Raw genomic sequence first — 65,030 nt, forward strand, 5'->3', positions numbered from 1 at the left:
TGACCCATTCAATGCCAATATCCTTGAGCATCTCGGCGCTGTTATTTTGAGGAAACAGTTTACAAGTATAAATTCATTATTAATGTCACGTGATAAAGTGAGCAATTGGGTTCACACCACATCCGTTTTTCATTATAACAAGCGGAATACCACTGTCCATCTTCAGTCTATCCGCATTGTATTACAAGGATGGAATAGCACAGTTACGAATTGACATTGCAAAGACGAAAAAATAATAATAAGGCTAACGTACGCGACTTCGCCGGTGTAAGCACCGCTAGCCTTGGAGTAGCAGTTCTGTCCAGCAACAGCAACATCCTTGCGGACAGACTTGCGGACCTGGTCAAGATAGACAAAAGGAGGAGAGACAACGATTTCTAATAATAGCAATATAAACAATAAAACCATGTCAAACGCGCAATTCAAGAGAAAAAATAAGTTTATCTGATTATGACAATCATTGATGCCAGTGAGGCATATTGAAGGAAAAAAAAGAAAAAAAAATCCAATAACGCGTGATCATTTCTTACCAACATTCCTATCGAGATCTCCTTGGTTAAGGTTCTCAATCAAGGTGTGCAAAGACGACTGGGAGCCGTTGAGCTAATAGGATAGCAAATTGATAAAGAAGCATGAGGAAAGATCAGCTTGTTGCGCGATGACAAACATGTATGAAAGATGTATTTCTTTTTAATATTGTTTGATGAGATAAACACCTTGAAGTTTCCACCAACGATGAACTTGCGAGGCATGATGAATTATATTATGGGATACAGAATGAAGAAAAGAAAAGAATGCAGAACCAGAAAGAAATGACGAAAGTTAAATATCGGGAGAAGCGGATATGTTGGGCGTGAGAGCATTTGAATCATTCGGCAGTCCCATTTAAACTTTTCTTGTCTTACACCTCTACACATGAAAAATAAAAAAACGAAACATAAACAAGCAGCAATTCTATTCTGATTTACTGTAGTAGATTGCTCATTGTGCAGTGAACGCAGCAGCAGAGACGGGAGCAGTAGCATAGACAAGAGAAGCATACAATGGACTCGTACAACAGGAAAGCTGCTGTTAAACAGCAACATTCGTTGTCGTATGCTAAATCATCTAACGGTACACGGGTTGCTACAGATCTTTGTCGCGCGTCCACATCCAAACAGTATTCCTCATTGCTCAAACCGGATCGCACCACTACATCTAGTTCTGTCCCTGCTGTCGAATCGCCAAAAGATCAGGTTCCTGTCAATGAGCTTGTCCAGCTTGGACGTCAAGCATTTGCACAAAAAAACTTTGCTACTGCGCTGCAATATCTCACAAGGGCTTTGGCCATTGCACCCAAAGATATTAATTTGCTCGATAGCAGAGCTGCTTCGTATGAAAAACTCAATAGGCTAGATGGTGCTCTAGCGGATGCAAAATCAATGATACGATATTATCCACAAAACCCAAAGGTAGAAAAGAGCGAAGGCGTCATTCATTATTGTGCCTGTCTTTGTTATTCTGTTCATGACGTTAATCAAGCTGCTTGGTTTTGGATACAGGGCTACTTGCGAGCTGGAAAAACTCTTCGTCTTCAACAAAACTTCAAAAATGCTACCAAGTACTATACTGTTGGGATAGAGAGATGTGTCAAAGGATCTAAGGAATATGAGGTAGTGTTTTTTTTAAAAAAAATAATAATAATAATAATATAACGAATGATTGTAGTCACATTGATTGACCAATAGTCCTTCCCATCTTCTGATTGACAATGTGTAGGCCCTTGTTAGGATAGCAACAGAGATAGCTAAGGTACTATGGTTAGCGATATCCATTTCGATTCATAACCTTAATTGGTGCATTGTTGAGATTTAGATCATTAACAAACCTGAGTTCCTTACATGATATATCACAGAGGGAATTACGCATCCTGGATCCGATGGAGCGATTACCTCTTGAACTTATTGCGATAATCTTTAGTCACTTGACGTTCGTAGAGCGAGTACGTTGTCTGACTGTGAGCAAGAAATGGGAGGAATACTTAGGTTCTATTAAGAAATTTTGGCTTACAATTGACGTGACAAACCAAGCATCTTTATTGCTTTTAAAACCCCATTATGCCAAATACGCACCACCTCAACCAGATCAAGAGACTAACAACAAAATCACAAACAAGACTATCCTAAGACTCACCAAGTATACTGCCCCAAAAGTTCTACAACTTGGATGTGCTCAGCAACTTAATGGAGCATTTTTTAAGGATCTGATATTTTACAGGCGAGTGTCGGCCCTAGAAGTTCTGTCTCTCAGGGAGAACCCAAAGATATATGAACAAGAATTTACCTTATTTTGGAAGTCAGCTCTCAATATACGATCCTTGGATCTTTATGGATGTCGTGGAGTAACAGACAAGGTTGTAATTTTAGCATTGGAACTGCTCCTGCAACTCGAGGAGCTGAATATCTCAGAGTGTAGGATAACTGAGGCCTCTTTTATGATCAACAGTATGACACCTATGCCCAGCATGAAGAAGTTAATAGTGGGTACATGGGAATCACAATTTGCCAAGGAAGGGATTGATGCTCTGGTTGCCCGATTTCCAAACCTCATTACTCTTGACATCCGGACAATGAGGCCGCGAGGAATTGAAGCACTTGAGGGTATTAGCGGACTGAGACATCTTAAACATCTGTACACCGAATCCATCGAGACGTCAGGAGAACATGCGACAAACGCAGTTTTGCATCGATGGGTGGTGGGTATTCCTGAACTTGAGAGCCTCCAGATGAACGCCTGTAAAGGAATATCAGACACGACAATTCAAATCATTGCAAATGCGTCTGAACCAGGGTCAGACCGGCATGGATGGTCAAATTCGTTAAGGATGCTTGATCTTAGCTCGTCCCCATATCTTACTTGTGCAGGATTAGAACATCTGCATCAACATCCCCTACACAAACTCCATACTCTTCTCTTGAACAAGTGCGGCCGTGTAAGTGAATATGGGTTGCGACGTGCAGTGAAGAGCTGTGGCGCGGAGCTGAGTCGACTAGAGTGCTCGGGCTACTCGAGCGTTTCTGATAAGTTAATGGTGGAAATTGCACAGTATTGCCCAAAAATTGAGATGGTACATCTCGCCAACTCTGGGATGGTTACAGGAATTGGGCTGTTGACTCTTGTTCACGCACGCGGTCAGAGTCTGGAGCGCATTTGTCTAGACGATTGTCCGGCGGTGGGTATAGATGCAGTTGAGCTCGCACGGGAGATGCTCGGTAGCACTGTACGCGTCTCTCACCGTTTTCACCGTTCACATCGATACTAGAACTAGATTGTGTATCACCCATCTTTAATGAAACTAAAAAGGCTCAAACGTGGATAGAGCATATTATATGTGAAAAGATTGGCTATGCAACTGTTGTCTCTTTTTTGCTCTCCTCTTTGCGCCTCTCTCGAAAGCAAGATTCAGGTTCATCTCACCATCATTTCTTGCTGATCCCATCAAACGGTGCGGACATGGCATTCAATACCGTTCGCATAATTACTGATGCTTCTAATGAACAGCCGATGACAAAGTTAAGGTCTGTTGATGGTAGCTCAGATGGCACCAACGATAACAACACCAACAATAACAGTAATAACCATCATACAGATCCAAGAGAAAGCACAAATAGCAGCAGAAGCAAGGACGTTGGCGTGCCAGCTTTAGAGCACCTTACTCTTAGTTCCAACTGTACGTCAGCTTTAAGAGTCGATGACGCAGACGAGAATAGCGTCGACGACAATCAGGTAATACAAAAAAACTCACAGCCCATTGTAACCTGGCAAAGAAAAGCCCAGCAAAATAAAGACGATGACAAGGAATGTTCTACTCCATCTACTGTTGTGGAATAGTAGGAAATGCAAGGGTATCATTTGCCCAATCTAAGACCTGCTTAGGCATGTGAAGTCCTGGGACAAGGGACGACGATGTAGAGGGAAGCATGGTTTCATTCAATCTATTAAGCCTTCTCTCTCCTTTCCCTCCTTTCTTTTTTCTTTTTTCTTTTTTCTTTTTTTTTTGCCCATCTCGCATACTCCCACGCTCCCTCTCTCTTTCTCTTTTTTCATTTTCTCTTCTTGATTCGTGATTATACACATAGAGCAAAGACGTTCATTCTCTGCAGCAATATCGTCAGGATATAGCACAACAACAGGACGACATGTTAACGAATACTAATAATTCACAGGCAGATCAACAATACCCTCAAACACCCCATTCTTCTGTCTCTACTAATCCATTTAGACGCAGTTCTTCCGTCTCTCCGGAACGAAACAATGCATCTACTACCAACAACCTTGACCTCGACTTTCAAAACGAGGATCCATTCTCAATATCAGCTTCCCCTTCACTCAGAAGGAGCACTGTTGCCCGACCTGCATTGGCGGCTACTGCTGCTGTACCTGGAGAATCATCAATAGGCGAGACGTTAGTAACGACATCATCATTATCGCCATCAGATACCCCCCCAGAATTGCCTCCACCACCAGCTTATGATCAAATTGAAGGATCACGGTCCATTCAGGAGACAACTGCCTCAACATCGCCACCAGCGAGAGTCATCGAAGAAGAATCAGGAAATAGACAAGTTGAGTCGAGGAGAATAACACCACCACCACCGACCCCTGCCAGAGCATCGACCCCCGCCAGAGCATCGACCCCCACCAGAGCATTGATCCCGCAGGGAGCACGATCAGTGAATGAATATGTGTTGAAACCCATTGATTGGATTGATCCAGCGACTGGAGCCGAGAAGCACATCAAAATCATCACACAAAATGGTAATGGCCATGAAATTGATAAGGAGGCTTTTGAAAATTCGTTATACCAACCAGTCTTTTATTTTATCAATGATAGAAAATGGACCTTGTCCACTCCTTGCGCTATGTAATACATTGATTCTTCAAGGAAAAGTCGCCATCACCCCCTATGATCGTCCTACTATCGCATACGATCACTTGCTGGAGCTACTTGCAGACCATCTTTTGCATGAAGATCCGGACCTCAATCCTTCTCCCTCTACCTCATCAGTAATGGATCGAACAGGACAGAGAGTAAAGATTGAGAAACAGAAATCACGACTTGAAATCGAATCAGCGTTGCGTCTTCTTCCTCACTTGGAACATGGGCTTGATGTAAATGTTTATTTCAAATCCATACGTGGGTTTGAACCTACAGCAGAACTGGGCCTATTTCACACATTTGGCGTGGAATTGGTTCATGGATGGGTTGTTAGCCCAGTGATTGATGCACCTATGTATGCACTCGTGGATGGACCTGCAGGGATCACCAGTTACAATAAAGCAGTGGAGTGTATCGTCAGTGGCGATGATGCAGGGGGTGGACTAGTGGTTGAAGATTTAACAGGCAATATAGCTCCAATTTCATGGTCAGACCAAAGTCCACAGGATGTTGCCCTACGAAACGAAAAGATATCACAGGCCTTGGTGGTTCAAGAATTTATGAATATGACCAAGACTCAGTTGACACATTATGGGCTACATGTACTGCAGGAGAGCCTACCGGAGGGGCATTTATGTGCATTCTTCAGGAACAATCATGTAAGTCGAATACGACTGTAATTATAAGACAGAGATCTATCTTTATAATTTGGTCGTTTATACCATTCAAAACCTTACTTTCTTTTTTTTTTTTTTTTTTTTTTTTTTCCTTTAACAATTGAAATCCAAGTTCTGCACACTCTTCAAAAACCCGATGGATGGCATTCTATATACCCTCGTCACGGATCAAAGCTTGGCCCATGAAAAATCAATTGTTTGGGAATCACTGGCGACTGTAGACGGTGCGGGCGAGTTTTTAGATGGACTTTTTAGACACGGAGCACTTGAAGTGGGCGATTATGCTCGTAACAACCAACCACTCGAATCACAGCATTCTGCCCATGGCGATGGTGGTGGAGATGAAGAGTAAGCTGGCCAGCAGAGTGCTGTACTGTATAAAATGCTTTTTGTTTGAATTTTAGATGACCAATATGTGTCTGTTTATTTATACATGTCTTCTAGTTTTGCTTTGGCGCTTCAATTGCAACAACAAGAAGAAGAGGAAGAGGCTCGGCGTATTCAAAGATCAAAAAGCCGCATGTCGAATCCTCAATCAAGTAATAATGGCTTCGGCGAAGGCAGTAGCACCCAAGGCGGAAATAGTGGTGGTCCCCATCTTTCTGGGCCAACATTTGAGACTGATGAACAGATGGCAGCAAGGTTGCATCAAGAATACCTTCGAAACGACCAAGAGTTAACTCAACAACGACTTGGGGCTCAGAGTGCATATTCTCAATCAGGAAGTCATAATCCATATCAGATCTATGGGCATACGAATGCTGGTCCAATACCCCCAGCAAATCCGAGCTATTATCCTGGTCAACAGCCACAACAAGGAGTTCACCATCAGACAAACCAGCAGGCTACATCACGTCCACAGGGACTGCAGGGCTCGCAGACGAGCCAAAGCAATGGGCCAAGACAGGGACAGAGTGGTCATAGTCGCCATCACAACTCGAGTGAAAGCAGCAAAGGAAAAGACAAGGATAAGTGCATTATTTCGTAATATCTGGGATCCAGCAACATTTGGCAGGAAAGCAGGAGCGAAATAATATGTATAAGAATGTAAAGATTACCCTACTTACTATTTCTTGCAAAAAAAAAAAAAAAAAAAAAAAAAAATAGCAGTACTACAATTAAAAGCATCCCCGCATATACTTCTAAATAATTGCTTTATTGATCCTATGAAGCGAAAGAGATGAAATAAGCGACCTATTGTCTCTTTATTGCTTAGGAACAGACTTTTCTTCAGCCTTCAATCCACGGCGATAGCTATACGGTTTAAAAAGTAAATAATAATAGTCATAAAATAGAATCACCATAATGCACAAAGTCAGCATATGTTATCGCGTCAGTCTAGTCAATGATGCAATAAAAAAATAAAAATAAAAATAAAAATAAAATAAAAAAGCTTACTCAAAGATGCGATAGAGCTGAGTCAATCCAGTTGCAGCAACAAACAGATTGACGGTGAACAAGCTGTAGTTCTTGGGAATGATAACCAACGAGTATCTGGACCAGATCACTCCAGTGGCAGCCAAAGCTAATTCATACAGTCCATCCAATATAAAAACATCAACAATGAATAAAAGCATATCTTGTCAAAATAAAAAAGAAAAAAGAAAAAAAGAAAAAAAGAAAAAAAGAAAAAAAAAAAAAAAAAAAAGACGACTTCATACCAACATTCTGAGAAAGGGACAGGTTTTCGGCAGGTCGGCTCAAATCACCGACACCAGCAATAACCAAAGCCTAAGAAGTGGAAGAGGTAGAGGAGTATAGATACAAAAAAAAAAAAAAATCAATCCTGTTTTCTTAGCCGAGATGGAGAGATGTGTTCTACTTGAATAGCTATTTATCAACGTCCTGCAATGATCCTCATCTTCCAGCCTTTTCATGTAACGAATCTTTCATTCTAATAAAAACAGTATCATTGTCGCCTCTTTTTTTTTTGGGGGGGGGAGGAGGAGAGCCCATGTCTTCTCGATCCATAACGTCAACGCGACTTTCGATGACATACCCATTTGGCAGCTGGGGCCCAGAAGTGGATAGTCTTAGGACCTATATTATACATATAGGAATATATAAATAAGATAAACTGTCAGAATTAATTGTTCATCAATATCGATATTGATTTTCCAGCATGGTATCCGTGTTGCATTTGTTGTATATTTCTCCATCTTTTTGTCAATGATAAGGCGTCATATTTGCAAGTCTTTCAAAATCCTATGCGTCCATGATATGTAGAAGAATCGTGCCCATCCTAGGTCATTTCGCTTTTTCATAGCTGCTTTTTTTTTCCTCTTCTGGAAGTTTCTCATTGTTCCCCTAGTATCATTATGAGTATAGTTGTGTGTATCTGTGCGAAAAATGTTTTTTTGCGTTCTTACCAGCAGGGTGGTTCAAGAACTTTTGGAACGCAGACTGAGAGACGGCTCCGGCTGCTGAGGACATGGCGCGATGTTGAGAGTGGAGAGTAAGAAGAGAGATGAATACAAGTGTGGACGATGATGGGGGAACCCTTATACATTCAACTGTTCCTTCGCTCATTCAATATTTTTTTTTACCCTTCTTTCCCCGCGCAGATAAGATCCACAGTGGCTTCACCTTGCAGTGGAAATGTTGGGCGTGTGAGTGCGTGACTGGAGAACTCATTTTTTTGCCCGCTCCGAACATAGAATACGCGTTTTAACAATTCCACGCACCAAGAAGGATGTGTAGTATATGTAGTAGATTAACAAAGATAGCGCTTTTTTATTTATTTTTTTCCTTTCTTTCTATTCAAAAGCCATGATCTCCATCCACTTGCAGGCGCTGGAGAATCATCTGTGTTTGGTGGATACGGAGAATCTTGATTCTGATCCCTAAAAAGGTTCGCTCTTGGACCACGCAGCCGCGCCAGTTGGGATTGCGATCTCAACGATGGTAGCCGGTAACGATGGCCGCTTCCTCCTTCTCCTCTGCCTCCGATATTAGTAGCTGCCATACTCCTGATCCTAGATGTTAGGCTAGCATTCGATAATCGTCGTTCAGGATGATGATAATATACATCATCGATCCCTTCCACTGCCAGGTTCCTCTTATAGGCAGCGGAACTACTATTGTTACTGCCAGCACTGTTTGGCGGCGACATCCCTTGACCCTGTTGGAAGCTTAAAGAACTAGGGCCCGGCATTGGATAGCCAACGGTTTCTATACTTTCCAGGTGCTCCACTTCCTCATAACCTTGGTTGCCTCTCAAATCTCCTTCATACCCTTCCTCTTCTCCATCGTCATCTTCGTCCTGCCCTCCTCCTGCCATATTATCCCCTTCATCAAAATCCCTTCGGTACGGATCAGCAGAATCTTTATTTGGCAACGACAATGACAGTTCTCGCGAGTGCTGTTCTCGTTGTTCCTGCTCCTGCTGATTACCGCTCTCTTGATTCAATTCTTCATTATTGACAAAGACCGAAATCCTGTTCTTTCCATGCCCCTCCAAGTACTCATTTTTCTTCAATGGTAACCACAGAGTTGGAAGCGGCCCTCTTAAAGCAGGATGACTATAATGCCGCATGCTAGAATTGAGCACTCCTGGATACAAGGACATGGGTGGTTGTCGAAAATCAGTGTGTCGGTCTGGCGTAGCTTGATAATCGTCGTCGTCTACTACACTCCTTGCTGGCATCGAACGCCTAGGCCCTTCTGGAGTGGTCACTAGACCGCCGATGTTTGATCGTCTCTTCGCCGCTTTTATATTTTCACTAGCGCCGCCATTAGAGGCCACCTCCATGTCTAGAGCGACTGAATGTTGGTGTTCAGGCCTATTTCCTTCTACTGACGCCACATCAGTTCTCAAAGTCGTTAACGAATTATTTTTGTTAATGTTACCGCTCTGAAATGTCGAGGGTACCGAATTAGGTCCATGAAGAGGATAGCTGTGGTCGTCTAAAATATCACCATCATGCTTGGAGGGCCGCAATAACTCGAGAGGCATGTATGTTGCAGTCCATTTGTAGATGTTAGTGGTCCGGTACCAGAACCAGGCTGTTCCTGCAGGTAACGGGGCCAAAAGCACACCAAAGAAATAGGCATGCTTCAACATGAAAAGCCCCAGCATAGTCAGCTGGAACGTCAACAAGCCCAATGTCAAGCGATTATAGACCATAGGCCAAATCTTTCCACCGGATTCGTAAGGATGAAAATATACATAGAGAAGCTGATACTTGAATACTAGATAGCCTACTGCGAAATAGATTGTACCAAAGATCAAGATCGCCGGTCGGATGCATGAATAGATCAAGACGACAACAAAGACGAGGGTTGCGTTTGCGTAGACAACACCATAAGGCAACTCTGGTGGCGCTCGTGCCTCTGCATAATCACGCGGGGTTCTAGAAATAAACTTTTGGAGTAAGAGCACAAACACATGGGCCGCCTGCAGCAACTGCAATGGAAATAGACCAATGCCGCGTAAAATGATATAGTTCACAAAGAAAGGCGATACACGGGGCAATGAGGCTGCGAGTAACAAAGTAAGCTCCCCCAGATTATGATAAACCTTATTAAACGCCTGTGCCCAGGTTCCAACAATTGTAAAGACTAATACGACGTTGAAAAGGATGAATGTAAAGTACTTGCTATACAGCGCATGCGCAATCTCAGAATGGGATCGGATACCTTGACGTCGACAGAGTATTAAGAGGAATTGAGGGACGACTGCTAGAAAAATAATGACTCCCACAGTCGGCAAAAATCCTTGGATCAATGATTTCAGGATTGCGTTCTTCCCTGCTAATTTTGAGATCCCTGGGAAGATTTTGTTAAGAGAGGCCAAGTTTAAGAAGGAGGAGAAGACACTGACAGGACCACTCCAGAAAAAGATCAGGATGAACACAATCACATTGATGACTACTGTTCGAACATCCAGCTCATTTGGAGGCAGGTTCAAGTTATCCCAGTACACATCGCGGGGTTCTGGAGCAAGGAAGGTCTCGCATGTTAAAGTTTCCTGAGTGTTAACTGTCTGCGCCAGAATTTGCTATAACGTCGAAATGTTCGAAAGCGCGATGAGTGATAGAGATACATGTTTGTTTTGAAGAAGTTACAGTGCATACAATAAAAAAAAAATAAAATAAAATAATAAAAAAAAAAAAAAAAAAAAAAAACTCCCGCCGTTTATATTTACTGCTGCGTTCATTTCTTCGAATGTAACAAATCCAGTGCTTGTGGTTGCCCAGACGCGAGACATGCGCTTCTTTTGTACAGCCTTATCCAAGGCTGCAAAGACTTCTTGGCGGTATTTGATCTTGTCAACCTTTTTACCAAACAGACCTAAAAATCCAAGCCGCAGAGTTGGTCGTCTCATTTTCTTGTTACGGTTACCATGAGACATTTGTTGTTCGTCTGTTTCAGACTCACTAGAAGAACTACTATGGTCATCCGCTACTTGATGATAAAATTCATCGCCTGAAGTGCTTCTGAGGTTGCTTTCTGATTGATGGTGAGTATGTTCGATTGTGTGGTCATTCTCTGCGGCAATGATATCCGGATCATAATCCAGCCTGCTTGACGGGTTCCCATAATACTCTGTATAAGCAATCTCCAGGGCTCTTAAAGCATATGCTCTCTGTTCTATCTGTCGCTTCAAGGAGGTGACGTGCCTCCCAACATGTGCACTTTCCACAGTTCCTACGCCTAAGGACTCGTAAAATGTCGCCAAGGCCCTATCGCTTTGTAGATGTGCTGGCAATCCAATGACCATGATGCTCCTGTTGACAATGGACTTTTTGCGCTTCAAAAGGAATTTCCGTCGAACATCGATATATCCTTCATACGTATGCCAAATTGCGTACAAGGTCATGAGGGAAAAGATCCATGTGAATGTGAATTGTGTCGACAGGTAAAGGAGGGACGTCCCCTGGCGTAGAGCAGCACTGGATAGTGATGGGTCATAGCCATGGCCAATATCGGGCCCCAAGTTTAGGTCGCCGTCGCTGTTGGTGTAGATGTTGATAGGTAGGATAACCAAGAGCCCTGGGATCAAACAAGCTGCGAAGAGGCGCATACACATGACAAAAAACCGGAGCATCTAATATCAATTTGAAAAATGAAAATAAAGGACCCTTGTGACATCAATCAAGAGATCATGCTGCATGATAGATGTAGATCTTCAATTTCCCATGTAAAAAGTAAAGAAGGAAATAAAAATAAAAATAAAAATAAAAAAATCCTTACCAGAGCCGCATCCAACCCGACACGTTCCAAAAGGACCTCCTCTTTAATATCTAAAAGCCTAGGAATCCATCCAAAGAATGCTGAAGAGAGGTCCGGAGGTGTGTTTCTAAAGAATCAACGTGTTAATTTGAATTGAGTGAATCAAATAGATTTGGTGACATGTTTTTTTTTTTTTTTTTTTTTTGTCTATTACCTTTTTAGTTTGGTTCGTGGTGCAAAGAGTATAGTCCATCGAGTACGCATAAAACAAAATGTCAGGAATGAACCCAAGCCCAATGATATTGAGATTGCAAGCTGCGTCTTGAATCCTGAAGTGTTGCTCGACATTGGATGGCCTATATCAGCAATAACAACATATTGGTCAGCTTCTGATCCCTGGGCAATTCTCCTTGTATTGTCTATTTCAGATAAGGTTGAGGGGAGGGACTGTGCGATTTTTTTTTTTGTACACATCAGTGATTACCTGGAGGAAATGCGGGACCAATGTAGTCAGCTCTAAAATGTAAAAAGACAAAAAAGAGTGGATTCTGTTTGAACCAAGTTCGCATGAAAGTAGCAAAGAAATATCAATATCAATTGTCTTACATTGGCCCTTGAAAGGAGGTCTGGGTGTTTTCCATGGCGGTTATAACTCAAAGCCAATACTGACAAACAGTTAAAAAAAAAAAAAAAAAAAAAAAAAAAAAAAAGAATGGAAATTGAGAAAATGGATTGAAATGAGTAATGGAGAAAGTGGATGGGTAAAAAAAAAAAAAAAAAAAAAAGCGAGCCACGCGCGAGAAAGGTTGATCTGTCGGGCTGATCATCAATCAATTCAGATCACTATCAATCCATGAATCCGTCCAGTTAAATGGGTCCGAGGAGTTTGCACAAAAGAAAAAGGGTTCTTTGAGGACTCTTTGATTCCAGACCCATAATTTCTTTTATAATGCTATTGTCATTTGCCTCCCCCCTCTGTTTCCAAATGAAAAATGAAAATGGCCTGGGAACTGAACTATCTTGTATTGAGAATCTACAAGTGTTTCACGGAAGATGTACAGAACATGTTTACATAATATCAAGGATTGAAGAGTCAATTGCAACACGCGGCTGACATGGTTGTGTGTATTCACTTGGGGAAGTCTCTTGGTCACTGGCTACTGACAACTGTGGCTCAGTCATGCTATTATTGAGCCGTTGAATGAATGCCATTACAATTGATTCATTCATTTCCTTCTATGGCATCAAGATCATAATGCAATCTTCCTCTTCTTATCCTCTTCTTCCCTCAGCTCGGCTTTCTTATCATGACTTTGAAGTTGCTATAAAGGCATTTCTGAGGCAGACACAGAATCACCTACCGTGGAGCTGTGTTGAGTATTGCGTGCGTTGGAGCTGAATAACATAATCCTACAGTACTCAATTCTATTTTTTATTCAAATGAACTTATAAAAAAAAGATTGTGAACATGGCATGTTTTTCGTTTGTAGCCAAGACCCGGCCAACCATTACAAAGATATCTCTCTATGACCCTACTCAAGTACCACCATCGATCACAATTACAAGGGGAACAGTCTACCAATGTCTCAACAAAATCAAGTGAATTCGCTGATGCGGCCAATACGAACGATCAATTGGCCTTGGATGACCTTGCTGAGCACTTTGGAGACATTCCAGATGATGATGAGGACGTGACAGCACAAGTCAATTCCTTGTCATCTGAGGCTATCATTCAGGACTATCTCTCTGTTTCCTACCACATCATTTTTTCACCGAGCTATCAAGTCCCAGTTCTATATTTTAACGCGTCTCATCCAGGTATACACAAAATAACATAAACAGCATTTGTCTTCATGAGCTTATATTTTCAGGTGGTATTTTCTCTTACTTTTTTTTTTTTTTTTTTTTTTTTTTTTTTTGACTTGAAAACAAAAACCAAAGATGGCACATCCATCTCGTTGAACGAAATATATGCTTCACTTGTACCTGAAGAATGGCGTAGTAATATCCAGAACGCGGGATTGAACGGTGGAATATCTCAGCAAGATCATCCAATTTTGAACGTTCCTTTTTTTTACATGCATCCTTGCGAGACTGTCTCTCTTATGGATACTGTAATCCAAAGCCATAACAATGATCCTAACGTGCCCCAATCATCTTTTCTCGAAAACTATATTGCCACATGGCTCAGTTTCACAGGGCAGGCCATTGGTGTAGCCATCCCTACCGATATGATCGCTGGAACAAGCTAGGGGAAAAAAAATCCCGAGTTCATGCGCCTGATAGACCGATGGATATAAATGAAGTCCTTTTATTTGTTTCTATCAAGTGATATATTTACAATTGTTGCACATAAAAAAGAAAGAAAAAAACAAGTGCAAGGATTATGATTAAACTAGTAATGGAGATGATACTCCAAACTTCGAGTCTAGTCCCTGTACTTGTTCATAAAGTCCTCATGAAACTTCTGGATTGCTGCACAAAACTCATCAAACAATTCAGGTTGAGGCAAGAATGTGCTTCGGAAATGAGCTGTGCCTTTAACCTGTCCGAATCCAGATCCAGCAACCATGCACACTCCTGTAGCCTCCAACATTGCCATACAATAAAACTGATCAGGTGTCTCTCCTGCCTTTTCTGCTGCCTCAATGGCTTTCTTGGATAAACGAATCTGTGGAAACAGGTACATGGCACCTTCGGCAGGGTTACACGTGCAACCCTCCAAGCTACTGAATAGTTTCTCTAATTTCTTGGCGCGTGCGATCAGCGAGAAATAAATGTCGTCATATTCTTTCTTGTACTGAGCATACGAAGGGTCTCCTTGCTTTGGTGGGTTGACCATCAATTCTACCATGATCTGACCCTGAACATTCGGACACAACGAAATGGACGAAGCCTTGTAGATCTGATCCATAATTAAAGGGTCGAGCCCCTCACATTCAAAGTATCCACCGCGTCGGCCACATTCACCAATCATGCCTTTAGAGATGGAATGGTATGAGATCAACTCTTGCCCCTCATATTCAGGGCCCATAGACTTGAGGACCTTCTTGAACGAGTGAAAAGGATGATCTTCAGGATGGTAAATATTTGCCTGATACACCTCGTCTGCCAAGAGTATGATGCGATGCTTGTGACAGAAATGAATGATATCCCGCATATTCTCTTCTTTCAAGCATTGTCCCGTAGGATTACCGGGGTTGATGATCACAAGGGCGCGTGTTTCAATGCCTTGCTGGGCAGCCTCATTATACGCACGTTCGAGCTCTTCCGTCTATACGGGAAAGTAAAATAACATGAAAAAAAAAAAAAAAAAAAAAAAAAAAAAGTTATGCATGATTATAGAATAGATTACACTTGTACTGCAGCCTGTACAAAATAATGTCGCTACTGCAGCGAATAGACCAGGATATAAACTTACTGTAAGGCCCCAATCCTTAGCCTCATCCAGGTAATAAGGAACTGGATTAGCATGCAATATGGCAAGGGTGGCTGTGTAGAGTGGGTATTGAGGAATTGGAATCATAATACCAACACCCGGGTGTTCTACAATCATCTGGAGAGTTAATTGAACGCCGGCAGAGGCTCCTTGCGTCAAGAAGATCTTTGAAGGGTCTGCAGGGTATCCATCACGCTCAGAAATAAATTTTGCAACATGTTCACGAATCCAAGGGATGCCTTGAGAGTGGGAATATGCGCCCACAGAGCCAATATGTTTGAGAAGAAGTTTGGCACGCTCGATGGCATCGCTTGGATAGAGTTTCGATGTCAATTCTGCATTTTTATCGTTGAGGAGATCTGGGTATTCAACGAGGGATGCAACCTATTTGGTTGGAATAGTGTCAGAACTCCAAAATAAGTGAATCGTGATAAGGGGTTCAATTTAACAATTATCAGTGAAGGGTGGATTTACCTGACGGAAGAATGTGATAGGTTTCTGATCCAATGCTTGAGGATTGCCAATATTGCAACCAACAACACGCTTGAATGGAAGGGGTGTCCCTTTCTCAAGCTCCTATTAAAAAAAAGGCATTGATAATGAAAAATTAGTTTGATTAGAAGATAGCCCTTGATCTTTGTTTCTGATCTGCTTTTTCATGGGAAAACGTCCTATCATGAATGAATGGTGAGGCTGCTATTACTTACGACTTTTAGCTTTTCATATTTGATGGCAAGCTCGCCACGGACAGCGTACTCGGCCTTACGGATCCTTGGATTCATATTGCCAGTTGTAAGGACTTTGGGTTTAGCGACTTTGTCTATGCTGGCCATGTTGGATAATTTGGATGACGAGGTGTTTATTCAAAGAGAGAGAGGGTGAGAGGAAGTAAATGATTTTGTGAAAAGGATTTTGAGTGTGATGGAAAGGACTGTAGCACAGTGGCAAGGTTTTAGCAGATGGGATGAATGCTTCGTTTCAAAGATGATAAATGAAAGAGAGAAGTTGGCTGTTTCAACTTGAACCTTTCTCCTTTTTATACGAACTAATCTCACAAAGGGGAGTAAAATTAAGCGCGCCTTAGCGTCATGATATGACTTCATCTCATGTGGGATGCATTCTGAAGGTGGAGCAGAAAGTTTGTATGGAGAAATCTCACCAATCGTGGTAATTCCCTCTTGCCCTTGATCTTTACTATCGTCTATCACCTATTACTTCGCTATCCTCACTTCATAACCGATCGCATGATCAAGTTCCTGGATCGCAAAGGGCACATGTTATGAACCTGGAGTTATAAGTGACTTTTTTTTTTTTTTTTTTTTTTCTCTGTTTCCGCTGCTCCGTGCATCTTTTTATAAGCAATCTTCACTTTATTAATTTAAAGTGGTGTGGTGGAGAAAGAGACAAAGTGGGAAGAGGAGCTGTTCCGATTCTCTCCTTAGCACCTTTCTTTCAAAAAGGTAACATTCATCGTACATCCCTTAGATTGAGCCAATCGGACTATCGAAAGAAGCATTGCCATGTGCCTGCGCCCACATCCGAACAATTAACGTCTGAAAATCTATATCCGGTTAGCAACTCTGAAAGTGTGAAATAAAAATAAAGTATATAATATAATCCCTCAAAATCTTTAGTCCCATCATCAGGAGACATCGTGGTACCCGGGCAACGGCAATATGCATACATATTTCTCAAAATATCTCCGTTCAAAGAGACAGTCGTACCTGAAGAAAAAAAAAAGTCTCTTGGTATTTACGCTAGTCAATATCATGAGTAACGCTAGTCTAAAAAAAGTCATCTCTTCAATTTTTAGACCTGGTACTTCGAGTTTATTCAACTAGTCTAAGTATCCTAGTCAAAATATGATCTGCGAAGAAAAAGTCTTGACATCTAATAAGGAGAATCAGCAGGTTTCTCTGCGGGATCTAATTCATTGGAAACAAAGTGGTTATTTTTCTATTTTACATTAGATTCTTTTACAGTGGTGTTAGATAGCAAAATTCAATTGTAGAGAGTCTTACCAAGTCCAATGCTCTTCATCTTGACTGCAATCTCAAAGAGGTAATCATAGCATTCTGCCATGCATTTGGCCTTCTCCCAAGATTCTAACACATATGCAGAAGGTCAATGGCAGTTAGTGATAACTTGAGGCTGTCAATAGAGAGGGGGAGGGAATCTAGAGCTTGGAGCTTGACAGCTTACCTCCCCAAACGTAGACACCATGTCGTCGGACGAGGACGGCGCAGGTATCTGGATATTCCTCCATAGCCTACGGAGAGGATCATTAGGTACGAAAAGATTGATAAATTTGATATGGTGTTAAAGGTTTTCTATTGTACCTTGTAAACTTGTAATTTCCAATAGCAAACCTTAGCCATCCTGTCAATCAAATCCTCTTCTTCAGCAGTGTTCTCAACAATAGGGACAACCAGACGGTCAAAGAATCTAAGGTTTTCCTTGGTCATGCCCTTTCGAATGCCCTTAATCATCTCCTGATGTGTGATCACAAACTCTTTGCCTGGGTAGAGGAGAGTAGCCATAACCGCATGCTGTGAGTGGGTATGGATACAGGCGCCAGCATCGCGCATGGTATAGGCATTATAAAAGAGAGGAGTGCAGGCAGATGGCTTCAACACTAGTGGCTTCCTCAGAACATTGCGCGTGGCAAGCTCAAGAACAAATAGATCCTCAGGCTGCATCCTCTCCTTCTGAACACCTAACAAAACAGATAATACCGACCATATTGTGTACGTGCGTGTTTTTAATGATTGAACAACAATTGGTTCAGACATTCTGTAAATAATAATCTCATGTTCGATATCAAAGCATGTACCTGATGGTGCAATATACACGTGCTGACTAAGAATGAACAAAGATAAATAAGAATGCAATGCTTCATCTCGAACTTTCATAATGCCTGCAATAAAAAGGCATAAACTGCTTACTCTTTACGGATACTAATTCCACCTCTGTTGTGCTCATTATTATTATTATTATTTTATATGTAATATTTAAAATCGCTGATCAGAATACAATTAGATAGATATAAACAATCTTTGCAGATTAGTTCGGGTCAGTTTTTATCTTTTTACCCTGTGCCAGTGACCCAGCCCACCGTATAAAACAGACGACATAACTCTGGAATCAAATTGGCAGGATGTGTCTTGTCTGAGGAAATCACAAGGTTGTCTGCGCTCATTGTGCAAATGTAGTTGCCAAACGGACAAATGAAGAAGAATATAAATCGACTCCAAAAAAAAAAAAAAAAAAAAAAAAAAAAAAAAGCTGCAGTGACTGCTCATTTTTATTAGACTTGGTACCGTATTACTGGGCTCCTACTTCCACTCATCAAACGCCTCATCACTTTTTGCCATCACAAGAGGATCCTAGACACACAGACAGCTTGTGCTATCCATAAGGACCAAGGAATATTCAGGATGGCACCAAAGAATGTCTTTTCCCCAGAAGCTGTAGAACAGGGGCTCTACATTGCCTATACAGCATTGTCTGTAATGGCCATCGTACCCATCTATTTCGGCTCATTCGCATCTCTCAAAAAGTGGCAGGCAAGGATTATTAGGCGATAGATGTGATTAAAAAAAAAAAGCTACAAGTCGTAGAAGAAGATCAATGTCGTCCAACTGATAAAATTCGATCATTTGATGCTCTGTCCTTTTCCAGAATCCCGATAGCAGAAAAAGGATACTCAAGCGACAGATCGACGAATCAGGCGAGGATGATGACATGCAAGAGGATACACCATCAGAAGTACTGTCATCACGAGGCGCATATTCATTGCCACTTTTCGGCCCTGCCCTTCTTTACGGATTAAACCTGGCATATACGCACTGGAATAGGACTTACATTAACTATGTTATTTCAGCCTACTTTGTGCTGCTGAGTGTTTTTGCATTTACTCAAGCTGGAGTCAACACGTTTGATGGCATTGCAAATCTGCTCGGTATCAGGGTCGACAGCTTTTATGTCACTCTTGCAAAGAGATCAAAAGGTATACATATTGATACTATTCACACGTGCGCAAAATAGCAATCGTCAGTTAATGTTGATGATATATGTCATTTTACTGACCTTTTTTTTTTTTTAAAAAAAAAAAAAAAAAAAAAAAAAAAAAAAAAAAGCCGCTGTTCCATTAGAATTCTATTCTGCCAGATTCACTATCATCCATACAGCTATGCTCATGGGCTCAATCCTGCTGTCAGGTTACTATGTCGCGACAAGGCACTGGATTGTTTCCAATATTTTAGCCATCAGTTTGGGATTGAGCGCTATTCAAACTCTCACCCTGGACTCTTTCAAGTCTGGCATGACATTGCTGATCAACTTTCTACTTCACGATAGCTTTTTGATGTATGGGTCAGATATGCTGGTGTCTGTTACCAAGAGCATTGATTTCATTCCAATCAGGATCACATTTCCTCGCCTTTTGTCTGGATTGCTTGTTGATGGACAGACTTACTTTCGTGACGAGTTTGTTGTTTTAAACCTGGGTGATATTGTTATTCCTGGTCTTTTTGTGGCTCTTTGCTTACATTTTGATCAATATCGATCAGGAATCAAGAATCATGAGCTGGGACGATCAACAAACTTCCGCAAACCTTACTTCATTGCATGTATTATAGCCTACATCTTGGGTTTGGGTGTCTCATTTTACATCATGCACGCTACTCGGAATACGTACCCAACCCTGCTGTTCCTTGTTCCAGCCTGTATTCTCAGCGTCATTATGACAGCTAGTGTGCGTGGAGAGATGAGGCAGGTATTTGCATTTGTCACTGAGGAAGGGTTGGAGGCTATTAGGATCAAGAAGGAGGCCCTGAACAGGAAGAGGAGGCGAGTACAAACCACTCGATATGCTAGTCGTGGATGAGTATATAGCTCATTGCAAGTACATAGAAATGCTATAGTTTACACAACCATTTAATCTCTCAGCATACAGTTTCACCGCATATGCATATTTTGGTTCAGACCTTCAAAAGGATTTAATATACCAAACTATACACTGGACTATGTTGTCTGTCTGTCTGTTTTTTTTTTTTTTTTTTTTTTTTTTTTTTTCATTCTGCACGATACTTGAAAAACTCAACGAGAAAACGTGATAATATTTTGTGAATGGAGATCATTGAACCATTTTTATTTTTATTTTTGGTACTTGTGAAACGTGTGTATTTTTCCTTTTTTGTCGAGCAGGTGATAGAAGATCCTTTGTCAAACACGTTTTGTTATTCATAATGATGCGAGCGAAAGAGCACCCGAAAAGACTAAGCAAATGATCGGAGGTGCATTTCAAATGTTTTTGTACAGTGGAATCTCGATAATTGTACATTTTTGTACAAATTTCGAATTTGATATATTTCTAGGCCATTGGTTGGCTAAGAGCCTCTCAATTCAAAAATACTATTGTAAGCTGACCTCTCTATGTCAAACATGGCAGGAGGGCAGGTAAGTGACTGGCAAGTGAGGGAGATTGTAGCTAAAGGAAGGGATTGCAACTGAGGGAAGGTGATGGCGTAAGCTTGAAAAGATCTTGTGGTATTTTTTTTTTTTTCTTTTGTCAATCATCAAACACGACACAATCATAGCATCAGCCATCAAGCAAGTCCCTCTTCTCTAGTCCGTTCTATTCACGATGTCGGCTACTCTCTCGAGCAACAGACACAGCTGCAGCTGCATTGGTCCCTCTCTACCCTTAGGGCAGGGAGAGTTTAACAGCCATCTTCGCGATGGCAAAATCCCACCATCTTCGCCATGGTGATGATTGTTAGTGACCAGCGCTGTCTCTGCAGTTGGTTTTCTGTCTGCTTCGAGGCCCTCCGCAAGCAAGAAGCAATTCTACAGGCTGGACGTCCAAACTCTTTCTCAAGCAGCAGACACAGTTGCAGCTGCATTGGTCCCTCTCTACCCTTAGGGCAGGGAGAGTTTAACAGCCATCTTCGCGGTGGCAAAATCCCACCATCTTCGCCATGGTGATGATTGTTAGTGACCAGCGCTGTCTCTGCAGTTGGTTTTCTGTCTGCTTCGAGATGGAGCAAGTCTTGATCCTTTTCACTGTCGCCTCTGTCATTCTCGCTGTCAATTGCCATAATAGTAACCACCTCAACATTTTTTCAGTCTACAGCTGATATAACATTTTGCCAGTACTCGATTCTAACTTTTTTTTTTTTTTTTTTTTTTTTAATAATATTAATAATCATATTATTACTATTATCAATATTATAACATACAAGACAAAAGAAGGAGGATCCGGAGCATCCGCAGCCGCACATGGACAAGAATGTTTGGCCTTTGTTGTTCACTCACCACTCACTCCCTCATACTTATTCGATATATAACATTTAATAAATCTACAGCTCGTCACTTTATTACTTTTTCCGGGGGGCTGGGAATGTGAAAAACCAAGTCTAAAAGTACTCCTCATGGATGGCACTTTGTGTGCATTGCATTACAGTACAGCGCAAAATTCTCAGCGTTGGGACGAGGGTATATCTGGAAATTTAGCCATAATCTTCGCATACGTTTCTTGTTGCTCTTGATGTTTAGCTTTTGCCTCTGCTTGGTCTGCCAAAAACTGCTTCTTATCATACTTGGTACTAGGATCTTCATAATCTGGGATCTCCGTTAGAAACAATTTGTCAGCATGCAACTGGATGATCTTTCGAGCATCGCCTTTTGCTATTGCTGCAGCAAGCATCATAACATCATGCCGTGCACCAGGAGACATATTCTGGACCCTCTCATCATAGTCTACTTGCTCTTCAGATCCATCAGTATCCATAGAAGAATCGTCATCTGAGGGTTGGATATGGACACGACTGACATAGGAGCCTCTCCTACTAGCTTTTGATATCGCGACATATTCGCCCAATTCCTCTGCATCACTGACATATACTTCGTGATCCTCGTCATCGTCATCATCATGCTCCTGCCAATCTACATCCATAAGTTCGGCGGCGCTTGGTCTTGGGGCGAGGTACGACAGAAGTTTCTCAGTAACTAAGCCTTCTTCTTCCAGCAATTCATTGATGGCATGGTATATGATGGGTGTCCCGTCAAGGATCCTCGCAAATGGTGCAACCGTATTCCTTAGTCTCGCTTCACGATCAGTGCGATTAAGGTCCCCGTAAGCTGCGCACACAAAAGGATCCTTAGAGCTTGGACTTGGTAGAGGGATGTTAGAACTTGGCACAGAAAGGTTAGGACTTGGTAGAAGAGGGTAATTGCGCCCCATGTCCGTTGTCGTGTTGCCAGTGTCGTTGGTTGCGGCTTCCTGTGCTTCATTATCGCACACTAGGGCCCAAAGCACATCTGGATCGTGCGCGACATTGCCTGAGAGCTCATTCTTTTGACGCCTACCAAAAATTGGGACATGACCAAAGCAGTTCCTGATACTCATACTTTTGACCTCGTCCCATGATCCAGCAATGATTCTCCATGCATCATAGTTAGAGACGGCATTCACCCGCCTACCATCTACATTGAAAGGGTCCAAACGCATGCTCAGAGTCTGATTCCTTACGTTGCTCTGATAGTATCGCTTAAAAACAGATATGATTCCTGCATCAAGCGGCTGCGTGACAGAAGTCGAGTTTTTTGGTAAAAAGATAACTCCGATGTTGGGGAAGCGCCGCCTGTCCTCATCCAGGAGCTTATGGCAGCCTGCATTATCAACAAGTAGCGCAACTTTTCGCTCATTATTTTGGGCAGCAATTGATTCTTGAAACCTCTCTAGCCAACTTAAAAACACGATTCTTGTCATGTAGTCAGGGCGATGGCGAGGCTTCTTTTGGCTTCTCGTATGAGTACTGCTCAGACTTTCGTCATGATCCTCAAAATCGCTGCCATGGCCCTGAGCAGCCTCGTTCCATGGATGAATCTCTATAAGTTCCTGAAGAATGCTATCATTATGGAAGCCTCGTGGAAGATATTTGCCTAGAAATACTCTGGTTATTACATACACTGTTTGAAATGCTTACACGCTTGAAAAATGAAAGGGGAAAAATATGAAAAATACTCTCAAACACTTACTGAGGACAAACGGCTTTCTTTTATCTGTCCCGGTAGCATTGGTACAAAGGAGTATAGAAACCCTTGTAGACGGAATCTTTATCCCTGCCAGCTTTTCAAAGTCCAAAGTCCATGAAGATAATGTCTGGAGAAACAAGCCAGTCTCATCGGCATTATAGATATCTTCAATGCGATACGCCTCCAAAGCAATCTTTATCTTTCAACCTCCTCCGCAATAGCTTCCAGGTCAACTCCGCCCGCTTCTCCCATCATCTTATGGTATGTAATACCCCAATGGGCCTTGAATGAGTCGAACCACCCTGATGAAAATGAGGGCTTTGCAAATTCCAAAGGACCCAACTTTGTCACAAGCATATCATAAACATGGCCCGCCATTATCCTCATCAACGGTTGATTGACAGGCAGTCGGCGCTCTCGAAGTATTTGAAGCAAACGGACAAGAACTACTTCCACTGGATAAAAGGGCCGGCGGACAACTTTGAACTTATTGCCCCAATTGACCCGCGGTTCGAGCTTGACTTTCTTTTCCCAATCGAGTAAGCGATTAATGGTATGTCGGCGAAGGTGATGCTCCTCTTCAAACGGTCCTTGCTTTGGGAAGGAATGCTTTCCGCCAAAACAGCTGATGGTTGGCTACATGACTCTTCCACATTTGAAGGATATATTCCTTCACGTCAAAGCTATGTATTTCGTACTTTGAAGTGGATGGTTTGGGCATTAAAACCACAGGCTTATTGATGCGTCCCGCAGGCCCATGTTTAGAGCCGACAGATTGAAACCGTTGGGGGCTTTGTATAGGCTGTTGTCGGAACTGTTGTGGGGGCTGTGCCGCGGACAGCAGCGGATACTGTGGTGGTGGTGGTAGAAGGGTGTTTGAAGCCGCTGTGTAAGTTGGGGCGCAGGGAGATAGTTGATTCAGTGGTGTTGGGCGCTGCTGTTGAAGTTGTGGTGCGGGCGGCTGTAGATTGAGCGGTGGAGGGAGTTGATATGGAGTTTGCGGTGGAGGGAGGAGTGGATACTGTGCTAGTGGAAGCGGTGCAGGAAACTGTTCTGAAGATTGTGATGAAGGGCAGCACGGAACTAAGCCATGGGGGATGTTGCTCTGACGAGTTTTGTTTTGATGAGCCTTGCATTGAGGAGTCTTTCTTTTGTGCATCAAGAATCTGCTGCCTATACTTCCATAAGTCCAAAGGAGGCCTCTTGAGAACTCGTGGAAAGCTGTTGAGACTTTCTATGACTAGGCGAAGCTAGCAGATCGCTATGCATATTCGTCTCGTTGTAGTTCACAAATATCAAGCGCTGTTGAATGGGTGTTTGAGACTCCATTGTAAATAAATGCAAATGGTAAGAAGTAGGGAGATTATGAGTGGATGAGTGAAGCAGGAATAGTTTTGTTGTAGATTGAGGATTTTTATGCCAGTATTTATTCAAGGACTGTTGCCATGTTTAAGCGCTAAATGCTGAGTTGACTCTCTGCAAACTTTGATCAAGGTTAATTAGAGATGATTGTTATGATTATTATTGGCTCATGAGTTCCAAGGCCGATATTTTCGAGTCTTGAAGCCAAAGAGATTGTTGCCAGACAGAACTTTTTATTAAAGTCTCGCCTGACCGTCACACCATGTTCTAACCTAATGAAAGTGCCCCTGAGGTGCTTGCCTCGATACGCAACACACATCGCTTTCAGAGGCCAGGTGGCTCCATGGGGCTACTTAGAGTCACAATCATCCACAATTATCAATGATATTATTATAAATCTATCTGCGGATGGAGAGCGTGACAAAAATCGGAATTTCACGAACCTTTTTCAGCAAGTGGTGTTTGAAAGCTGTATCATTGGGCTTTATTGTGCATCTTTAGACCGGTGTCAATATTGCCAAAAGTTCCGACTTCTGAAAGGAATGTAAAAAAACAACCCGGGCAACCATTTGCCAGTGCTTCAGCCTTATTCGCGACGACGTATGAAATACGAAGGGCGAGTATATTTCAGATCTTGGGGTTCTTGGGGTGAAGGCCCAGGAGGCGAAGCCTGACGCCCACGAACCGCCTCTGCCACGCGCTGTACAAGCGGCTACGAGTAACAAGAAAACATTGAGCTGATTAATAATAGATCTAATTTATAATGCAATGTGGATCAAAGCTCGAACATGACAAGGGTACCTGCACGTCTTCCAGAATCCCAAGCCCACCACACATCCGTGAGAAAGTTGATCTATCGGTGGGCAAATGCATCCGACCAACTTCCTTCGGGATGTATAGTGCCTCGGACCTCAACTCCATCATGTAAAATCTCATTGCTGTACCTAAAACGCATTGGCTTTATAGTGTAAAAAACATATATATGTGCATACGTAAAATACAGATATCTGAAACCTACTTTGGACAAGCACACCAACAACCACTGGGTTATTGATGTTACCCCAGACCATCTTGTTTAAAGACAGCTTCATCATGGAGAGCAGCTTGAGATAATCAAACGATAGGAGTTTCCCAGCCTTGATCCCAGGTTTTTTCACTTCCACGAGGAGAACTGGAAAGTCATCTACCCGTGCGATGATGTCGGGTCGGAATTCTTCCAGACTGGCATCCAGGGATGGCATCTCCTCGAGGCGAGAATCTCTAGCAGATGTTAAGACATAAATCGAGCGTTAAACGATTTTAGGGGAAACTTTGCCGGTTGGCAGATACTTATAAATGAATTCGTGATTACATGGCAATTGTTGCTCCCAATCCATGCAGGAGCGTCTCAATTATAGGAGTAACGAAGAAATGCTGGTATGTCGCTTCATTGAGCGATTGGCCTTTCTTGGTCCCCCATATTCGATCGGTACAGGTCATATTCTGGATTACCTTGAACGTGAGCGAATTTCTGACAGCATTTGGTGCCTTGGAAAGCTTATCCTGGAAATGCTGATAATCCTGGGTACCCGCAGTTCGGGTACATCCTTTAAGGAAACTGCAATGTTCCTCGGGTATCCTGGTTACTTTCCTGGTCCCAAATATCTCTCCAAGAACCTGGTCACTAACCAGCGATTTAAGAATTGATTTCGAAAAGATAAAGTTGAGAGTTCTAGAGATATTACGGCAAGGGAGTTTTTAATATAAGTATCAACTCCGCATTCCACGCTCTACGAACACAGTTGCGAACACAGTTGCGAACACAGTGACATACAATAACTCATCAGCTTTTTTCAAAGTCGCTTCTTTCTTCACAAATATTTCCCGCGCCTCCATTGCCTTCAACGAAACATCTACGTTATTAATAATCAAGTGTTCTTGGGAAAGGCGGCAAGATGTTGTTCCTCGGCCGACGAGATTCGTAACAATAGAGAGTCCCTATTAGTTGCATGTTAGTTGCATATTAGTTGGCAGTTCAATGTTTTTGGAATGCTATTTCAGCACTTGGCAATCTAATTGAAAGGGAGAGAACACACTTTTGAAGAGTTGCTCTTTTTCTTATTGGCAGTAATTTTATTGGCAGTAGTGAATTTAGGCATGTTGAAGAAAATGTTGATTGAGAGTGTTGGATAATTGGATAATGGGTGATTCAGCTCTTTTTATAAATAGTGCAGCGTTTATCTTTTGGAACGGTAAAGCACGGAGCTCTCGGGACAGCATAATGTAATGCAATGCACACAAAGTGCCATCCATGAGGAGTACTTTTAGACTTGGTTTTTCACATTCCCAGCCCCCCGGAAAAAGTAATAAAGTGACGAGCTGTAGATTTATTAAATGTTATATATCGAATAAGTATGAGGGAGTGAGTGGTGAGTGAACAACAAAGGCCAAACATTCTTGTCCATGTGCGGCTGCGGATGCTCCGGATCCTCCTTCTTTTGTCTTGTATGTTATAATATTGATAATAGTAATAATATGATTATTAATATTATTAAAAAAAAAAAAAAAAAAAAAAAAGTTAGAATCGAGTACTGGCAAAATGTTATATCAGCTGTAGACTGAAAAAATGTTGAGGTGGTTACTATTATGGCAATTGACAGCGAGAATGACAGAGGCGACAGTGAAAAGGATCAAGACTTGCTCCATCTCGAAGCAGACAGAAAACCAACTGCAGAGACAGCGCTGGTCACTAACAATCATCACCATGGCGAAGATGGTGGGATTTTGCCACCGCGAAGATGGCTGTTAAACTCTCCCTGCCCTAAGGGTAGAGAGGGACCAATGCAGCTGCAACTGTGTCTGCTGCTTGAGAAAGAGTTTGGACGTCCAGCCTGTAGAATTGCTTCTTGCTTGCGGAGGGCCTCGAAGCAGACAGAAAACCAACTGCAGAGACAGCGCTGGTCACTAACAATCATCACCATGGCGAAGATGGTGGGATTTTGCCATCGCGAAGATGGCTGTTAAACTCTCCCTGCCCTAAGGGTAGAGAGGGACCAATGCAGCTGCAGCTGTGTCTGTTGCTCGAGAGAGTAGCCGACATCGTGAATAGAACGGACTAGAGAAGAGGGACTTGCTTGATGGCTGATGCTATGATTGTGTCGTGTTTGATGATTGACAAAAGAAAAAAAAAAAAATACCACAAGATCTTTTCAAGCTTACGCCATCACCTTCCCTCAGTTGCAATCCCTTCCTTTAGCTACAATCTCCCTCACTTGCCAGTCACTTACCTGCCCTCCTGCCATGTTTGACATAGAGAGGTCAGCTTACAATAGTATTTTTGAATTGAGAGGCTCTTAGCCAACCAATGGCCTAGAAATATATCAAATTCGAAATTTGTACAAAAATGTACAATTATCGAGATTCCACTGTATTAGACATGCTGAACGTAATCTCGTGTCACGATGCAAAGCATGCGTGCTGCGGATAGCGATGTCAATTCGTCAGGAAAATTCCCAACATGTACGTTTTCCCTAACCCTAACCCTAATCCTAAAATCATATCCAAGCCGCAACTTCCCTTTAAGATTGAGTGATAGACATGCATGAAAGAGATGGTTTCTGTGCTTGTAGTACAAGGGAACACAAGCTCCAAAAGACGTTTTTTTTATATTTAATAGGCATCTTCATTTGCATTATTCGTTCATGCCATTTGCACACGCTTAGTGATTACAGCACACATGTCCACATGTCTTTATTTTGTGTTATCGCGCATGCACATTTTCCCAATCTTCCCAGACTCAACCCTAGTGATTGATTAGTCTTCTTTTTTTTTTTTTTTGCTTTGTTCATAGCTTGAGGATAAAAACGATAAGGTGTGAATACCATGAATAGGGTAATACGCTTGCATGCAACAAAGAGAAGGAGATAAAGGGACATAGGGATATTGGAGGAAGGAAGAAAAGGGGAAATTCAGAAAATCAAAGAGGCGAGTGATTGAACAAGCACCTCCGGGAGAAAGATTCAAGTGTCTATTTCTTCATCTTCATTGTATATATCTTATCCCACTATTTGTCCATATATAGTTTTCGATGTTTGCGGAACTTTTTATTGAACATCCGAGTTGAGTGAGGAAAGAGCACAGCGCAAAGACAAAGAGCAAAAAAAGTAAAAAAAAAAAAATCACATCCCTCGTTTCCAGAGTTGCTACAGCCCAATCAGATGTGTCCACCATCATGTGGGCAGAGGAGAAGATTTTGCTTTTTTTTTTTTTTGCATACCTACATTTTCACACACAATAACATTCACGCACAAGTGCAAACATGATTCTCTCCTTCATCAGTTCCATCCCCACATTCAGATCCATTTTCAGATAATACCCCTGTTGTTGATGTTGTTAATGTTGTTTTTTATGCTGATGATATACATGCACGTTTGTGTTGAATGTGTTTGGATTATGTCGGAGAATAAGGCAGAAAAAAGCAATGATCGAGGAGCGTAACAGAGTTGCTTACTCACTTTCATCAGAAATGCAAAAAAGGTAAGAGGAATTCCATTCTCTCCCCATTGCCTTGCCCTGGAAGTCTACAAAGTCTTCATATTGTATACATATGCTTTTTTCTCCTTCCTTCTTCGAAGAACTGAAGATGGGAAGAATATCATTGCATCTGAAGCTGGGTATCTTCCCTAATCTAACGGAAATGCTTATCCTGGAAAAGAGAGGAAGAAGGTTGTCGTTTATCAATTATAAATATCTATCAGATAGAGCAAAGAGGTCAGCAGGTGCAAAACTTAGAAACACGAACTGAACTGATAGAAACAGTGCTCAATTTTTTTTTTTTTTTTTTTTTTTTTTTTCAACACAATCATCAAACAAATGGGAAAGTCAAACAAACAAAGCATGGTCCTCAAAATTAGATGGACGACCTTATGCTTTTTTTTTTTTTTAGCATTTCAGTCATGCCCCGGTCTTGCAAAGGGCAATTGACTGTAAGCGTCCTCAGGCAAGGCACTCACACCTGTTTGCCACTCTTATCCCAATGATTGGATTGACATTTGATTTTTTTTATTTTACCGGGACAAGTATAAAAGGAGAACATGCGTCTCCCTTCTCTCTTTTTTTTTGTTCTCGATTCTCTTTTTCCTTTTTCTCTTTCCCATTTTTCAATTCTCTTCGATTTCCACTTTTTTCCTTCTTTGTTCCTTCCTAACCTTTGTGCCACACACACGTTAACACAAACACATTCAACACGTTATCGTGCTTTACTTCGCTTTGATTCGCTTTGATTCGCTTTGCTTTTGCTGTTCATTTTTGGCTTTTTTTTTTTTTGACGTTCAATTTTAATATTTTTTGCTCCAGTGAGACTATTAAAAAGTAACACAGTGTCATCATTGCTTCGCAGCCTAGCACAGCGTATTGCATCGCGCTTTAATCATTCCACATCTCTCTGCATCTAAATTGCAGCATATCGTCAGAACTCTGATCTATTTGGAAAACTAAACTACCGCCTCATCGTTTGTTCCCACCCTTGACTTCACAAGCAAGCCTTAATTAGTTCATCCACGAGGCATTTTACTTTTTCCCCCTCTTCTTTCTCTGCTCCTCTATTTATTTCACTTTCTTCACTTTCTTCACTTATTCTCGACCATGACTGATTTCGCTCAGGAACGTTCAGGTATGCGCTCCCGTGGCCCATCTCTGCCAAAGCTGAACTTTCCATCAGCTTCGCAATTTTTGCAGCAGCAGCACTATTCGGCACCTCAGCATCCTTTTGACACTACGCAGGCCTCTGATGCTGGTATTGATATTGATTTCGACATGGACATGGACTTTGATACCACGCCCGTGCCGGACGATAAGAACGACACTTCGTCTTCACGGCCTTTTGTGAGCGCTCATCCTTCACCGGATGTTAGTGATGAAAGTGACTGTGAGCGTACTTTAGGAAGGGTGAATGAGTCTACTGCTGTTGCATCCTCAGCAGATCTATTCGACTCTTGTAGCTCCGTTCCATCCTCGGCCAAACAGCTTGCACGCGATCATGCAAGGCGGCGGCAGAGTCAAATCGAGAGTCAGATCGAGCCTCCACTCTCGCATGATATCTTCTTGGCACCCGTTCCTATCCCATCATCCTCGCGTACGCCTCCGCACAGTCCATTCTCCTATGGAAAGCATTCGTCCTTTTCAATGAACACGCCCCCTGGTTCCGCTTCCTCGGTCATGCCCACCCCTTGTTCTGACTCGGCCGCTGTAGATGCGCTCATTCGCGAGCATGTCCACGCCAACATGCTTACACATACAACCGACGATGCGTTCTTCTGGCACCTTGGCAAGCTTAGCGAATTCTCGTTTTCTGATCGATTCGTGCGCTCAAGAGTGTTTGAGATCAAAGAGAGTGCTGTTGCGCCAGTCGTTACATCACCACCTGGGTCCGTTGACGCAGTGTCAACTCCTGAATCTGCTAATCAACCACGCACCAGTAGCTGGCGTCTTCGAATCTACCCGGTAAGGCTCCACTCTTAAACTATTAGGATCCCTAGCAAGTTCTTGTATCTTTTTTTTTTTTTTTTTATCTTTAATGGCAACGTTGATTGACCGAGAAGCTGAGCACCTATCAAACTGACGGTGTGCATATTCTCTCTCTTTCTCTTGTCTGTCCTTTTTATTCATCTACTTGTTGCACAGATAAACCATCATGCGCGGTTAATCTGTTTTCGTGTTAAAGGGCCAAGCCTTTTTTTTTGTGAGAGATAAACAATGGTAATCTGACTCCTTCAAATGGTCTTTACTCTTCTACTTTTGAAATAATAGCACGGTCGAGGTGATCGCCATCGTGACAGCGATTACGTTGGCCTCTATCTCCACCAGGAAGCTGTTCGTGCTATAAACAGACGTGAATCTGCCGTCATCACCCAAGCTCCTATTGCAAACTTTAGCAGCTCCGCCCCTACACCATTCTTCGCGCGTGGATCCATCTCTTCGACTCCTCGCAGATCTATCTCGGGAGCATCAATATTGCCCCCAGTTCGCCGGCATGTTACTTTGTTCATTGCCACTGAGAAAGGTGACTGTTTGGCCAAGCAGGACTTGGTTGAATGGTTCTCAGGAAGCGAGGGTGGTCTCGGTAAGTTGAGAGTCAGCGTCTCTGATAAATAATTAAATTATTTGGAACGATATGAAGTTACTAACCTTTTACGTCTATGTTATCAATGATTTAGGCTTCCCCAGGATTGTTTCTCGAAAGACTGTGCAGGATGCTGTTAAAACATCATCGATAATTGACGATGAGGAAGACGAGCGCGAGCTAGGTATTGTTGCCGGTGTCCTGTTCCATTCTCTTTAAACGTAGTTGGACGGTTCAATTGTAGTAAAAAAGTCTTTGTACTATATAGTGTTTCCTTGTTAAATAAAATTGTACACCTCTGTCTTTATTCTTGAAGGATACAAAGCCACCCACCACCTACTCCTCTGGCCTGGGCATGATACACTTGTAACAGTAAAAGAAGCATCTCACGTTAATATGTTACATCTACATTCACATTAATTAATTCCACAGACAGTCTGGATCGCGTTCAGAACTAGCCTGAATCCCATCGACCTTAACCCTTCAAAAAAAAAAAAAAAGTCAAAGGGACAAGAGGAAAAAAAAAAAAAAATCATACGCGAAGCACATCTTGGCATGCAAAACGAACAATCAGTAGCATTTGGTTCATTGGAGCGAAAGCTTTTGTCTTTTCTTCCACCTAATTTGTCAGTAGATGGACTGTATTCGTCATTGAGACATGGAAGTCTTCAAAGGTAAAAATATGCCTCTAATCAGCTGCCATTGTCCTTAGCAATTAAAAGACATGTATAATTTATTTAGAGCGGTAATTAATTCACCAACTCTGTTCTTTGTGCTAATGTTAGGCCTATTGCATGGTCTTACAAGAATGTTGCCCTTGTACCCTCATGGGTACCAGACAAAAAAGTCCCAGGACTCATGAAGTATGTACTTTAGTGGAGTGAAAAGGATGAATAGTTTTGAAACGAGCTTGAAGAAAGGACTCAGTTAACACGATTGGAAAACTAATGAATATTTCTCTCGATAAATGGATCTGTAGCCCCTCCTTACGGATGTTTTCGCTACTAATATCTGAAGGAGGAAAGGGAAGACTTTGGGACACATGCATGGAAGATATTTCTATGGTTCATGGACAGAGTCGTCTCACCCATACTTTGTGGGATCCATCAGCAAACCATTTCGCTACCATAGATGAAAAGGGCAAGATTGTTATCTGGACGAACAAGGTGAAAAGAAGAAAGAAAAGAAAGGAGGACTATACGCTCAACTTCTATAGAATATTGGAGTAGATGGTGTGATAGCTGACAGCGGTATTGATCTGATCTGGTCGGGTGAAAATTACCTAGAGATATCTCAATGCATGGCTTCCAGCATACATGGTCGTGTTATTTGCACCTGTCGTCTGCTGCGAATGGATTAATCCGGAGCGAATGGTAACAACTATATTTTCTGCCTGGGCTATTTAAGCGATTATATCCTTTTATCGTTAGATTATTGTTATTTAAAAAAAAAACGTTTTCTCTGGCAATATTATTATTATTATTATAGTATGTGGCATCAAAGACAGACGGAACTACGAAATATGAGCGCGAAAAGACAGGAAGACCAAGGAATCCTATGACATTGTTGGTTTTGACTTCTGATGGCCAGTTGACAGAAATCTTTAAACCTGCAGCGGGTGTCTACACACATGTCTCAATAAATCTACCACGCCGATCAATAATTGAGGATGTAACAACTTCTCGGATAACTCATGGATCTATGCTGAGTGGTGGTATGCTTTTCATTTGCTGGAAATAATACGTATGTAGGAAAGCACGACAAAGTTATCATTACAATTCTCGTATCTAACACGCATATACTTCTAGTTGATGGAATACACCTCATTACACATCATGGAGACATTCTGCCATCTACCGTGAATATGTATCAAATTGACCTCCGATTCCAGCCGGAGCTTGTTTTTCGCTGTGAAGCCTTAGCTATCCTGCATATTTCAAATCCTTTGACCGGACCAGGCTCCATCATGACGCCAGGGGTTATGCTACACTTGAAGCTCCTACCTCCAATAGCAACGAGACCACTATCTATAGCAATAGCATTGGCATCAATGGAAGGTATGGATAATCTCTGAGAGACAAGAAAAAGATATACTGTCAGGAATACTAAAACTATAAGAATGGACATTTAACATTTGACAGGTTTGCCACCAATCCTTTTCTAATTTTAGAAAACTTGAATGGCGAAAACACATACAAATGTCAAGTTGTTGTGTGGGATGTGGCGCCGAAGGTCATGGGATTTCATCCGGCATTCCAGGGACTATCTACTCGCCGGAATGATGCTGTATCCGGGCAGTCTTCACTTGTATGTCGACAAAACTGGATGCGGACGAAAATGCTATAAAAAAAAAATCGGATTGGAAAGCTTCCCAGCTAATAACTGGATTGATTTGTATTACGTATGATAGACATTCGTGTTACTTGGAGAGCGAAGATTCGATGGCAAGTTTATTTCGACACTAAATTTTGTACCAAAAACAAGGGAGCTTCTTGTCGGCTTCTCTGATGGCAGTGTACTTGGGCTGGAAAGGTAAGGACATTTATTCATGTGTTTTCTTACCTTTTACAGCTGTGAACGCTATGTTTTCAAAGTATGAGAGTGAGTGCATGATGATCAAATGCCTTTTTTTTTTTTTCGTTTACTATCAAATAAGTCGGTTTCCAGGATTATCAGACTCGACACAGACTCTTTTAGAGGGATTCCGCTTACCGAAAGATGAGACCTCTGCTGTCGCTATCTCACCATCGCCGAATGGGCTTTACCTCCTCTGCTCTTTTCTAGATGGAAAAATTTCAACCATTGATACCTCAGAAACTACGGGTAGGCTGTTTATCTTCGAGCCAATGAGAATGTTGCTTTTACTGCTTATTTTTATTTTTATTTTTTTCATTCTTTTTACCAAAAACATGTGCAATCTCACTCAAAGTTGCAACATACCTTTGTAGGCTACGACCTGGATATGGAAACAATTATACAGTATACAGTTTTGGCACTTTTAAATGATATTGATTATTCCGACATTGTAGCTGTTATTGTCAAGGCAGCCAGGATTTCAGGAGATGATCGTATGTTGGCTTTTGAGTTATAAACCCATACGCTAATGAAAAGAGAAGCATAGAAATGTATTTTAGTAAGCACAGACACTCAGCCATTCAATTCCTTTAATTTACCCTCTTGTAGAACTTCCTGACCGGTTTTTGGAAGGAGTCTTCAAGAGCTACGAACATATTAAAGGTGTAGAAGACTCCAGTATGCTTGAGCCATTCATGCCAAAAGCTTCGGTCATGAGGCGTATGCTTTCGCTTCAACTCGTCTTATTCCAGGCGTTACCTAAGAAGATTGTTCAATACCGTCTTACAAACGCGCTTTTACATCTGCAATCCATCGGGGAAACCCTTTCCGGCTGTTGTACTTCAGACCCAGCGACATTGGCGGCACATTTGGATCCTGCGTCAAATATGATATTAGGACAAAAGCCACTTGCCTTTGACATCAATTCTTTGTGGTCGTTATTTCCTCTATGCGGCTGGGCATTGGACTTTTGCACAATTCTTTTCCGAGAGTTACTCGTATTCCTGGAAATGAGGACCCCAAACCCTGCAGGGACGACGACGTCGACTTCAGCTTTGTTGCAAGGCGTTCTTCAGGGTCAGAGCAGCCATTCCCTTGCAGTAGGGTCAGCGATGATACCTAAGCCGACTCTACTCTCCTTCTTGTACCATAGTCGAGCAAGAAACACTCTTTGGAATGTTTTGGTGTTGGTGGAGCAATTTCACCAGTATATACGTATCAGAGATCAACTATATCAGCGCGTGAGGCACGCGAACAGTGCTATTGATGGACCTAGTGGACCTGGACAGGAAAAGCCTAATCATACCAACTCTATGAGCATACCTGAGGCTTTTGCTATGAAAGAGCTCCATAGCTTAACCCTTTCTCAATATGTGGAAGCGGCTTTTACAAGGTGTCCAATTAAGATCGGAACTATTAAACCACTACTGAGGGAACTAAATTCGATCGGCAATCAAGCAGATGTTAAATCTGTTAATGGAGGGGCTAGCACACTATTGGATAGAACAGCATCCGATCATATGATATTTATCAAAGGTATTCCCCCATTTATCAACAACAATAGCTCGTTGGCACAGGCTAAAGCAGAGCTAAGAACCATTGTGAGAAAGTATCCAACGTTGTGGGATATGAATCGGCTGGTTTTTGCCAACATCCATTGGCTTGATCTGGAACCTGCGGATGTACTAAGACCTGTGTCATTGTCTTCAGATGTGTCATCGAAAGTCAGCCCGAGGGAAAGGACGTTGGCAATGCATCCAGCTAGATGTCGCATTGACCCTGTGACGGCTCTCAAAACAAGAGGTCTTGGTCATGGTGGTACTTTGAGTTCTACTACTGGGCTGTCAGGGCGTGGGCCTCACAGCACTCTTCAACACCATATTTCTAACGTCAGCACTACGAGCAACATCTCGGCAGGTTCTCGTGGGTCGATTGATGGGCAGATTTCTGGAAGAACAAATACTTTACCCTCAAAGACCTATACGGACTCTCCATCTGAGCTACCCCAGCAACTACGACAACCATCAGTATCACAACCATTTACGGATGGCACATCTTTGATGATGAACACAGTAGGCTCAGGATCTCATGGGACTGTAGGTGGTGGTTCGTTCGATTTAGGCAATTCACCAGTTGATCCAGGGTCTATATGGGGTATTGCATTGGATGAAAGTGATGATGATTGGGAAGAAGCAAGACCATCTTATAATCGCATTGAAGCACATGTAGACAGTTCAGAGATCATAAAGTCTATATGGCGGAACTGGACTCCAGCGCTACAAGCTCAACAACCATCATTGCCTGGATATGATCATGACGATATTGGAAAGGACGAAGATAGAATAGATGCAGAGCCTGTACCCGATGATGACGTTCTTTTGGAGGACGAAGGAGAGGAAGATGAAGATCGATATTCGGATGAAGATATGCAAGACACCGCGCTCTTGTATAACGGTGTCAGACGCGATAGTAAAGGCGGGGTAGGAGGGGCTGGAGTGGATGTCCCTAACCGTAGCAGGAGACCATCCTTGGCAACGGCCTTAACGCCTTCATGTCAGTGGCTCCTCCAAGAGTCGCAGTCAATTACCAAGCGAACACGGTCAGAGTGGACAGTTTTCCCAATCCTTAATGACCATCGACCTTACACAGGAGATATTACAGGTAGTGGCCAAGGGGGTTCTGGTAGCGGCATCGGAGCCAATAGTCGAGAAATGAAGAACAGTCACCAATTAGCCTGGGTAGGATTACGTGGACATTTGACGCCATTGGACCTACAACCAACGGAAAATTTGAGCTATATCCGGTCACAAGCAGATATTGAGGCACAGGTTCGGAAGAGACGCTTTGGCGTTGATCCAATTCGTAAGGTTAAGAAGTACAAGACTACTGGCAATGGAAGGAGATGTATCCGGTAAGGACTTTTCAGTCTGTTCGTCTGCAAATTGCACTGATCATATTGTAGCTACTCCTGATAATATTGTGCTGTCTTTTTTGTTTTAGTTGTCATCAAGTTGCCATGAGTAACACAAACAATAGATCGGTCTCAGGCGGCCCCAATAACGTTAGGCGTCCTATATTACCTCATCAGATTGGGAGCACACCTACAGTCATACCCGACATTGCAGCTTCTACACTGTGGTACCATAACTATGATAGATCATGTATCTGTGGAGGGATGTGGCTAGAGCTCTAATCAGTCCTCTTTTCACACGCAAAGCATATTTACAAAAATTAAAAATTAAATATTTGAATAATAAAAAGATGAAGTGAGGTTTAGAACGACTATTATTTTTTCACTCATCATCTCCTCTTCATGTATCCTCCTTTCATTCTACATAAAAAAGAAGTTAGTGTTTCCCAAATGCGTGGTGTAGGAGTGAGGTTCTGCAGTAATGCAACAGGGTCTGATATATGCGGGCCCTTTGGTCTGAATGTGCAAATAAATCCATCCATTTAGGTCATCCCTCGCTTCAATGGCCTAGTGGCTCAATCATTGATCCTGCTATCCAGCCATGCATCGACCATTAGGCTTGACCAAGGATATTATCAAGTCCATCGGCGCAAGTTTTTGTGGCAAAGGATACATGAGGCAACCTGTCTTCAGGCAATGGCTAAGGCAGTTGGATGGCAGCATTCAGAAGCAGGATCAACATACCGCGCTTTTAATCAGTAATAGGCTGGCATACAAGGATTGTGGAAGGACTAGGATATTGACCAGATCTTCGGAGTCGAGGTATAAAGAAGAACCATGCTGCATCATCTGAGCCAATTCTTCCAGCAGATGAGTCTCCAGCATAATGCTCTGACTGATTCCATTGACCAGGGCCATGAGCACGGTCCTATACTAGTCCCCTCTTTATTAAATGTCTCAACTAGGGATTGCTTACATAGTGTGTAAAAGATTCAAAATTCAAAAATTGAAGTCAAGACCGCAAGTGGGATCGGATGTGGCAACAACAAATTTTAATCAAGCAAGTTGCTTGGTCTACACGAAGGGATACGTAACTTGTGCCTGAATTATTATTATTATTATTATTTTTAAAAAAAAAAAAAAAAAAAACAGATAATGTTTCAATACATCATTGTTTGGGACCCAGCTTTTTATTACTTCATTGCGAATGCGACATTCTCATTCTTTATTTTTTACATCCTCATTCATCGCTCTACTTTTTCTTTCCTCATTCTTAGACCTCTATTGTTATCGTTCTTGTTATTAAAACAATTTTACTTCTCTTCACTTCAAACTGACCATGCACTACTCGACGTTCTTCTGGGCACCAACTCTTTTCGGCCCATTTCTTCTCTTCCTAACTCTCACCACTTTTGTCTCTGCTCAATCTGACAATTGTCATTCTTGTATTCTCAAAGCCGCTCCTTCTCTCAGTAGTTGTTCTTCACTCAACCCTACTCAACTCGCCACACTCGAGAAAGTCATTCTTGGTCAGAAGGTCTTTGACTCTGTTGAATTATACAAGACAACCGATGGTACTGGGTTCAATTGTCTGACTCAGCTGATGTGGGACGTGGTTGAATACAAGGGTCAACTCTGGAGACAATGCTTTGACCCTACAAAGGCCTGTTCTTGGGTTGAAATGATGCAATGGTTGGAAATGATCCCCAGGATCGCTGCTGTCTATGGTTCTCCTAATCCTCCTGTAAGTCCTCTCCCTCTTTCTTACTCTCTCCTCTATCCTCTCTTCTCCTCTCTCTTCTTTCTACAAAAAAAAAAAAAAAAAAAAAAAACGTTTCTACTTTTTTTTTAAAATTAATTCGAGACTTCTCATGATCCAATTGGATAAAATAGGCTCAAGTTCTTAAGGATGGTCCTGCATGAAAATCTGTAATTTATTTGCAACGTTAATAAACGTCAGATGTATCAAATACGCGTTTACATGTTTGATGTTTGATCTTTAAAAAAAAAAAAAAAAAAAAAAAAAAAAAAAAAGATGCCAAATCTTGCTTTTGCGCGTAAGAAATACCCTAGATCTGCCTTTTCACTCGCTTCATTGCCAATGAACGGGTAAAACTTGTTTGAGATCTGTATATCAAGATCATTCAACGAAGAAGTGGATCGTGACTAAAAAAAAAAATGTCGTAATGGAAGATATAATACTGTAGTGTGTTTGAAGGCCCCTTATCTCTGGGATTTTTGATAACTATGAGAACCCTTACTCTCATTCAGGTTAAGGGTCTTCTGGTCCGCTGCTGCTGCGGCAGTTAATAGATAGCCCAGCCATTACGAAGATAAACCACAAACAGGAAAAACCATCCATTCTTTTACAGGTCACTCCGATACTATCAGAGACCTGGGATATATACCAAATGGAGAATAGATAGTCACTTGTGGTGCGGACAAAAGGGTACTACTTTGAGATGCTTGATCAGGACAACTAATCAACACATTTGTGGTCACTTGTGATATTTATGGTATAGCCTATCCGCCGAACAGCCATCAGATTACATCATTCAGCTATGATGGAACGACACGCCTGTGGGATACACAATCACAGCAATCTGGTATATCTAGTCTTGATGCATGTGGCCATATAAATACTATCAGACAAGTCAGGTTTCCACCAGATTGGCAACACATGGCCTCATGCAGTTGGGGTCATACGGTGCATGTGCGGAATAGTCAGTCAGAGCAGTATATCCAGTGGTTAGCTGCTTGCTCAACCTTTGGGATACTGTATCAGGCCAAGCTGTTCGCAGCTGGAGCTCACAAGGCCAAGGCAATGCCATCCTGGTCTTTGCTATTTCGCCCGTTGACCATCAAACTGCTTCCGGTTACCGAAATGGAAACATGGTTACATACAAACAGGACGACTCATATACACCCTACAGGGGATGACAATGCTGTGCTGTGCGTTGTTATCACGTAGTGGTCACCAGGTTGCTTCTTATAATCAAGCCGGTAAAACTATAATATGGACAACGCACCAGGAGACCTCCTGTATGAGTTAAAAGCCATGGAATGGTATAAGTTGGCTTATCCGCCTTATAGTCAAAAACAATATTTATCCAGAACTACAGAAAGCTGTAACTAGGGAGTGCAGAAACACGAGTGCTCTATTACGAACTAAACTTTGATGATGATCATCGTATTTCCGCCATACAGTCGACTGATGGTTGTGTTCAGGTGTGGAGGATTGCCAAGAGTGAGAACGGCCAATGCCATACGCCCTTGAAGTGGAGCACGAAGCAAACGACCCTCTGCGCTCACAATTCAGGCATTCGGGATGTAGTTGGGTTGATGAAGCCAATAGAAAGCTCTTGGAACAACGCGGAGCTGTCAGTGGCTTTAAGCAGTGTCCGGCTCCCAAGGAGTGAGCCATGAGGTCAAAACAGTGGCATCTACACCATCTGAGGAACTACTGGAAAGCGACGCTTTGAACATGAAAGCAAAGAGGAGCAATTCCAGAACAAGGTCATTGATCACTAAAAGTAAAGTAGCCGAGGGATATGAGTTCATCTGCAGTAAATGTAGTGAATGTAACGAGTGTGAGGCTGTACATTTTATTCCAAGTGGCTCTTATGATGGTACCAATAGTCCTGTCCAATACCATAAGAAGAAGGGCGCGTATCTCGATCTAGTAGAGTAAAGGCGATACCGTTCTTTCTTTGCAATTAAAGCCATATGATCTATTTGCTAAGTAGCATAGGAGAAGCGAGGCTTTGAGAGATGATACCGGTCACGACTTGACAGACCAATGAAAATAACGTAAAGAGCTCAAGGTGCGACAAAGTCTATGCGCAAAGTGACTAGTCTCAATAGTCAAAGGCTCTGTATGAGAAGAGAACATGAACCCAGGTTTTAACTGATACAGGACGCAGATATTGATTGCGGCGAAAGTCAACACAGTGCTTATGTCGAAAAAAAATGTCTTTAGACAAAAAGCTTTGAAAGCTTTACATGCAACAGTTTGATCGGATGTTGACGAGGATATCACTGATTTTTTGCTTGGTCAAAAGAAAATATAGAGAACGCATCAGCATACATCATATCATTTATCTAGTCGAATTCCATTCCATCTAAAACAACACTCGTTATTCTTGAAGGTTAATTATTTTGCCTGTTGCAAGCTCATAACGAGCGGCAAAATGACAAAACCAACCACCAAATCAACCCAACTATCGTTTTTTGATTAGATTACTGACCAAACGAAACGGACAATATTATACTTAGGAGATGAAAAACAAAAAAAAAAAAAAAAAAAAAAAAGACCACATCAAATACAGGTGCCAGCATAAGATTAAGGAGAAAATCGCGTTAAAAATACAAAAATGGCGTTTGACTGATCAAAGCACATTTTTGGGTTAATGCCAATAACCTTTCTTGATCCTGAATGTCGGACAATTATGAAATAAAAGCATAAGCAGAATAAGACAAAAGGCTTCATCATGGCGCTTGATTCTCCATGAAACTGATATTGCACTTCTTTTTTACTGCCATTGCAACGTAGCAATCTTAATGATCTTTCTTTTTTCTGTTGCTGTTTTTTGTCGTTTGATTTTTTCTCTACTTCATCCAAACCCCTTCGAATAGATGCGTAATGTTCGAGTAATCTATCACTCACCTTACAGTTCTAATGTTTTGCATACCGGATAATTTTTTATTTCTTTTTCCGCTCTGTTTAAGTGCATACCTCTGTTACAGTCGCTGTTCAGGCATTTGGAATGGTAAGCGCGGTATTGGCAAGGATAGGGGTGGCTGAGCGGAAAAGAGAGACCAGTTTGGCGTCCGACACCGAACAACATTTTGTTTTTGTTTTCTCATCCTAATCCATTCTCCTCCTTCCTTCCTTCTATTCTTTCTTCCCTTGACCTTCTCCTCTCTCCCCTCTATCTCCATCCATCACCTCACTCTCACATCTATCGTACGTTCAACAACAGTGTATTATTAATAATACACACAGACATTTCATCTAAGCACGCACGCACCCTCACCGAAGCCTCAACTTTCCACAAACCGTTAAAAATTTTGTGTCTCAACAGAATAGTATTTTTTTTATCGCTTTGAAAGGTAAAAAAGTAAGACCGAAATGCAACACGTAACATTCTTTGGGTGTTTATCCACCAAGCTTTCCCGTCTTTGTCCTTTCTTTACCCTTTCCTAATGATTGAAACTCAGCAACAAAGAAAGGGCAAAACCAAAGGAGCAAAAAAAAAAAAAAAAAAAAAAAACAGGAACGCACGCTTATAAATAAGAATAGACGTGTATTTGTATAATATGTTTGTACTTTTTATTTTATATATTTGTCTATACAGACATGAATGAGAAGGTCGATGAAATATTTCATCGTGATACAAAATGAAAACAAACATGTAATTGTGCATGGACAAAATGGACAAAACCTGTGTATGAACTGGAGATTGTACATGCATAGTAGGGGTAAATTACGGGATGACCAATGCATGTGCATTCAGACACTTTTTTTTTTTTTTTGTTTCCTTCCATTGTCGTACAAAAATAAATAAAAAAAAAAAAAAAAAAAAAAAAAAACCACGGCAAAGAGTTTTTATCGGCAAAGTTTTGACATCGTCATCACGGGAAGGGGTATGATGGCACATGAATAGAAGACCGAGAAGGGGAATTCGCGTTAATTATTTATGGGTTGGTTGGAAAATGCTGGTTCTTTTTTTCATTGATCATCTATCATCAATACAGTTAGTAAACCATCCTTTTTGTAGTAACTGATATGAAGATAAAGGATAATAAGAGAGGTTTGATAGTGAGGAATCAAAGAAGAGAGGATGAAGAGTAATGGAACGCGATCAAACACGTACTCATACGCGTCATGTTCCAGCCAATTGCAGGCTCCCTTCAACACGTTTTCTCCACTTTTTTCCTTCAAGAGAGCTACCCTCGTATTCGCATTTGATCTATCCTCCATGTTTCTTTCTTTTACGCCCACATGTACGTCTGTTTAACCCTACTTTTGACATTCCTCCATCCTATGCATTAACTGAACATAAAAGGATATATCGATTTTCTTTCGTGACAAAAGGGAAAAAAAAAAAAAAAAAAAAAACCTGTCAAGACAATCTCTATCCTGTTAGTATGCAACAAATATATGTTTTAACAAAAGTGTGAATGCGTATGACGACAACGACGGTGTAGCAGGTTTTTTGCTTCTTGATATTCCCCTTTCTTCAGCATTTTTCAACCCCTGGTCCGCCCGGATGTTCTTTGTATGCCTTTTTTTATGTTGTTTGGTATTTGTCAAAATGGGGGTAAAAGTGTGGTATAATCTAATTCTTTTTCGAGTAACAATGCAGTTTCGCGCCTTCTATCATCGATCCTACCCTCCAATACATGCTGAGATACCCTCTCTCCTAACCCCTTCATCCTCGTCTCCCTTCTACTCCTCAATTGTGGTTTGCAGCGATTAAAATTTGGTGTGTAATAATCGAAAAAAGGGGAATTATTCTACATGTCATGAAAAAAAAGGCAGAAATGCTCGATTAGGGGCTAAGAATAAACGTGGTGTAAAAATACATGCATACCTCTGGCGAATCTGTATATCCATAATCGTGCACTCAGCGGGAGGTTGGTCAATACACAATAAAGAAGATTAAAAAACCCCCACGCCGAAGCTTGATGAATATTTCCAAAGATGAGATTTATCCTGACAAGTCCAAAGTTCAAATATGTACAGCCATAACGTTTATTCAATACGAGTATCAAGCAAACAAAAGCGATCTGCGCCTGCAACATGTTTGATTTTATATTTGCTTTCCTCTCGTAAATTGTACGCATCTTGGAAATTATACCCCCCCTCTTTCCCCAACAACATCAACAAAAACAAACAAAAACTATCAGAAGCACCTTGTCGTCATCGCGTGTGTTTGTGTTTTTGTGTTTTTGTGTATCCTTCAGTTTGAATATTCAAACATGCATCATTGCTTTGATGGACAGTAACTCTATTCATGCTACATTTTGCTTTTTTTTTTTTATTTTTTTTTATATTTTATTTTTGCCTGCGTCTGTGTCTGTGTGTCTCCAATACATCTAGACTCATGATCAGCATCACCCTACTTCTTTCACAATCCTTTTGGATGGGCGGGTGAAGGAGATAAGCTAAATAAAGCAGTATCCATGTAACCGGTTGGCGGGTGGAAGTTGACTATTTCAGTTGCGACTGTGCTCATGTTAGAGGAGAAGGAAGGAAAGCTTTATTCTGTCATGAACCATTTCAAATATGTTATTGTTTTTAGCCTCAAATTATTTGTCTGTTCGGCAATTTTTTCCCCCTCTCTCTACTTCCTGTCTTAAAATCACCGCGGACACGACTTCCTCCTCGACTTTACTACACCAGAACATAAAGTGCAAAGATTACAACGATTTGCTGACGAGTATGAACTCTCAACTATTGGCCTTTGCTTTTTAGAGAGCCTCGTTATTTCAACTGCAAAGGAAGGACTTCGCTTCAAAAGGAAGGAGTGAATGTAAGTCTAAGAGATTGTCGATCTCAAATACCAATCCACTATATACTTTCCAAACGCTTTACTATCCTTCTTTGCTATTTTTACCAATTGAAGCAGGCTACTGCTGTATTCTTGTTTTGTAATGAATTGGTTTACGTGATCGACCATTCCGTAGCCTTCCCACCGCATAAAATATGCAGGTCAAACTGTTCAGCAAATCATAATTTCAATTGTGCAACTCTATTCAGGTCACTAGTGCCAGATGTCCATCCAGGCACTTTTTCTTGAGGATAGACACCATACCGCAAAACAAAAAAAAACAAAAAAAAGATAGGGATGCACGATTGTGATGTTCAAGTTTATGACTATCGCTGATATCTATATTTGACCTCTTTCGCAGAGTGCCCTCCATATTTGAATTAGTAGAAGAAAGAGAGGGAGAAAAGCTTTTTATTCACTTTTCGTTGATGCACAGGCATTGTTCCACATGTCAATGATTGATCCACACTCAGGAAACTTTTGCTTCACTCCCCTTCACTTCCATTCTCTTTCTTCTTGTCCTTTTCCCTCTTATTTTCCTTTTTTTTTTTTATTTGCCTTTCGGAGACTTTCTAGATCACCCCTTTCTTGCGCATTTTTTTCTTCCTTAGTTGTTGGAAACGTTCTTGTGCTCTTCATTCACGATCGCGTTTCTTTCTCTTTTATCGCATTTTGCCTGTGTGCTCATTTTTCTGTGCATATTTTCGCATCAATCGTTTGCAGCAGTAAATAGTGACTTTGCTCATCTTTTTTTTTTAAAGTCTACCATTGATCGTAAACTTATCAACCATTGTATTACCATTAATCACACTCGACAAATGGCCATGTTTTCTTCAAAGACAACGACACCTATGCTGGCTCCTCAAGATCAAGCCACTTATTCCTCCGGTGAGCACCAATGCTCCCCTAGCACGCCTAACAACATTAACGTCAGCAACAGCAACAGCAGATCCCAACTGTTCCATCTACCACCTCATCCCAATCAGACTTCTATGCAGGCACAAACATTTCATTTCCAATCAAATTTCACTGGGCCTGGCAACGACAGAGCCCAATCGTGCCACGCGCCAATTGTGCCAGCCACAAATTTAAATACATATTCCAATTCTCATTCACAAGCAAAAGCAGGCCAGGATAGCCTGGCTAACGAACACTATCCTCTTCACGAACAACAGCGCCAGCATGCCCTTCAATTGCACCAACACCAACATCAGCAGCACCAGCAGGTGGAACACTCGATGTACGAGCACCATCACGTCCAGCACTTTTCGCATTCTTCACTTACACCGCACATACAGTTGCAATACGGAAGCTTTTATCAGAAACAAGGGTCAGATTATAGTACGATTATGACTGATAATGGCAGCAAACACAAGCGATCAAATGTGCATCCCTTGAGTCAGTCTTTTGTAAATTTAAAGCCATATGAGCAGCAGCAACAACATAGCAACACAGGCTTTGAATCAAATGTGAGTCCACATTATCACCATTCTCACCACCAACCGGCACAACAGCAACAAGACGATTCAAGGCACTCAACACTCTTACGTTCAATGTCAATGCCGATGAAGCCACCAATGCCCATGGGCATAATTCCTCAACACAATTATCAAAGCCTTAATCAAGGTAGGCGCAGCCAAATACATCCTACCCACAAGGATATAAACGTAAGTGACACGATGATGGACTCGGAAGCCTCATCTGATGCCGCTTCAGGAGACGAGGGAACTCGGTGGACATGTCAAGAGGTAAAATATTAAGGCTTTTCTGTTGTTGTTTTTTTTTTTTTTCTTTTTTTTTTCTTTTTTTTTTTCCTTCCTTCTCCCATGGACACGCGTGATTATAATTTCTTCTATTTGAGTCGTACTATGACACAATGATGGGAGGTATAACACACATGGGCACTAGTGCTGTAGAGACGGAGATAAAAAAAAAAAAAAAAAAAACGCGTCATTAATGGGGGGAAGTACATTGTATTTACCGTGCACAGGTGTGCCGAAGGGGAGGTAACGTGCTGACCGTTCAAGAAAGAAAGCTTTGGTTCACATGTGCCATTTGGCGCCTTTTTTATTTTATTTATTGACCAACGGGAGATGTTTAGTTTGAAGACGTGTTTGATGTGGTTCTTATCAATCTTATTTCAACGTGGCTAAGGGAGGCTAAGAAGGCCACATTCATTCCTACGCAAAGGCTCACGCTCAGATTCTTCCTCACCAATAAGTAAGATGAGGGAGCGAAGAGCAGAGATAGAAAGGTCGATCTTCAAAAAGGATAGATCCTCTCCAAATCACGTTTTGGTTTATTGATTTTGTGTCCTAATCTGTGAGCCAAAGAACAGTCAAAAAAGCCTCTGCCTGGTCTCCCCCCCTTTTTTTTTATTTAATGGTAGTGCATGGTATGGCATGGATGTAACAATGGAATGGTATGAAGAAGGAGGAGGCAAAGAGGATGGACATGTATAAACGTGTAATTTGTTGATGTGTGGTTGTCGGGTGGTTTTGTTCCGCACTTTTATTTATTTGTTTTTTTTCTTTTTTCTTGCTTGCTACACTAACTGACAGAACAGAACAGAACAGAAGAAAAGCATGCATGGTTTTGGGGGGTGAATGCCATCTTTTCCTGTATCTTTCTTTAGTGAAAAGAGTGGAAGAAAACAAAGCCCTTCATACCCCTTCTTCCCCTTTCCCCCTTCCACCCTATTCATTTATCATCCCTTTTTTTTATTTTTTTATTTTTATTTTTTTTTAAAAAAAAAAAAAAAAAAAAGGCCAATATTGTTTTCTTGTGTAAAAAGATGGATGAAATAGCAAGACATACAAATACATTAACAGGCACATAGACACAATTGAGCAGATCGGTGAAAGGGGAGGAAACGGAATGTGCTTCAGGGATTGATGACAATAACTTAGCTTGGCTTTTAGTCTCTGTTACTCCTTTTTTTCCACATTTGCGTGTGCAACCCAAGACCACTGAAGCACAAACGCTAAATAGTTTAGTGGGAAGAGGAAGATCATGTCCATGCCATACCTTTGCGCATGCCACACAATCTGAAAAGCCTTTATTTACCCATCTAAATACATTTGAATTTTCCTTCCATCGTTTTGCCATTTGTTTACTCTCCATCTCAATTTTTTTTTATACTTCTTGTTTCCTCTTTCTTTTTCAACTTTACTCTCCTTTCCACTTTTCTTCCCTTCTACCCCAGCATCATTACAAGGACAAAGTCCTCTTCTATTTTCAGTCGAACCATTGCCATTTTCCTTCCTGTTGGCCTTCTCCTTCTTCATCCCTGCATATTCTCACGCACCTCTCATCAGTGCACCACATTCTTTTACTTCACAGTCTTCATTCTATCCTTACTTGGTCCAATCGCTTATTTGTGTGTATATGTATGTGTCAATATATATGTATATGTATGTGTATGCATACTTCTTTGTCACTTTCTGTTGCAACGGTGCTGTGTAAGCTCGTGCACTAAAGTCGTTACCCGATATGAGATACATACCAACCGTTTCAACAAGCGTAAATGCCAAATGCCATTCCAGGCTGACTCACCCGGTGGATTGTTGCCAACACAAGCGCGCACGCGCCTTCCTCTACACCTCCACTGTTTGTCTTTTTTTTATTTTTTTTGTTTATTACCTTCAGTCCATGGTATAATCGCACAACCAAACAGGTTGCTTTTTCTTTCTTCTACTTCCATGCTTCAAGCATTGAATCTCATGACCTTGCTTGCTTTCTTTCTTTTTTTTTTTTTTTTTTTTTTTTTTTTTTTTTTTAATTAATATTATATGTCTACTTTTTTAAATTACACTCACTTACTCACCCCTCTTTTCCTTTTTTCCCCTCTTTCTCTCTCTCTTTTCTCTCTCTCTCTCATACATGCATTAAATACTCTTCGTTTTGCACACATCCGAATCTGTGACCTACCACCCTTTTTTTTCTTAATCATCCAAATTAAATAGGATAACTTGCTTCGAGAAGCTGTTATCAAGTTCAACGGTAAAGCTTGGAAGAGGATTGCTGAATACTGCTTTCCAGACGGATCTCGAGACAAGGACCAGTGCCTTCAACGCTGGCGCATGATTTCTAAACCTCGATCCATTAAAGGTCCATGGACCCCAGAGGTAAATGCTCATCTTCATACTGCCTTCCTAAAAAAAAATTTTTTTTTTCTCCGCTATCAACGGAAATTTATTGCTCTACTGATGTTTCTCATTTTGTATTCTGGTTTGCTGTTCTCTGATATCAGGAGGACCGACAACTTCGGGCACTAGTCAATGAGCTGGGTGCCGAAAAATGGGTATTGATTGCAAGTCGATTGGGTTCTCGAACTGGTAAACAGTGCCGAGAGCGATGGCACAATCATCTTGATCCTACAAGTAAGTAGCCCACCACACCATCCAAAAAAAAATTTCCTCCTTTTCCTATCATCTTTTCTGTGTAGCGCATGGTCCGAAATTTCTACGCCCCTAACGCCAATGGTTGCTCACATGGTCCATCCCCTGATTTTTTCATCTTCACTTGAATGTATGCATGTTTGATTTCTCCCGATGCTAGTCGACAAGTCACCATTCACACCAAAGGAGGACGAGCTCATCTTCAAGCTATTTGCGCAATTGGGCTCCAAGTGGGCTGAGATGTCTAAGCTGATGCCCGGGCGGCCCGACAATGCTATCAAGAACCACTTCAATACTTCTATGCAACGCAAGCGTAGGAGACTCAGCTTACAAGACCCATCTGGTAATAAAAGCGTCAATTGATGTCTCCCCCCCCTTTTTTTGTGTCAACCTCTAACGTTACATCTGCAACAGTTTATTAACCAATCTTTCGTGGAATTTTTTATTCTCTTATCATTTTCGCCGAACAGAGCTGCAAATGAAACAGAATGAGCGAGGTTCTGCAGGTGGAGCAATATCACCACCTCTTGCATCACCGACCTCTACCACATCGCCCTCGCTCACACGGCATAACCGATTTGACCCCTATGGTTCGTGCACTCCCATTTTTTGGGAAAAAAAAAAAAAAAAAAGCTTTTTTTCGCTCAAGCACATTTCAATATGTGGTCCACGCTCAGCTACGGATTTACCAACCTTATTTTTGTTTGTGCTTTGTTTATTATGTTTACATTAATTATTGGACTAATAGAGCGCCGCCATTCCATGCCTTCGCTCGAGTTTTCGCCAAAAGCACAACAGGTGGCTGGCCATCGTCGCAATGGATCACGAGATTACACAAGCGAAAGTAGTCATCAACAAAATCACCACATGCAACCCAATGGACCTGGTCCAGGCACATACCCACGCACTATACCTACGCCGCCAAAGACACCAGATACCAAGAACTCTCTCAAAGTTGCATCAAGCATGTCACGGTCCTTCTCTCTTGGATCTTCGGACCGTCACAACGCCAACGTCTCTGGCCCAGGCGTTCCTCCTTATCCGTATCTTTATCCCACGTCGTCCGCACAGACCGGGCCGTCACGCCCGAACCTACCAGGAATTGCGTCGCTCCACAAACCTCCACAACAACAGACACCATCACAAATGCAGCAGCAGTCAATGCCAAATCCAAAAAACAATAACCACTATTCATATGCTGCCCCCTCTACCACGGCAGCTATGGTTCCACCTTCGTCATCGACCACAACATCACTAGCTTCGTCCACTTCACCCCCCCTCAGAGTAGCTCGGTCCTTCTCTTCGATGCCTATCGCCTCAGGAAATGGCATGTATTCTTCTTACAACTATGGCCACTCAGCTACAGAATCGCAGCGACAGCATCAAGCCTTGAACTATGCACTTCCTCGGCCTAATCTGACCAGACATGAGTCCTTAGGAGGACGTCCTGGGCGCTTTGTGCGTGGACATGAACATCATCGCTCGCTCGACCTTGACCAGTTCTCGGCCTTGGCTGAGCTAGCCGACTTGGCCGAACAGCATCGTGTTATGCCAAATGGAGGTGCAGCTAGTACCGGTGGCCCGTCATCAAAATCGACAACGACTTCAACAACAACTATGACTGTACAAAGCAAGGAAGATTCGAATGACTTGAATCAGTTTCACCGACATGCCGACAAGGCAGGCGGCGAATCTATGTCAAGGTCTGGCTCAAACTCTTCAGGATATGATGTTGGTGATGTGGAAGACGCTGTCATTAAAACAATGATTGAGCGACCACTCCCTCCTCCTTTGCCAAATGCGCTATCTTTGGGACGACGCTTCTCTACTTTAGGGCACGTCAAAGAGGAGGAACATGGGGAGGGAGGAGATGAGGAGGGTGGAAGCCACCATTCATACCATATCGAGGCCAGGTGCCATTCATCCTCTCCTCTCGGGCATAGCAAGAGCTACAGTACTGGTTACGACTATGGAAACAATACCAACCGTACAGGCCATGATCTTTCAGCGGCCGAGTACAGATACAAGAGGTCGTCAATGGACTTTTCAGCCACACCTGACCCGGCATCAGACCACGAGGATAATATGCAGATAGAGCGAAATGCTATTGGTCATCGCCATACTTATGGTCGTAGTCAGAGTTATAGCTATGGCCAGGGAAAGCGGTCGACACCAAACCCTGACTCTGAACCCGATTCCTCTTATTTCGCAATGAGACGTGGTTCTGTACGGGAGCTGATGGCAATTGATAATCTATGTTTGAGCTCGGAGGAGGTTGAGCATTGCTGAAGGAGATAACGAGTCCAAATCCAAAAACAAATGGACTATATCTTAAAGGGACTATTGTGTTTTTTTAGTCTCCCATTCTCTTTTTTTTTTTATTTTTATTTTTGATTGTTTTCACTGTATTTTTTTTTTTTTTTTTTTTTTTTTTCTTCATTTTGATATTGGTTTTGAATTATTATTATTTTTTTTTTTTTGTCTCTTATTTTGTAAATATCATTGTTCAGTAGTTTTATCATTCATTTCAATTTGTCTATCGTTTGTTTGTTTGTTTGGTTGTTGTTGTTTTTGTTTGCCATTTGTTCGGAGCTCGTTCTCTCGGCCTTACCTCACTCTTTTTGCAATAAAGTATTTTTCATCATAGGATAAATAAAAACATAAAATTTCAAGTGGATATGTTAATGATGTAAAAAAAAAAAGAAAAGAAAAGAATCATGACGGATGAACCAAATATCCGTTACAAAAGAAGTTTCTGTTGTCCAATGCGGTGATACGGCTTTTTTTTTTTTTTTTTTTTTTTGAAAGGCTATGGAATGAGTACCTTACCGGCCCGTCATCGAACTCTAGTCACTGATTGGCTTATTGTAGCTATGTGTACCTTAGCGGTTACTGTCAAAACATTGTCAATTTGTCAGCGCAGCAAATCACTCAAAAGAAATTTGTGGAGAAAGAGAGTCATTGAAGTAAAAAAAAGTATAAAAGGATCGGCATGGGCACCCTCATGGTTACCAGAAAAAAAACCAAAATCAAGACAAATTCAAGCAAGCAATCCTACTCAAACTTTTTTCTTACGAATCCAAAGCCTCACATCCTCACAAATCTTACACATATCAACTTCCCCTCCGCTCCAAGACAGATACCACCCATGTCCAATCCGCCAAGTCCTAGCCTTCAGTCCAGCTCTACGCCCACTGTTACGGAAATCACCATCCCTTCACCCATGTCGAACAAGCAAGAGCAGCTTTCGATGGAGTCGAGGCAGGAAACAGCCCTCGAGAGGCTGAATCAAAAGATGAGACCGTTCTTTCTCTCCGTGGTCTGTTTCGCACAATTCATTGATATTAGTATGTATAATATATTTCTGTCTATCCAAATTTCCTATGAATGGGTTCATTTTTTTTTTTGCATGCTTTATTTACTCTCTTCCTCTTTCTTTTCTTTTTTTTTTTTTTTTTTTTTTTTTTCTCCTTAGTCAACGGAGCCTCGGTCACAGTGGCAATCCTTCCTATCGCGACTAATCTGGAGTTTCAAGTTCCTCAGATCCTCTGGATCGTTAACGCATACACGATTGCGTTTGGGGGTCTTCTCCTGGTTTCTGGGCGGCTAGGCGATTTGTTTGGTCATCGGCGATTGTTCCTGCTGGGCCTGTTCTGGTTCGCGACATGGTCGTTGATCGTTTCTTTTGCAGTCAGTCCCATCATGTTTGTAATTTCTCGTGCGCTCCAAGGAGTCGGTGCCGCCATCACGGTTCCTACGGCGATGGCGTTGATCGCCACGAACTATGCAGCTGGACCGGAACGTACAAGAGCCTTCTCTGTCTTTGCAGCATTCGGAGGCCTTGGGGCGATTACAGGGATCCTGATGGCTGGAGGGATCCTCGCCAGTATTGGATGGGCTTGGATCTTCAGAGTATCGGCCATTATCGGTTATGTACTATTGATCGTCGCCTTCGTCGCCATCCCATTTCCGCCATCACCAGCCCGTAAGCCCCGACAAGAAAAGCCAAAGATGGATTATGTTGGTGCTGCGACGGCGACGATGGGTGTGACGGGGATTGTTTATTATATCTCTACGGGCGTAGAAGATGGTTGGGCCAGCCCAAAGACGTTACCTGTCCTTGCCATAGCCTTGGTTCTCTTGGCAGCTTTTATTTACACAGAATCCAGGGTGGAATCACCGCTGATGCCCCTCCGGATCTGGAAGCAGCAGGCTTTCACGACCTCTGTGGTCCTAGGATTCTTTTCGATGGCGGCGCTGCAGGGAATGTTCTATAATGCTAATATGGTCTTTCAAGAAGTTTACGGTTGGGATGCACTCCAAACAGCACTTGGGTTCCTCGTCCATGCGATCTTGGCGGTGATAATGTTTTCAATCCTCGGAAGGATCCTACCACGGCTGCGATTAAAGATTCTGATCTTGGTTGGCTTCTTATTGAGGTCTGTGGCGGCATTGATGTTTTCGTTTGTGGATGAGGATGTATCCTATTGGAGGCTCCCGTTCCCAGCCTTCATCATTCATATCACAGGCGTTGCTTTTACGTTACTTCCCTTACAGATCACGGCTGTTCGGGACGCAAAGAATCAAGACCAAGGACTGGTGGGCGCTATTTATAACACTGGCCTTCAGTTGGGAGCGCCCTTTGGGATTGCGATCCTAAATGTCATTGCGATCTCGACCAACGGCCAGCATGATGGTGGCCAGGCTGCTGGCGAGGGATCTGTTCGAACAGGGCTAGGAGGCCCTGGTTTGATGAAAGGGTTTAGGAATGCGTTTTATGGAATCATTGCTATGGGACTTTTGAGTTTTGTCCTGGCAATGATCATCCTCCCGTGGGACAAGCCTAGTATCCGTACCCAGAAGGGTTCCTCTTCTTCTTCTTCACCAGAGGATAATATCAAAGCAGTGGAAGAAGGACAAGGAGAAGAACAAGTTGAACAGGAAGAGGAAGAAGAAGAAGGAGAAAAAGGGGCAGGAGGTATGGTTGTAAAGAACGCTAATAATGCGGACAACGATATGCTGAATGTTGAAGGAAGCGAAATTGAAAAAAACGCAGACAAGAGATAGTACATAGATAGGAAATAGCAAAAAAAAAAAAAAAAAAAAAAAAGCCTTTACTGATTAGATATAAAATATAAATACAAAAGAAAATATACAATTGTCCCTTATTTTTGTCTTGTTTATACATTTATGTTTGCTTTTTTACAATTATACCCATTTGAAATTACAGTCGATGAAATCAAAAAGTACCCCAGGAGAAAAGAAGGAAGTTGCGGAGCAAATTCAAGTGTCAACGTACAGCTAATCTTTTTTTTTTTTTTTTTTTTTTTTTTTTTGCTTGCTGGTTGTGGCAAAAGGCACAAGTTCCATGAATAAGTTTACTTTGAAGCAACTGTGATTTGCCTTTTTTTAAAACAGCCATGAGTGCCTGTAGCCTGAGCAAGTTGCATTTGCGAGTTAAAAGGCATAAGCATATTTATTATATGTACTTAAATGTCTACCTAGATGGATTTCTTTTATTATTATTATTATTATTATTATTATTATTATTATTATTATTATTATTAAAACCTTTTGTCTATATAATATTTTCATTTCAAAGTCCCTTTTATTTTCTTTTACCTAACAAACAATAAAAGGAAAAAGGAAAAAGGAAAAACAAAGACATATTCGATATTAGTCTTACGATTTCTCCATGCCTTTTCACTTTTTTTTTTTTTTATCTTTTTTTTTGCTCACTCTTTGACTTTCTGAGGGTATTGCAAGATAACAATGATCGGAAAGAAAAAGAGGATGTAGTAGGTTTGAAGTTGAGCGATTAATTCAGATAGTTTAGAAAAAGTGGTGTATTCCTGTAGCGGGGTCTTACTTCCGCCTCATAAACACGGACCAAACAAAATTCATCATATTGCCCAATAACAATCGTCTTTCTGGTGAAGGAAGAACGATATCTATAATGACTGTGAGAAAGAGAAGAGAAGCCTTCCCCCTTATGTCCTTTGTTTTTTACCTTGACAAAATCCGTGTTTAAATTTATTCCGCGATCAATTAAAACGCGTATAGGATACATAGAACTTTCCGTTGTTGATAGAATTTTAACCTGCTAGTTCGTTTACCGGAAAAAAAAAAAAAAAAAAAAAAAAGATTGAATCTATTAGTTGGTTGAACTAGTTGATCAGCATGCTCAATCGCCTCTTTTTTTTTTTTTTTTTCTGTCCTTGTAAACAAGATCTCAATGGACTTGAAGGGTGTGATCAGATCGTCTGAGAAAAAAATTGGTGTATTCCTGCAGCGGGGTCTTACTTCCGCCTCATAAACACGGACCAAACAAAGTTCATCATACTGCCATCCATTTGTATAAAGGAAAGAAAAAAAGAAAATAAAATAATAAATAGTAATAATAGTAATTAATATGTAAAACTTACATGGTAGCATGGTGGGGAAAAGTAAGAAAGAAATGAAAGAGAGAATGGAAGGCAAATTTTTTTTTTTCTACTGTTTATTTTGATCCGTGTCTGTGATGGACCCTTAAGCCAATTTTTTTTTTTTTTTTTTTTTTTTTTTTTTTAACGGCGCATCAAAATCTTGTTGGCTCTCAGAGTCTTTTGGACAATCCTGAATGTGAGTGATATTCTGGTGCGCCGTTCCAACTCCATTCTGTCATGACTCAAACCTTCAGGAAAAGCCTCTGCCAAGTTCACAATATTGCCTCCACTGAGATCATCGGTCGTGATCTCTTGGATCCCATGCATATATTTGTTGTATACATCTTCCTTTAACACTAATAAAGACCGCGGCTGAATCAGAAGAGAAAACTCGGGTTCTTGAGTCTGTTTGTGCTCATCCTCTGTTTCCTTATCAACCTCTGGGACTTTGAAGAACTCTAGCACACAATGAGATGACAATGAGATAGTCGCGACAGTAGGTAGGTACGCAGGACCGTCTTTATGAGGCTAAAAAAAAAAAAAAAAAAAAAAGGCTTAGAACTCTGAACGAAAGAGAGGAAGAGGACGATCAGTTATCCGTAGTGATCACGCACCATAATCCCCTGTCCTGCAAGGTACTCATTCACCAGACAATGGTTGGGGACGCGATGAGTGGCGTCCAGACCATCAAAGACCCCAGTTTCCTGGAAGCGAGGGAAGATGTCCGAGAGCCAAGATGGCAGAGTTTCTGCGATCATTCCTTTTTCATTTACTATGCCACCTATTAAAGAGAGAGAAAAGTATGAGTAAACTCTGGAGCTTGGTTTTGTATGTATCTGGGCAATAGGACGCGATTCTCTTTTCATGTGCTTTTTTTTTTTTTTTTTTTTTCCAAGTTGATTAAGATCCATGTTGATCATTACGATGCATCCATATTTCGCTCTTATTTTCTGGCTCTGTTTTTGTGCTTTGTGCTTCATTTCATGAATGATCCATGATCTACCGCTTTATTGGCTTGCTTATCATATTTTAAAACTGAAGAAAAAAAAAAATTGCTCATAGAATGAAATATTACCCCAGTTCTGTAGCCTTGTCATGTGCAAAGAAGTGATGGGAAGATATACAGATATTTATATTTATACCAAATACATAATATACATTTGTGTGTTTTTACAGAAGACGAACAAAAAGAAACGTTAGAGTTAATAAAAAATAAAGTAAAATAAAAAAGGACAATAACCTGGGGCCCATAAAGTTTTTTTTTTTTGCGGTCAGACGTTCACTTTGAGGGTTAAAAAAGGATCTGTAAGGTTATGGTTATGGCTCTCTGTAGTTTCCTTCTGTTTTCCATTGGTATTTTAAGCATGGCGCGTTCCCATAGGGATAGCGCAATTGCTCGCCTATTTTCTATTTTTCAGACTTTACCGTCTGCTTTTGAGATAAACCCATTTGGGTTTTGGAGCAGAGAGAACCTAGATCGAGATGAAAAAGAAATAATGATATTCATAATATATATTTATATAATATTAATCACGAGGTGAATAGTATGGGCTGTCTGATCCCTATTCCAAAGCGCAATTAACTTTTAAAGAGAACTTGCCTTGTCCAGCAGTATCTGCTCTTCCTCAGGTGTAATAAAATCGGGTAGATAGTAGACACTTTCAGGTGCACCTTTGATTTTTTCCTTTTCAAGGGTTCGTGTCATTTTTTTGGTGATTCTGATAAGAATGCTAGTGTTGTAGACTAATGGAATGAAAAGGAATGGGTTAATTGTGAATGAATCTGAATGGTTGAAATGTAAATCGGTGCTTGTTGTAAGGATGGTTGATGAATGTGCGTGATTGGGCACAATATCTGTCGATCACAGCCTGTGTTGGTTGGAAACAAATGTTTTTGTTTCTTTTGCGCACTGATATGTTTTTATTCATTATTAATATATACTTTGTGTCCCTTTTTTGCGTAGAAGACACATGCAAAACATGCTTCCTCACCTGTGCTCACGCAACATACACATGGGCACCAGGAAAGATTCAAATAGTCAAATAGGAAGGCCAATGCATAACGCCGCCTCCTTGTTGTCGTTTGCTCCATTTACCTTCGGTCGCTTTAACGAGCCGAGTCCAATTAAGGTTGGCTGGCGCAGACCGTGCTGGCAACCGACGCTCCCCGGCTGTTGTTTATCGGGTGGTCCGGTTGAGTTTAAACTCTATACCCGCGCCAGATTGACTGATCAGGCTTGTCGAACCAAGCTTATTATATACATGTCATGTAAGGCTTCATAAAAAAAAAATAAAGAAAATAATAAAGAAAAAGTTTCTCCAAGGATCGACCGTTCAATCAATTAATGACATTCCAATCACTCAAGAATGTGTTAATCAAGCGCGTCCAATTCGTTTGATGCATGCTTTGGCAAAAAAAAAACAAAAAATGTATGAAATGTTCAATAAAGGCTAAAATGCTGAGATAACAGCATTATTAAGGACATTTTTCAAAATGAATGGAGATTATGAGGTATTTGAGAAGTGAACATGATGGAAAAAAAAAAAAAAAAAAAAAAAAAAAAAAACATTTGGGACAAGGCTCTCAAAAATGACCTCTTGACTTGAGGTCCTCTCAGCATTGATTGCAAGACAAGACAAGAGGACAAAGCAAGGGAAGTGAGGATGGATTTGTTCATGTCCGTACAATAGTTAGGTCATCAGCTCCTTCGTCAGACAGGTTGTCAGGCACGTAGTCAGGCATCCTAAGCACGTTACATTCAATGTCAGGTACAGGTGTAGAGATGTCTATAATCCACTAATCACTAGACAAAGGGGAGACACGGTAAAGTGTAGGATGGCATACACGTGTGCTGAGGCTGCTGAAGAGAGAAAGAAAAAGATATAAATGAAAAAAAAAAGCGTTTGACTTTTTGGACGGAAATGTGCCTGAGCTGGTTCATGAACTCAAAAACTAATTCATTTTTCATGCCTTTATTTGTGTGCTTGGATGTCTAATTATATTTCTTTTGCACTGTCACTCTGTCTCTTCTTCTCTCCCTCCATCTCTTTCTCTTTCTCTTTCTCTCAATCTTTTTTTTTTTTCTTCTTCTTCTTCTTCTTCTCATCTCTTTCTCTCATCCTTTTCATCCTTTTTATTTCTTCTTGCACTCTTTTGTCCTTCCTTTCTTTCATCATTCATCTCACTTTTCTCTTCTTCTCTCTTCCTCTCTTTTCTCATTTCAATCTGACCTGCAATGCAAGAGATTGAGGTCCCGCCCAGGGATGTTTTCCAACACTATGTCCACATTGACCAGGCTGATAAGACACTTGTCTGGTGGTTCTCTACAAAGAGAAAGAACATTTCTTTTGGCCTCTTCTTCCGCAAATCTGCTCCTCCCCAGTTAAAATCAAATACCCTTGCCCCTTCCATCACCAGCATCAATACTTCGCCCCCAAGGGCAGAGTCCGTCCATTCCAAGCAGCATTCTCAGCATTCTCCCGGTGGTAGCTACAATGGACACTATACCAAGGATGGTATCCTCTCGACCTCACCTACAAAGTCCTGCCGCGCCAGCAATTATGCCTCCAGCAGAGCCTCGATCGATACCACCAGTGATGATGAAGAAAGTACTGAATTGGCCGATGGCTTGGGCACAAACCAGCAAAACCCGAGCCAGTCGTCCCTTCCACCAGGCTCGCAGCCTTCTGTCCGCAGAAAGAAGACTGTGGCCAAGTTCAAGGACCCAGAGCTGATCGAGATCATGCCCATCCAACATTACGAATCAAGCTCCGGCACCATTCGTGGAGAATTCACTGTCAAGGAAGAGGGTAGCTACGTCCTTGTCTTTGGTAAGGATGAACAACTCTGACACTATTTGACCCGTGCCCCTGTTCGATATCATGATATTCGAGCAATAATGAATGGCTGAAAAAAAAAAAAAAAAAAAAAAAAAAAAACAGGGGCTGTGCGTCCATCTTGTTTTTCCTTGATCCTAACTTGTTACTTCATGCTTTGGCTTTTTTTTGTGTGTGTGACCAATTAAAAAAAAAAAAAAAAAAAAAAAAGACAATTCCTTCTCAATCAATACTTCGAAGCGTCTGACTTTCTTTGTGGCGCTGGAGGAGCGCAGTAGAAAACCCGTAGCACAACCCACCTCAGAAATGTCAGGTTGGATGCTCAAGAAAAAACGCAAACGCATGCAAGGTATGTTGAAGATGTGAATCAATATGAACAGGCATCATAAAAGAAGAAAGAAAAAAGAAAAAAGTAACAAAAAGAGTTTTATCATTAATAATATCTTGTATATTAATGGTTGTAGGTTGGGCGAAGCGCTGGTTCCAAATCGATAATGGCGTCCTCTCCTATTACAAGGCACCCGATAGCCCTTGCCGTGGCAAGGTCCACCTTGTTCTCTCCACAGTGACCGTTAGTCAGGCCTCTAACATGATCCATATTGACTCTGGTACAATGCTCTACCATCTCAAGGCTCTTTCCGTCGAGGATTACAACGCATGGATCAGCGTCATGAAAGCCATCAAGAATTCTGACAAGGCTGCTCATGACACGGTCCATCGCATGATCCAGCGCGAGTCTTCAGTCAAGAGAGCTCAGCTGCGTAATAGTTGGATCGGAAGCAACAACGAACTGGATCAGCTCAAAGAAATCATGTCGTCCATGGACGCTGGCTTCCTTGACATTAAGGAGCAGCTCGAATCAATCCGTCCTCATACAGAAACTCCTCCTCCCAACAGTGGCTCGTCCCAGAAATCCACTCGCGAGCGTCAGATGTCTGTCGACAGCAACAACAGCAACCCCAATAATAGCAACAATCCCAACAACAACAACAACAAGTTCAAAATTAGTAAATTTGGTTTCTCATCTGGCCTGCAGCGAAGTATGTTTATGGACTTTCACCGAAAAAAAAAAAAAAAAAAAAAAAAAAAAAAAAAAACCATCAGGCATTATTTATAGTGTATATATTTACTAAACCCTTCTTTCTCAACTTAAAAAACTTATAGCTACGAGCGATGGCAGCCTTGCATCAACGCAGTCATCAATCGAAAGTATTCATGCGAAACTTTTAGCATCTTTTGCTAAACTCAGCTCGGATAAAGAAAAGGCATTCGAGATCATGCGTTCCGAAATCCAAAAGTGGGAGAAAAACGAGAAACATTTCCGTCTGTTGCTCACTGAGAATGAGAATCTCTCGACAACTCGCACAGGTGAAAAGTCTTCGCTCGCGCGGCACGCGCTCGAGGAAGCCTACATTGCCCGCAACTCTATGGCCTCAGAGCGTACTCATTCATTCACTTCCTCCATCCACACAGGATCCGACGACATCTTTTACGATGCTGATGACACTGTTTTGACTGCAGATCTGTCATCAGCAGACTTATCGGACCTTGAAGGGGCTGGCTTTGATGATCATGATGATGATAATGATAACTCAAGTGATGACGAATCAGCAGAGGAGCCCGCAAAAGAACCACAGCCCGAAGAGGTGAAGGCACCACAGCCTACAGTGTCTAGCAATGACCCTCTGTCCGAAGGTCCTATTGTCCGTCGGTCAGTACTTCCTGCGCCAGTATCTGGAGAAGACATCTCGTTGCTTTCGATTTTAAGAAAGAATGTGGGCAAGGATCTATCGACCGTAGCCATGCCCGTCTCGTTGAATGAACCTATCAATGTTTTGCAAAGATTATGTGAAGAGCTGGAGTATAGCGAATTGCTGGACAAGGCTGCTGGACTCTCCGATAGCTTGGATCGACTAGTATATGTTTCTGCATTTGCTGTGAGTGGATACGCCACTACCCAGTGGCGTGCTGCCCGTAAGCCCTTCAATCCTCTTCATGGAGAGACATTTGAATATGTTTGCCCCGAGAAGGGCTTTAAATTCATTTCAGAAAAGGTTAGCCACTACCCACCTATCATGGCTTGTCATGCTGATTCTGTGAATGGTTGGACCTTGGCAATGGATTCGAGAGCAAAGACCAAGTTCTGGGGCAAGTCTATGGAGCTCATGCCCAACGGCACGATTCATATTCACTTCCAAAAGACTGGAGACCATTTCACGATCCACAAGCCATCAACATGGATGCGTAACCTGATGGCCGGTACCAAATATCTGGAACATACAGGAGATCTCAAAGTAGTCAACCATGCAACCCGCGAAACCTGTGTATTGACTTTTAAGGAATCTAGCTTCTTTGCTGGTACCAAGAATGAGGTTGTCGGTAGTGTGATGGATGCAAGCGGAGCCAAGAAGCGCTCCTTGCAAGGAAAGTGGAATGAATCCTTGATGGAGGAACTCGGACCCAACAAATTCGAACGTCTGTGGAAGGTCAACAACCCACCACCCAACCATGAGAAATACTATGGCTTCACAGAGTTCACCATTCACTTGAACGAGATGACCAAGGGATTGGAGGCCAAGTTGCCAAAGACAGATACACGTTTCCGTCCAGATCAGTCGTTGTTTGAGCGTGGTCTGGTGGAGGAAGCAGACAAGGAGAAGTTGCGTGTGGAACAAAAACAGCGCGATCTACGCAAGACGATGGAGGCTAACGGAGAGCCATGGGTGGTACGCTGGTTTGAGAAGCGTCCTGATCCACAGACAGATGACCCTGAGGGCCAGACCTGGCATTACAAGGGCGGTTACTGGGAGACCCGTGAGACTGGCCAGTGGAACGAGCCAGTTACTCTTTGGTAGTGCAGCTGTAAACCGATTTTGTCAATTAAAAAATACAATTAGATTTTGATTTACACTACGACTGTCTGCTGTATTTTTTTTTTTTTTTTTTGTTGCGCATTATCCTTTTCCTTCTCAATGAACTCATTCGTGTCCATGCTTAACCAGACAGTGCAACGGGTCAGGATTCCGTTCATCAGCTCAGCAAGGACAACACCATTAATATCAACATCAAGTGCATTTGCACAGGAGCAATTTTCAAAGAATGTAAAAAGGCACATTCACTTCTCCAACACAGTACAACATCCTCGAAAGGCAAAGACGGCACATGGAGGAAGCATTCGTGATCAAGCCTCTTTTGGAAACTATACTCGACTAGTTCCCACATCACTAAAGTTAGGAGTCACACCACCGGACGTCAATAAACTGGTTCCGCCTCATATCCTACGACCCAGCTATGCCCTTCGAGGCGAACCATCCGAGTGGGCTTCGACTATTCCAATCAATGGATCAGAAGCAATTGAAGGATGCCGCAAAGCTGGTCAGTTGGCAAAGAAAATTTTACAGCTAGGAGGATCGCTTGTAAAGGTAAGAAAAGAAAAAAAAAAAAAAAAAAAAAAAAAAAGATTGCGAGGGTCCGATTTCTTGTGATCTACGGTTGAGGTATATCCTATGTTGATCAACTATTTAATTGTCTTTTCTAAATATGATCTTTCTTTGGGACTAGCCAGGGATAACGACGAACGAAATTGATCGGATCTTACATGAGGCGATCATTACCAGCAACGCATATCCATCACCACTAAACTATATGGGATTCCCAAAATCAGTCTGTACTTCAGTTTCCAACGTGATCGCTCATGGAATCCCAGACGAGTAAGAGAGAGACATGGACTGAATTGCGAGAAATGGAGATACTACATTTTTTTTTTTGAGTTTTAGCACACCACCAACCTCGTATCTTATTAATTTATACTTTTTTTTTTTTTTTTTTTTTTTTTTCTATAGCCGCTGCCTTGAGGATGGCGATATCATCAACGTTGATATTACAGTATGTCTCTAGGAAATCATCCCTGTACTGAATTATTATCAAAAACTAGGGTTTATCTATGTTAAGCTCCTGTCTTTAATACGTAGCCTTTTTTTTTTTTTTTTTTTTTTTTTTTTCAAGGTTTACTTGAATGGGTATCATGGCGACACATCAGCCACGTTTCTTGTAGGCAACGTAGATGAGCCAGGACGAGAGCTTGTTGAGAGGACGAAGGAATCATTGGACGCAGCAATTGATATCTGTGGACCAGGTGTGCCCTTGAACAGGATCGGAAAAACAATCCAGGCTATTGCAGACAAATATAAATATAGCGTTTCGGAGCAGTTTTCAGGACATGGTATAGGTAAAGAGTTTCATTGTCTACCTCTGATTTATCACCATGGTACGTGAAGATGTGACATTACGAGAAAAGAACGCTGTTTGTGCATGGTGCTGTTTATTTTTGCTGTGTGTTATGTGCTTGTATGTAATGTGAAGTTTGGTATTTGTGTCTACGTAGATAATGACGAGGAGGGCTTGATGGAGAAGGGAATGATCTTTACGATCGAGCCCATGTTTTGCCAGGGTGCATCCATGGGGGTCCAATGGCCCGATAAGTGGACTGTGTCCACAGTGGATGGAGGCAGAAGTGCACAATTTGAACACACTGTAAGTTTCTTTGCTGTTTAGTAGGAAAAAAAAAAAAAAAAAAAAAAAAGTGGTGGTCTGACCTATTTGCTTATAACTTATTGTGTGCGCTAGATATTGATCACTGAAGATGGCGCCGAGAGATTGACGGGTTGATGAGGAAAGGGCCTGGTGGAGTAAAAGAAGTGGAGTCATTTTAGGAGTATGTAGACAGCCTATTTTCACGTACAGACAATTCAACTTTGGGTTGAAGGTCTAGAGTGAATAGTGACAATTGAAAGTCCTGTTTGAATTTGTTCCTGAGTTAACTTTAAACCCAATACCGAATCATAATTTGTCCCCGTGGGGAGTGGTTTTTTTTTTTTGAGAGAAAGCTTTTAATGCAATAATGATCGGATTGATTTGTGATATGTGTTATGTGAAATTAATTGTTTCCCTGGACATTCAATTTCGAACATGGTATGCTCACTCTTTCTTTCCTTCTTTCCTCCTTTTCTTTTCTTTCTTTCTTGCAACTATCATCTCCACTTGCTACTCACATACTAATACATACATACTCTCCTATGACTTGACTTTTTTTTTTTTTCTTTTCCTTTTCTCGGCATTCATCACCCATTTCATTCTGCTCCATTCCTTGTTTTCAATTTCACTTACAACCCTTATTCTTTTAAACAATGGTCTCTGAAAGCAACAATGGTATGCTCAATACCAGTAGATTACTTGTCGTCACATTTCTTCTCCCAAATACAATCTCTTTTCAAGTTCCACGCGAAAAGGACAGCCGCTTCAAAGGATTTATCTCCTCTATACAGTCCCGAGATGGCTCCAGATACCCCTCTACCACCCGAGTCACTTCTGCGCCCGTCTCTGTTCCTCCTCCAACCTCAACCGCACTCTACTCCCCTGCTCTCGAGGCCCTGCATGGGTCAGCACCCATGCCTCCACCTTCTTCTAAACGAAACAGTGGCGGAACAAGTATTGGCGTTGGCATTAGTAGTAGTGGTAGCGGGACTGCTGTAATAGGAGGTCTGGGGATACCTCGACTCGCTGAACACATTGTTGCGTCCAATAGTCTAGCAACTTCAACGGAGCTCTTTCGTGATGGCA

At 41.7% G+C, this 65,030-nt stretch overlaps 18 protein-coding genes across 18 annotated transcripts in view; 12 read left to right on the plus strand and 6 right to left on the minus strand.

Moving 5' to 3' along the window:
* Positions 1-85: 85 nt before the first annotated feature.
* BCR41DRAFT_425213 (Triosephosphate isomerase) lies at positions 86-752 on the minus strand (the record flags this gene model as incomplete). The annotated part of the gene is made up of 4 exons (XM_022030552.1): positions 86-167; positions 254-377; positions 531-603; positions 717-752. 4 exons carry the CDS (start codon positions 750-752, stop codon positions 86-88), a joined length of 315 nt encoding a protein of 104 aa, XP_021877357.1.
* A 138-nt stretch (positions 753-890) lies between these two features.
* BCR41DRAFT_361194 (hypothetical protein) lies at positions 891-3,353 on the plus strand. Its single transcript, XM_022025483.1, has 4 exons — positions 891-1,451; positions 1,542-1,652; positions 1,759-1,791; positions 1,895-3,353. The coding sequence occupies exons 1-4, from the start codon at positions 1,044-1,046 to the stop codon at positions 3,299-3,301; spliced, it is 1,959 nt and encodes a 652-aa protein (XP_021877358.1). The 5' UTR covers positions 891-1,043; the 3' UTR covers positions 3,302-3,353.
* Positions 3,354-3,376: 23 nt separating this feature from the next.
* Positions 3,377-5,991, plus strand: BCR41DRAFT_170183 (hypothetical protein). The gene is made up of 4 exons (XM_022019701.1): positions 3,377-3,765; positions 4,262-4,797; positions 4,874-5,577; positions 5,708-5,991. The coding sequence occupies exons 1-4, from the start codon at positions 3,731-3,733 to the stop codon at positions 5,945-5,947; spliced, it is 1,515 nt and encodes a 504-aa protein (XP_021877359.1). The 5' UTR covers positions 3,377-3,730; the 3' UTR covers positions 5,948-5,991.
* A 742-nt stretch (positions 5,992-6,733) lies between these two features.
* BCR41DRAFT_361198 (mitochondrial pyruvate carrier) lies at positions 6,734-8,115 on the minus strand. Its single transcript, XM_022025484.1, has 5 exons — positions 7,965-8,115; positions 7,595-7,635; positions 7,257-7,326; positions 6,994-7,120; positions 6,734-6,849 (listed from the first exon to the last, which is right to left on the minus strand). Exons 1-5 carry the CDS (start codon positions 8,026-8,028, stop codon positions 6,801-6,803), a joined length of 351 nt encoding a protein of 116 aa, XP_021877360.1. The 5' UTR covers positions 8,029-8,115; the 3' UTR covers positions 6,734-6,800.
* A 217-nt stretch (positions 8,116-8,332) lies between these two features.
* BCR41DRAFT_400234 (hypothetical protein) lies at positions 8,333-12,410 on the minus strand (the record flags this gene model as incomplete). Its single annotated transcript, XM_022029126.1, has 6 exons — positions 8,333-10,594; positions 10,742-11,644; positions 11,791-11,896; positions 11,984-12,125; positions 12,254-12,285; positions 12,376-12,410. 6 exons carry the CDS (start codon positions 12,408-12,410, stop codon positions 8,333-8,335), a joined length of 3,480 nt encoding a protein of 1,159 aa, XP_021877361.1.
* A 644-nt stretch (positions 12,411-13,054) lies between these two features.
* BCR41DRAFT_425217 (autophagocytosis associated protein) lies at positions 13,055-14,079 on the plus strand. The gene is made up of 2 exons (XM_022030553.1): positions 13,055-13,587; positions 13,711-14,079. The coding sequence occupies exons 1-2, from the start codon at positions 13,296-13,298 to the stop codon at positions 14,019-14,021; spliced, it is 603 nt and encodes a 200-aa protein (XP_021877362.1). The 5' UTR covers positions 13,055-13,295; the 3' UTR covers positions 14,022-14,079.
* On the minus strand, positions 14,063-16,310 carry BCR41DRAFT_361203 (pyridoxal phosphate-dependent transferase). Its single transcript, XM_022025485.1, has 4 exons — positions 15,916-16,310; positions 15,683-15,784; positions 15,191-15,592; positions 14,063-15,043 (listed from the first exon to the last, which is right to left on the minus strand). The coding sequence occupies exons 1-4, from the start codon at positions 16,039-16,041 to the stop codon at positions 14,198-14,200; spliced, it is 1,476 nt and encodes a 491-aa protein (XP_021877363.1). The 5' UTR covers positions 16,042-16,310; the 3' UTR covers positions 14,063-14,197.
* A 712-nt stretch (positions 16,311-17,022) lies between these two features.
* Positions 17,023-18,452, minus strand: BCR41DRAFT_361205 (methylthioribulose-1-phosphate dehydratase). The gene is made up of 7 exons (XM_022025486.1): positions 18,301-18,452; positions 18,154-18,177; positions 18,042-18,067; positions 17,578-17,924; positions 17,411-17,477; positions 17,230-17,313; positions 17,023-17,133 (listed from the first exon to the last, which is right to left on the minus strand). The coding sequence occupies exons 1-7, from the start codon at positions 18,405-18,407 to the stop codon at positions 17,099-17,101; spliced, it is 690 nt and encodes a 229-aa protein (XP_021877364.1). The 5' UTR covers positions 18,408-18,452; the 3' UTR covers positions 17,023-17,098.
* Positions 18,453-18,559: 107 nt separating this feature from the next.
* BCR41DRAFT_381987 (signal peptide peptidase-domain-containing protein) lies at positions 18,560-20,234 on the plus strand. The gene is made up of 3 exons (XM_022027339.1): positions 18,560-18,774; positions 18,890-19,217; positions 19,348-20,234. Exons 1-3 carry the CDS (start codon positions 18,646-18,648, stop codon positions 20,094-20,096), a joined length of 1,206 nt encoding a protein of 401 aa, XP_021877365.1. The 5' UTR covers positions 18,560-18,645; the 3' UTR covers positions 20,097-20,234.
* Positions 20,235-29,901: 9,667 nt separating this feature from the next.
* Positions 29,902-32,010, plus strand: BCR41DRAFT_361226 (hypothetical protein). Its single transcript, XM_022025487.1, has 3 exons — positions 29,902-31,090; positions 31,397-31,709; positions 31,804-32,010. The coding sequence occupies exons 1-3, from the start codon at positions 30,233-30,235 to the stop codon at positions 31,926-31,928; spliced, it is 1,296 nt and encodes a 431-aa protein (XP_021877366.1). The 5' UTR covers positions 29,902-30,232; the 3' UTR covers positions 31,929-32,010.
* A 216-nt stretch (positions 32,011-32,226) lies between these two features.
* BCR41DRAFT_361227 (hypothetical protein) lies at positions 32,227-37,566 on the plus strand. Its single transcript, XM_022025488.1, has 12 exons — positions 32,227-32,383; positions 32,495-32,572; positions 32,689-32,875; positions 32,996-33,082; positions 33,198-33,423; positions 33,518-33,766; positions 33,880-34,016; positions 34,120-34,241; positions 34,366-34,532; positions 34,658-34,777; positions 34,893-37,194; positions 37,284-37,566. Exons 1-12 carry the CDS (start codon positions 32,265-32,267, stop codon positions 37,474-37,476), a joined length of 3,987 nt encoding a protein of 1,328 aa, XP_021877367.1. The 5' UTR covers positions 32,227-32,264; the 3' UTR covers positions 37,477-37,566.
* An 811-nt stretch (positions 37,567-38,377) lies between these two features.
* BCR41DRAFT_389315 (hypothetical protein) lies at positions 38,378-39,170 on the plus strand. The gene is made up of 2 exons (XM_022028111.1): positions 38,378-38,938; positions 39,088-39,170. Exons 1-2 carry the CDS (start codon positions 38,534-38,536, stop codon positions 39,115-39,117), a joined length of 435 nt encoding a protein of 144 aa, XP_021877368.1. The 5' UTR covers positions 38,378-38,533; the 3' UTR covers positions 39,118-39,170.
* A 9,662-nt stretch (positions 39,171-48,832) lies between these two features.
* Positions 48,833-49,513, plus strand: BCR41DRAFT_311869 (Homeodomain-like protein; the record flags this gene model as incomplete). The annotated part of the gene is made up of 3 exons (XM_022021061.1): positions 48,833-48,877; positions 49,003-49,132; positions 49,311-49,513. The coding sequence occupies 3 exons, from the start codon at positions 48,833-48,835 to the stop codon at positions 49,511-49,513; spliced, it is 378 nt and encodes a 125-aa protein (XP_021877369.1).
* A 2,660-nt stretch (positions 49,514-52,173) lies between these two features.
* BCR41DRAFT_327168 (major facilitator superfamily domain-containing protein) lies at positions 52,174-54,230 on the plus strand. The gene is made up of 2 exons (XM_022021646.1): positions 52,174-52,497; positions 52,626-54,230. The coding sequence occupies exons 1-2, from the start codon at positions 52,299-52,301 to the stop codon at positions 54,215-54,217; spliced, it is 1,791 nt and encodes a 596-aa protein (XP_021877370.1). The 5' UTR covers positions 52,174-52,298; the 3' UTR covers positions 54,218-54,230.
* A 1,486-nt stretch (positions 54,231-55,716) lies between these two features.
* BCR41DRAFT_425224 (hypothetical protein) lies at positions 55,717-57,452 on the minus strand (the record flags this gene model as incomplete). The annotated part of the gene is made up of 5 exons (XM_022030554.1): positions 57,176-57,452; positions 57,001-57,047; positions 56,651-56,664; positions 56,190-56,356; positions 55,717-56,103 (listed from the first exon to the last, which is right to left on the minus strand). The coding sequence occupies exons 1-5, from the start codon at positions 57,278-57,280 to the stop codon at positions 55,717-55,719; spliced, it is 720 nt and encodes a 239-aa protein (XP_021877371.1). The 5' UTR covers positions 57,281-57,452.
* Positions 57,453-58,650: 1,198 nt separating this feature from the next.
* Positions 58,651-62,289, plus strand: BCR41DRAFT_425225 (Oxysterol-binding protein-domain-containing protein). Its single transcript, XM_022030555.1, has 4 exons — positions 58,651-59,405; positions 59,623-59,760; positions 59,876-60,451; positions 60,576-62,289. Exons 1-4 carry the CDS (start codon positions 58,811-58,813, stop codon positions 62,264-62,266), a joined length of 3,000 nt encoding a protein of 999 aa, XP_021877372.1. The 5' UTR covers positions 58,651-58,810; the 3' UTR covers positions 62,267-62,289.
* Positions 62,290-62,573: 284 nt separating this feature from the next.
* Positions 62,574-64,227, plus strand: BCR41DRAFT_381988 (peptidase M24, structural domain-containing protein; the record flags this gene model as incomplete). The annotated part of the gene is made up of 7 exons (XM_022027340.1): positions 62,574-62,588; positions 62,642-62,833; positions 62,973-63,121; positions 63,254-63,296; positions 63,417-63,678; positions 63,796-63,944; positions 64,038-64,227. The coding sequence occupies 7 exons, from the start codon at positions 62,574-62,576 to the stop codon at positions 64,077-64,079; spliced, it is 852 nt and encodes a 283-aa protein (XP_021877373.1). The 3' UTR covers positions 64,080-64,227.
* Positions 64,228-64,457: 230 nt separating this feature from the next.
* The window catches only part of BCR41DRAFT_327178 (glycosyltransferase family 20-domain-containing protein), a 5,017-nt gene continuing 4,444 nt past the window's right edge, over positions 64,458-65,030 (plus strand). The window contains exon 1 of the mRNA XM_022021647.1: positions 64,458-65,030. This exon is cut by the window's right edge and continues 644 nt beyond it. Coding sequence (XP_021877374.1) covers positions 64,598-65,030 — 433 coding nt within the window. The 5' untranslated portion in view covers positions 64,458-64,597.

The sequence above is a fragment of the Lobosporangium transversale genome (assembly GCF_002105155.1).
Source record: "Lobosporangium transversale strain NRRL 3116 chromosome Unknown BCR41scaffold_47, whole genome shotgun sequence".
Lineage (NCBI taxonomy): Eukaryota > Fungi > Mortierellomycota > Mortierellomycetes > Mortierellales > Mortierellaceae > Lobosporangium > Lobosporangium transversale.

Bases quoted from the DNA above. Each gene is read 5' to 3' on its own strand.
- BCR41DRAFT_361205 (XM_022025486.1), bottom strand. From the start codon at position 18,407: ATGAGCGCAGACAACCTTGTGATTTCCTCAGACAAGACACATCCTGCC. The intron at 18,178-18,300 runs GTAAAAAGATAA...TGAGCACAACAG, and splicing joins GGCTGGGTCACTGGCACAGG to AGGTGGAATTAGTATCCGTA. The intron at 18,068-18,153 runs GTAAGCAGTTTA...GTTCATTCTTAG, and splicing joins GGAATTAGTATCCGTAAAGA to TCAGCACGTGTATATTGCAC.
- BCR41DRAFT_361227 (XM_022025488.1), top strand. From the start codon at position 32,265: ATGCAAAACGAACAATCAGTAGCATTTGGTTCATTGGAGCGAAAGCTT. The intron at 33,083-33,197 runs GTAACAACTATA...TTATTATTATAG, and splicing joins GGATTAATCCGGAGCGAATG to TATGTGGCATCAAAGACAGA. The intron at 33,767-33,879 runs GTATGGATAATC...TTCTAATTTTAG, and splicing joins AGCATTGGCATCAATGGAAG to AAAACTTGAATGGCGAAAAC.
- BCR41DRAFT_381987 (XM_022027339.1), top strand. From the start codon at position 18,646: ATGGCACCAAAGAATGTCTTTTCCCCAGAAGCTGTAGAACAGGGGCTC. The intron at 18,775-18,889 runs GCAAGGATTATT...GTCCTTTTCCAG, and splicing joins CATCTCTCAAAAAGTGGCAG to AATCCCGATAGCAGAAAAAG. The intron at 19,218-19,347 runs GTATACATATTG...AAAAAAAAAAAG, and splicing joins TCTTGCAAAGAGATCAAAAG to CCGCTGTTCCATTAGAATTC.
- BCR41DRAFT_361198 (XM_022025484.1), bottom strand. From the start codon at position 8,028: ATGTCCTCAGCAGCCGGAGCCGTCTCTCAGTCTGCGTTCCAAAAGTTC. The intron at 7,327-7,594 runs GTATGTCATCGA...TCCACTTCTTAG, and splicing joins GGGCCCCAGCTGCCAAATGG to GCTTTGGTTATTGCTGGTGT. The intron at 6,850-6,993 runs GTAAGCTTTTTT...TAAACCGTATAG, and splicing joins CAGCTCTATCGCATCTTTGA to CTATCGCCGTGGATTGAAGG.
- BCR41DRAFT_389315 (XM_022028111.1), top strand. From the start codon at position 38,534: ATGCACTACTCGACGTTCTTCTGGGCACCAACTCTTTTCGGCCCATTT. The intron at 38,939-39,087 runs GTAAGTCCTCTC...TGGATAAAATAG, and splicing joins ATGGTTCTCCTAATCCTCCT to GCTCAAGTTCTTAAGGATGG.
- BCR41DRAFT_425217 (XM_022030553.1), top strand. From the start codon at position 13,296: ATGACCCTACTCAAGTACCACCATCGATCACAATTACAAGGGGAACAG. The intron at 13,588-13,710 runs GTATACACAAAA...CAAAAACCAAAG, and splicing joins TTTTAACGCGTCTCATCCAG to ATGGCACATCCATCTCGTTG.
- BCR41DRAFT_170183 (XM_022019701.1), top strand. From the start codon at position 3,731: ATGACGCAGACGAGAATAGCGTCGACGACAATCAG. The intron at 3,766-4,261 runs GTAATACAAAAA...TAATCCATTTAG, and splicing joins ATAGCGTCGACGACAATCAG to ACGCAGTTCTTCCGTCTCTC. The intron at 4,798-4,873 runs GTAATGGCCATG...TATCAATGATAG, and splicing joins CAAAATCATCACACAAAATG to AAAATGGACCTTGTCCACTC.
- BCR41DRAFT_327168 (XM_022021646.1), top strand. From the start codon at position 52,299: ATGTCCAATCCGCCAAGTCCTAGCCTTCAGTCCAGCTCTACGCCCACT. The intron at 52,498-52,625 runs GTATGTATAATA...TTTTCTCCTTAG, and splicing joins CGCACAATTCATTGATATTA to TCAACGGAGCCTCGGTCACA.
- BCR41DRAFT_361226 (XM_022025487.1), top strand. From the start codon at position 30,233: ATGACTGATTTCGCTCAGGAACGTTCAGGTATGCGCTCCCGTGGCCCA. The intron at 31,091-31,396 runs GTAAGGCTCCAC...TTGAAATAATAG, and splicing joins GGCGTCTTCGAATCTACCCG to CACGGTCGAGGTGATCGCCA. The intron at 31,710-31,803 runs GTAAGTTGAGAG...TCAATGATTTAG, and splicing joins AGGAAGCGAGGGTGGTCTCG to GCTTCCCCAGGATTGTTTCT.
- BCR41DRAFT_425225 (XM_022030555.1), top strand. From the start codon at position 58,811: ATGCAAGAGATTGAGGTCCCGCCCAGGGATGTTTTCCAACACTATGTC. The intron at 59,406-59,622 runs GTAAGGATGAAC...AAAAAAAAAAAG, and splicing joins TAGCTACGTCCTTGTCTTTG to ACAATTCCTTCTCAATCAAT. The intron at 59,761-59,875 runs GTATGTTGAAGA...TAATGGTTGTAG, and splicing joins AAAACGCAAACGCATGCAAG to GTTGGGCGAAGCGCTGGTTC.
- BCR41DRAFT_361194 (XM_022025483.1), top strand. From the start codon at position 1,044: ATGGACTCGTACAACAGGAAAGCTGCTGTTAAACAGCAACATTCGTTG. The intron at 1,452-1,541 runs GTAGAAAAGAGC...TTTTGGATACAG, and splicing joins ATTATCCACAAAACCCAAAG to GGCTACTTGCGAGCTGGAAA. The intron at 1,792-1,894 runs GTACTATGGTTA...GATATATCACAG, and splicing joins TAGCAACAGAGATAGCTAAG to AGGGAATTACGCATCCTGGA.
- BCR41DRAFT_361203 (XM_022025485.1), bottom strand. From the start codon at position 16,041: ATGGCCAGCATAGACAAAGTCGCTAAACCCAAAGTCCTTACAACTGGC. The intron at 15,785-15,915 runs GTAAGTAATAGC...TTTTTTTAATAG, and splicing joins AATATGAAAAGCTAAAAGTC to GAGCTTGAGAAAGGGACACC. The intron at 15,593-15,682 runs GTAAATCCACCC...CCAACCAAATAG, and splicing joins CTATCACATTCTTCCGTCAG to GTTGCATCCCTCGTTGAATA.